Genomic DNA, 66518 nt, shown 5'->3' with positions numbered 1-66518 from the left:
CTCTTTTAAAACTCCTAGGAAGTATTTCCGACCTCCAAGCCTCCGTCATTGTCGATCGCCACTCTTTGTGATTGTCACTTCCAATGGGAGACCTATTCAGGAGGCCGCTCCAACCCAAACAAAATTCTTGTTATTTTGCAACTGCATGTGTCTCATTGTATTTTGCAGGAATCAGTTGAGTTGGCTGAGGATGTTATGTCCCATCCTTGGTGATCTAAGTTCGAATCCAACCACACTCTTTTTCATTCTTTCCTTTTCTCCCACATTTTCTTCTTTATCTCTTAATTTGTCACCCAGCCTCCCGATGCACATGTCCGCATATTACTGACTAACGCGAAAGCAAATTGAGTGTCACATGTGCATAGATAAGTGTCGTAGGCTAAGCATGGTCTCTCTCAATTCCACTTAAGAACCTGAAACCCAACACCCATATTCTCACTCTCAGTCTGTAGATATTTGAGAATGATTACTCGCATCAGAAATATTTCCAAAGGAACGAAGAACTAAACGCAGCCTCAATCTCCGTAAGTGGTATTCTCAAGAGTAATGCTAGGTAGTCCATAATTTAGGAGACCATCTACAACCCACCTTAGGTGATAGCTTATGTGGCAAAACTATGTCATCAAAACACAAATTTGTTATTCATTTATTAATTTTATTTTTTATAATTACGAATTTCTTTTTCCTTTTCTTTTTCTTTTTATTTTTCCTAATTAAACCTAATGGGTTTCTTTACCTAATCTAATCCACTACTCTCTCCTCATTTCACGTCAATCTCTCCTCAACCGTTTTATTATTCAATTGATCAAAGAGAAGTTTTAAATACACACCCATAAATTCTTGATACACACCCCTATCATTAAATAATTTAAATAACATTTTGCATGTATGTTGAATGAGCAAAATAGGTACATGTAATAATTCAAAAAATTTAAAACAAATTAAATTATCAAAACTAAGAATTTATTTTTGAAAAAATTAAAATAAGAAAATTTACAGGGAAATTTAAATTAGTATATATTTTAATAGAAAATTAAGTAGGAGATTCAAACAATCAATTCATTCCTTAATTTTTCACCGAAAAAAAATATTATTTCTATTTTTAGAGTTCCAAATAAGGTAATTCATGAAAAAAAAAATTATGATTTTTCATCATTAATTAAATTTCATCTTCATACATTCTTAACAAAAAAATGTTCATCTTCTTCAAACAATCAATTCATCCATTTCTCTTATATATATATATATATATATATATATATTCTTCTTGTTTATCATTTTTACTTTTTCATTCCGTCGAAAATCGATTTTACAGGCAAAGAAGGCCCCCTTCCGGGGGGGGGGGGCCCGAGTGGTTAAAGAATTTGAAAATAATAATAATTGCAATCTATAATGATTCGTAAGAACAAACAAGAATCGATATGAACATCTATACGATGTTAATATATATATATACTAGTCACTGTAAAAAGTAGTATTGTATGTCTAAATAATGATGTATTTTGTTATTTTTTAATTCAAGGGTATTTTAGGTTTTTTATGTGGTGTATTTAGTAAAAATGTTAGAATGAAAATTGAAATAGGTGATGTATTAAGTATGAGTGTGTATTAAGAGATTTGTGGTGTGTATTTAAAACCTCTCTTGATCAAATCCTTCATCTCCAACAAGGGAATAAAACATATTTTTTTTAAGAGTATAAGGGTCTCAAGTGGAGTTGAAAATTTCTAGAGAAGGATTGATCTATAATTCTATATATATATATATATATATATATATATATATATATATATCTGTACATTTAGACCCAAAAAACAAAACGATTTGATAGACGTCTCCTATACATTCTAGATAGCCTTACAAGAAAGTTTGCGCAAAGGGTGATATAGAAAAATAGGGACTAAAGGGTGTAGACGGTTTTACAGTTTTTTTTCTTTTGTTTGGGGGCTCTTTGTCGTACGTTCCCATGTGAATTCAAAAGCTAATACCTTAATAAGAAGTAGAACAATAAACCTTGAGAGCTACAAAGAATCAGTGTGTCGACATTGAAAAATTAATTTATTAATTATCATATATGTAGGACTAGGCTTTGCATGGTTAATCGTATATATTTTCTAATGGAAAATGTTTTAGCGCCACAATACGGCGCCAGATCCGGCGCCACAATTTTACGTAGTATGTCACGTCACATTGTCATGTCAACAATTATAATAATAAAAAAATGTCATTTTTAAATGAAAAGACAATCTTATCCTTGTTAATCCAACGGTTCTAAATTATTATAAAAATATTTTTTATTCTTTTTTATATCATTTATTTTTTGAAAAATTATTTCAAAATGTAATTAAATTTGTTGATATTTACAAGGTATGATTGAAATATATATATATATATATATTTATTTTTATGTATATATATATAGATGTGTGTGCGTGAAATATATATATATATATATACATATATATATATATATATAGATAATGTGTGTGTGGGGTGCCTATATGGTAATTGTATTAATTAATTATAATTATTAATTAATATTAAATGTAAATAAATTAAATATTAGAAATTCATGAATCGTAAATATGATATTAATTTAGATATGTATACTCTATGAAAAATAATATTTGTTACCTTATCTATTCCCTTAAATCGATTATACCCTAATAAAAGAATATTTCCTTTAAAAAAAATAAAAGAATCTTACCAAAAGTTTTCATCTAAATAAATGTTATAAGGTAACTAAATCGTGTGAAATTAAAAAAAAAAAAAAAACAAGGTATCCGAATTATATATATCTCCATGAAAATATTTTTCTAAGAAAAATAGAAATATTTCATAATTTAATAATCATAATGAATAAATTAAATGTCATATATATCTCAAGTCGCAATTAATAGAATAAAATCCATATTAGTCAACTGAATTGAATCACATTAGGAGAGTTGAAAATGGTGAGTAATGATATTTAAAATCCATAATTTTCATCTGGTATGATTGAAGAGGTAATTAATATCTCTATAATAATTGAATTGATGGAGTATTAGAGTTTACCATTTCATAAATAGTTATTCGAACACAGATTTGAAAGCGTTCTTAAAATGTCAAGTGAGACTTCATTGATAGTTTCAAACTATTGCTCATTTGTTTTCACATTAAAAAATAATCATAACACTACTTAGAGTTTGAATGAATCATAGGTTTATAACACATGCACCAGCAATCAAAGAAAGAGTAATTAATGAATGTGTAAAAAAAGTCATCATCCACATTAACATAATTAAGCTAATAAACGTCATGCCAGTAACGAGTCAATATGAGTAATTTCATCCATTTCACATATATGAGCACTAAAATAGATGTTAGCCATCACTAACATTGCGATTTCAAGTCATGTACATGTCTTTTAATTATAAATAAGTACGAAACTTAGGGTTGAAATGGAAATTGAAATAACTCACAATCTTAATTACAATTTTTCCTAGTGTACATCTTATATATTGACATGTGTTGAAATGGAAGTCAATTTTCACACTAAATTTAAAGTCATGTGACATTAGAGTGACAAATAAGTGCTCAACCAACCAATAATAAGGTAGTAAAATCAATGTGAGAGTTCGATTATTTTGCTATAGTAATAAAAATAAAGCCATTGGAATTTGCAGTTATCTAAGTATCTAGCTAAGACCCTAAACCTAAACTAAAATAAAAGATTTGTTATCCACATTACCTAAACCCTTAGTTGATAAAGAGTTAGCCAGTAATGTTCACTTGGAACCTTTCCCTAGTTAATGGTATATTTACTTTGAAACAAAGGTCATTATTCATGGTGACCAAGTACGTACTAAGGTACATAAACACAATTTGGATTTAATTTTATAAATTAATAGATTTAGGGTTTAGGGTTTAGGGTTTATAGTTTAGGGTTTAGGATAGGAAAGTTCATTGGAAATCAATTTAAATAGTATTTCACATTAAAATATAAATAAGCATTAAGTATATAATAAGGGATACTACGTATATTACCAAGAATCATACCAAATTTTATTAGTTTTTTTAGTCGTACGTATCATGTTCCATCATAAATACTTTCTATCAATAAATATCTGAAGATTTGTTTCCAAATTAACTTCATGACTTTTTAAATTTTATTTACATTTACAAATTATATTAATGACTATAATTAATTAATACAATTACCATATATTCTCTACCAAATTATTAATTAAATTCAAAAATATATAAAATCTCTAACAAAATTATTTAGTACAAAATAATTTTATTTTGAAAATATATTTTGTGCATATATATATATATATATATATATATATTTCGCGCGTGCACACATATATTTCAAGCATATTTTCGTAGTTTTAATTTTTTTAATTATATTTTAGAAGCATTATTGTGATGAAAAAATAAATGATAAAAAGAACAAAAAAGTTTTTTTATAATAATTTAGAATTGTTGGATTAATAAATATACGATTGTCTTTTCATTGAAAAATGACATTTTGTGATTATTGTAATTGTTGACATGGCAGTGTGACGTGGCATGCCACATAACATTCCTCATTCTCTAATAGCATTATTGTATAACATCGATATATATATATATATATATATATATATATATATATATATGTAATATGCATCTAGGACATGCAATAAAATAGCACCTTGGCTAGGTTATTTAGGTTTTGTAACAATTCATTGTCATGAGGTGTGCCCCAAAAACCTTTAAACCATATACATGATGTAGACCAACATGATCATATTCATGCTACCTAAATACCAATGGGTGTTTCCAACTATTTTATTAAAAACGAGTTGTCGATCTATGCTCAATTCTCTAGCTTTAAATTGAAATCATCATGTTACATTAAAAAATAAAAATAAAAGAACTCATCATGTTGTAGAACGAGAATCTGAAAACAAACAAGAATGCAGACACGTGTACAAATAAAAATGTGATTTATTGAATATCAAGCGCGGGGTTACAATCTTTGGCGAACTCATCTGATTCTATCTCCGTATGTGATTTGGCTCAAGGGTGACATGCACTTGATCTTGAGGATTTGAGTTTGATTTGGATTTGATTTGATGAAGAACGAGCGATTTGGCCGCTTGATGATTCTTCGTGGACTTGAGTTTGGATTGGATTTGGATTTGATGAAGAACGAGCGATTTGGCCGCTTGATGATTCTTCCTGGACTTGAGGTTGGATTTGGATTTGATGAAAAACTAGCGATTTGGTGGCTTGACGATTCTTCGTGGATTTGATGATCTTCGTGGACTTGAGAGACTTCGGGATTTTTCGAGAGTGATTCTTGCTCAAGTGATTTCTCTCCTTCTTCTCCGAGTCTAAAAAATCCTCCCTTCTCTTCATGTTGAAGGGCTATTTATAGTGTCAAAGTTTCTATTTTGTAGAATATTTTGATGACACTTAAAATAATAAATTTCTTTAATTGTATAATTAAATCAATATGTATTTTCCGATTAATTCAAAATTAGTTATTCTCATAACTAAATTAAACCGAAAAATAATTGATTTAATTATAGCCGTTAAAAAATTTATTAATTTAATTAAATGTCCGATTAACATTTCGAATCGTCAACGACATTCAATTTTCGATTTAAGTCAGAATCACGTAGCTTTAATTACAATCATCCGTTTATGTGCTGATACGAATTTTATTCGGATCCGCACTAACTTTGTTGACTTTTGGCTACGTGTGCAATTTTTTCGGGCTCTTGGTCGATTTAATTATTTAACGAAGACAATTTACTTCATTAAATTTCATGTGTCTACACATGTCTCTAATACAAAAAAATGTTATGGGAAAATAACTTAATATATGAGCTCCAACAAACTCAATTGAAGTTAAACTATGCTTTTGGTCATCATTGCTTGGATGATTTACCTGCATTAAATCAATTTCTTAGTATTCAACAATAATATGTACAAGAAAATAACTGAACACATAGAGCTTGAATACATACCTTTTAAGTCTTTAACTAAAATGTTTCCAATAGTATTTTGGATGGTACATGTACTCTTTTGGGATTGATATCACTTTTTGAGGTTGACAAATCCTTCAAAAAGCAAAACCTAATGTATCATAAGAACTTCAGTAGGCTAAAAGACTATAATCCTGCATAACATAATTAAAACTAATTATTGGATGCAGGTTTATTTGAGGTAGTTCTTCTATTTGTTTGTTTTGACCATTTGCTCTTGTCCTTTCTCGGATTCATTCCTTTCTAATGGCAGGTGACCTCTTGGGTTTGATCCCTATAAAAACGACGTAACATTTACTATAATATTAATTAGTGAAGTAGTGAGTGGAAAGGTTCAAGAACAAGGTCTCATCTCTGCAACGAGTTTCTTTCTGTTCGATTCTTTCAAGGTGCTCTGCTGGTTTCCATTATCTCCCACTAGAGTTTAGGGTAAGAGAGCAGAAGGTAGATAGCTAGTGAAGTAGTGAGTGGAAAGGTTCAAGAACAAGGTCTCATCTCTTCCTGATGAAGTTGACTGGCTTTGCTAGATGTTTGGCAGCATTGCAGCATTGCCATGAAGTAATGAGTCGGCAAGGCAGAAGCTATCATTTTTCAACTGATAGAAACTATTTGCGTTAGGTTGCCATCGCACGTGACAGAGAATAGATTCGCACACATATTTATTTCCATACCCAGTTTTTGATAGAAAATTTCTATCGGTAATGGATGACATTTATCATCTTCGCATGTGTGTATCAAATCCTCTACACCCTAGGGAAAGGAAGAGGAAGAAAGAGGAGTGAAGAGGAGATCTGGAAGAGAGAAGAAGGTGATTGTACCTCCTCCGTCGGCCCCGTAAACTCAAAACAGGTTAGTAATGCGGTTTTGTATTCAAACAATGTACAAACATAAGACACCACAATTTAGGAGGAAGAATGTTCATATGTTAGATTGGATCTAAATAATGCATCAAATAGGCTGGTCGTACTTGCTTTTTTATTTTTATTTTCTATATATAAATTAGCTAATGGTGCTGGCTGGAATCATTTAAAGTACACGAACATATTCTAGGAGGACCAATACCGGTGATCTTGTGAAAGACATTGCACTTTTGTTTGAAGATCGAAATTAAGATTTCCAGATGCAAAAGATTATTGATGCTTAGCTCAAATTGCATATCAATCTTAAGATGTTAAATCAAAAGCTAATATAATAATAACACCTTACGTAAAAAAATTACTACATAGTGAGCGTTTTCACTTGCGAAATTGTATCAACTGTTTGTTGTGTTTCCAACATTACATATTCAACCAGACAAGCATGATATTTATGGTGTTGTGATGACAGGTTGCAAATAGAATGGATTACGAGCATCTTCCTCATGACCACATGTTGTTGCTGCTGAGCATAATGGCAAATGAGAGGAATACAAAGCCCCACAAAATGAGTTGGAACGACATTAAAAATCGTTTGAATTCGCATTTTAATACAAATTATTCGGTCAGCTCATTGAAATCTGTATACCAAAATCAGTATGAATTATGCAGAGACTACTACGTCCTACAAGGTCAAGGCTTCAATATTTGGAGTTGAAATGATAACCGCTGGGCTGATATCAGTGAATTTGCACCAAAAGCAAATCAATTGAGGACGGTCGTGAGAGAAGGACTTCGCTGCCTTTCAGAATAGAACGAGGTGTTTGGTGAGAACCCAAAATTGCCAATGGCTTGTTTACACTATGAGTTAGCCGGAACGAAGAATCTGATCCTTTGGACACCCAGCGAGGGTGGTCGGGTCAGAAGTGGTGGTACCCCTAGCATTTTGGGTGGTTTAAGCAACAATGTTCAAACAGTGAACCTATGTGGACATAAAAAGGGTTCCTCTGCCACTGACACATCTACGGTGAATGCTACCACAGATGCGTTGAATGACGCCACAGCTCGAATAGAGGAGTTAAGTGATTCATATGCACTGCCTAGGAAATTCTATATTCTTGCTGTGAGGTATTTGGTGAAAAACTTGCATCTGTGCTCATGGGTTTCAGGGCTGTGCGATGCAGATATTGCAGAATGGCTTGGGCAACTTGTGGAAGATTTGAAGCCTCATCAGGGTCAAGAAATCAGAGATTGGATCGATGAAAATTTTAATGAACCAATATAATCCCATGTTCATCTCCATCGTGTTTGTATTATTAATCGGCAGACTATGGTTTTTATTACCGTTTGTTTAAATCTCCTAAGCCACGCCCCCGTGTCACTCCTCCCCGTATGTACCTTGTATGTATGTATGTATGTTAGTGCCTTTTCAATTTGCAACATATTTTACTATGTTTAATATGTTTTGTATCATGTCAGTGTTTATTTCAATGAAACGTCATTCTCATGCAGACACCTCCTATAATGGGTCATCAAAAAATTAACTACCTAAAAGGGGGAGAAACCGAAGCGTAATTAGCTAGCATAATTTGTTCGGCGACTTTTATTCATATGATAGTTGGGGTTTTGATCTTTTTGCAACATGTGTAACTATATCGATAATGTTAACAATGATATAAAACGCCACTACAATTTACCATGCAGAACACAAATGTATTTGGACTTGTACATGGCATAGTTTGTACATTTCATAACGGTTGTATTCTTGTAAATTATTGTTCATGTTGGTCTTTAGGCACGTCATCTATGTTGTATAAAACTTTTTTCCGCTCACATTTTGGTTAATATTGTCTAACTATACTTAAACCATCATCCGTGTACATGTCACTAAAACCATATAGCCCCATTTTGAAATTAACAATGGTTTTATTTTTTGTTAAGACAAATTTGACAAAATGCATGTATCCAATATAACAATCGAACATGGATATGTCAATATAATGTAAACTATGTGTCTTTCACCCCTTCAAATTAATTATATAGTTTATAGGTTGAATTCCATGTCCAATCTATATCAATATTAAACATCGACCGTTTTACAAGGTTCAAAATATCGGTTTCGGTAGATATATTATTTTTTTGAAAAAGAAAGATATCGGATATATTAGAGATATATCTGGAATATTGGAACAAAAATACCGTTCATGTTACTTCATTTGTCCTTGCGGTAATGTGGTTAATCCTATTAGAATTAAGGGAATCATGCCACCCTTATTATAATACGTGACGAAAGAGAGTTACAACCGAATCCTGAGACTTTTTACCTGATGATTGATAATTGGATTAAATACTTGTGACACCTAAACCTTTATCTTGAAAAACAGTTTTGTCCTTCGACTTTCAAATTTAATTAGAATGTCCTTTAACTATATTTTGACAACAGTTTGGTCAATTCTGTCAGTTGACCGTCAAAATTGATCGTTAAGTGGCTGACATGGCAAAACCAGCAATTCCAACTCAGCTCATGCATGCCACGTTGGTATAAATTGCCGATTATACCATGTTTATGTCCCCCATTCTTCATCTCTTTTTCCCGCTAAAATAACCCAAACATTTCAAAATTGTGTATGAGGTCTAAAACATGCTAATGAAGCCAATATTTCACAGAAACTACTCCATCATTCATACGTTAAAGTTTGATGTAAAATTTGATACATCAAACTGAACAAATTTACAACATCGTTTTTCAATCATAAATCTGAATATTAATTCCACCATTCATCATTACATTCTCAACATTGTTTGACAACTATAGGCGTACCTAATTAAGATCAGTAAAATAGGTTTAATCATTTAATAAAAAAAAATCAGAACCATCAAGCAAGTTACACAACACAAGGTTGAACAAAAATAAGGATGTTATATGGCTATGTTTCATTACCTATGGAACATTTACTTGCCATCTCCATTAGCTGAATTTTGTCTAGCTCTTTAAGAAGACCATGTTGATGTTGCAGCGGCATTGCTTGAAGCCCTTGAGGTAGTAGGAGTAGGGGCAGAAGAAGCTTGCACAATTTCTGTCACTTTAGAACTAGGTGGTGCAGCTAGTGGCCTTGATGTCGTAGAAGCAGTTTGTGACCTAGTTGGTGGCCTTCCTCTTTTTGGTCTGTTTGCATCACGTCTTTTTGCCCTCAAATCAGCCATCTTTCTCTGAATAAATACATTTGAATGCAATTTAAGAATCTAACTTAGTTTTAAATTCCAACAGTTCACAAAAAACAACTGAGGTTAAAGATGATTCATTTTAATTACCCTTTGATATTCAACCCTTTCCTTTGCTTTCTTTCTCAATTCATTAGCCGTCATAGGCACTCTTTTCTCCTTCTGCACCAAAATCAAATGCAACAAACAACAACCATATAACATATTAACTATTAAAAAAGAAAGAGACAACAACTAGATTAAAAATTGAGAAATAAATTGCAGCAATTAATATCCATATTAGAAGTGCGTACAACAAACAAATAACAACTACAACAAACAAAATTTAACGGGAAAACTTTTGACCTGTTTTTCAGAAACTCCTCCTCCATTAGTGGTCTTCCTCTTGACAGTGGTAGTTTTCTTCTTACCTGGCAAGTGGCTTTTACATGTCAAAATAAGCAGTAGTTAATTAAAAATGACATGTATATATCAAATTATATATTGCTTAAAAATTAACTAATTAAGTAAGAATGATTGGATTTAATGTTATACCTGGCTCAATATTAGGATTAAGAGCTATTGCATCCTTGAACTTCTTTGTCAAGTATGACTGTCTCACCACTTTATTGATGAATTGTTGTAGATATTATGGTGTAACTCATATGTAAAGTTCATGCTAGGATTCAGATTGTTGCTGATCAAAGAAATAGATACATATCTCTTTAGGATCACATACAGATGTATAATTTGATGCAAGCTCTCTATGTGACTCCTAATTTGTAGCCATGATTTCACCGATAATTACATTCCAGTGCTGATTCACCGATGTACTCAGAGTAGTGCATAACTACATATGTCTTCATGTGTACTTATATGCGCACCAACGATGCTTAGTATTTGGGAACACAATCTCAATGGCATTTCTCATGTCTCTATTTTGATCAGTAATTATTCCACTATGAGCATTACTAGACATGCATGCTAGCCAAGACTTAAACATCCAAACAAAAGTCTCGGTATCTTCACTTGAGATCAATTCACATCCGAGCAATATTGATTGACTGTGATGATTAACTCCCACTCCTTGCATCCGCCCAAAACAGATTTCTCTACCGACCCTTTTCATTTATATCAATGACATAAAAGAAACTAACATTCTTAGCTTGCATATCCAAAAAGTAAGTTTCAACCGTAGTAGCATCACCTTCTTTGAGCCACAATCACCTTACTTTTTCAATGTGATTTCGGGCATCTTTTCCCAAAAATGACACATTTTCATAGCCACAGGCTTCAACGACCATGGAGTTAAAACTTTTGTTTAACCCTATTTTAGTAACATCGTTTAATTCAAGCTTCCTCTTTATTGATGAACTTAATCCACAATCAACTGGGAAATAATGAGATTTTCTGGGACTCAGACCATGGTTATGCTCAAGCTTTGCCGAATTGATTTTCCATTTTCTGTCAAGGCATTTACCAAGTCTAATAAGTGTCTTGCAATTAGTCTTCACATTTGGACGCGGCTTGAAAGAGTTACTTGACTTACTTTTAAAATTTCCAGCTCGACCACAAGAGAAAGTATAGTACTTCATATTTCCATCATCTCCTTTTAGCGATGTTCTCTCTTCTTACAGGATTCCCTTCCCGTATTTTTTATAGTAATCATATGCCTCATCAATCGAATCAAAATTCATCTCAACACATGGCTTTTGAATCGATTCTTCAACACAAGGCTCTTGGATCAATTCTTCAACACAAGGCTCTTGGATCAATTCTTCAACCTCATTCTCTTGATTATTTTCTAGGTTCATGGATGAATCATCCACCATTCCTATACAATTTAAGTAATATATCTTTTACATGTGTGTTTGATACTGAAACTCTTAATTATCTCAATACAATTATAATATAAACTATGTACCTTGATCATCAGTGAGAACAATTCATTGGATAATTCTTCCATACCTTGAGCACCTGAAAGAAAAGGCAAACATTAACACCGACCGATTGTTCATATTCCTCCCCATACATGATTGTACACATATAAAAATCAAAATCATATATTTTACCTTGTACAAAATCACATATCTCTACATGTATATATTTATTACCAAATCTATGCTTTACATAAGCACCCGATCGATTACGTATGTTCATCAAATACAAGTTATAATCTTACATCTCATTTCTCGGTTCGGTTCGGTTTCCACCGGTTTTCTGAAAGCATGAAACCGATAACCGACACCAACTTCTCGGTTCGGTTCGGTTTCTGACACCGACGCAATAATTCTGTTCGGTTACGGTTTCTCGGTTTCGGTGCGGTTCGGTTATGGCCGGTTTCGGTTTTTTCGGTGTCAAAAAGTCCAGCCCTACACACACGTTGTGAAATTGTTTTCAACTTCTGTTTGACATGCCTAGCTTTCATAGAAAAGCATATAGGTCTAAGAATCATTACAAGAGGGGAGGATTTACTAGTACTAGTAAGATCTCTGGAAGACATCAGTTAACCTTGTAAAATCTGCTCAGTCGTTTTTGAACAACGTGATTTGTACGTGATGCGATTTCTGGTTTAATTGCCCTAGATTTAACTCATTTAAGTAAATAGCTATATCTATCTTGACGAAAACTATGAATAACGTACAATTTTTCTGTGAATGTAGGATTATTTGACATTATATATGTGTGTGTGTGTGCGTTGTTTTGTGTGGTGCTGGACAAATTTACTAGTACTGTTCTTGTACTCATCCATATATGTACAGCTATTGCGCGCAAGCCAGTTTTGCCGGAAGATGTATATCTCACAGTTGGTTGCACTCAAGAAATCGAGATCATTGTGTCTGTTCTTGCACATACTGGTGCCAACATTCTGCTTCCTAAGCCTGGTTACCCACAATATGAAGCTCGAGCAGCTTTTGACCATCTTGAAGTTTGCCATTTTGATCTTACTCCAGAAAAAGGTTGGGAGATCGATCCTGATTCTGTTGAAGCTCTTGCGGATAACAACACTGCCGCTATGGTACGTACTTATTAACCCCAGCAATCGTGGAAATGTTTTCACATACCAGCATTTGAAAAAGGTAGGGTGCAATGATGCATGTGTTATAGTGTGTTTTATTTAGAGATTCATTAACAAGCTGGAAGTTCGATATATTGATAGATTTCATGAAGTTCATAAATTTCAAAGTATATAATTAAATATGGTGTATCCAGATTGCAGAAACAGCAAAGAAACTTGGGATCTTTGTGATTTCGGATGAAGTTTATGGCCGTCTGGCTTTTGGCACCAACCCGTTTGTGCCTATGGGAAAGTTCAGTTCAATTGTTCCAGTTCTTACACTTGGTTCTATATCTAAGACATGGATTGTTACTGGCTGGAAACTTGGCTGGATTGTGAAAAATGATCCCAATAGCCTCCTCGAAAAAGCTGGGGTACACTACTTGTTTTTATATATCTATACATTTATTTTCTCCAGTCGCTCAAGTTCTCTCAGTATGTCTTCGGATTAACACTCAGTATTATTGTGACTGATTGGTTTAACTAGCAAACGTACAACTGTTCTCTGAGAGCTTTTACGTAGTTCTTTACCGAGTACTTTAAGTAGCTAGTGTGTCATTATTGGTATCAAGTTATGATTTTCCTTTTTCCTGTCCAGATCGTGGACAACATTAAGAACTATCTTGACATCACCTGTGATCCAGCAACCTTTGTTCAGGTAACTATTTTGACCTTTGCAATTAATTTATTTGTTACATGTCAAAAGATAAAATGCAAGGCCTTGTCATTACAGTACGTGATCACTCAGGTAAGTTGTGTGTGTGTTAATATACTGGACTCCCAAGAGAAAACATGTCTATATTCCATTCAATATGTCGATAAGAAAGAATGAAAATTCTCAATTGCAGGGAGCAATACCTCAAATCATTGGCGCACAAAGGAGAGTTTTTTCTCCAACATATTGGCATAATGAGAGACGCTGTGGATATGTTATATGAAATCATCCAGGAAATTCCATGCCTTACTTGCCCGAATAAACTCGAAGGATCCATGGTTGTATTGGTCGGTACACTTTACATTACTGTTATTGATTTGGAATATAATTAGCATATGTATGAAAACTAAAATTAATGACAGAACATCATACTTCACTGGTAAAACTAAACTTATCAGCACTTGAAGGCATTGATGATGATATACAGTTTTGTCTTAAGCTGGCTAATGAAGACTCTGTGATTGTTCTGCCAGGTAAAAGTTGGATCTCTACCGAGTATATCGCATGCACTTGACTAAGATTATTGCCTTCACAAACACAGATAACTTAGTAGTATGTATGAACTAGAAACTTTTAATTTGATGGGTTTGCTAAGTTGCATTGTCATCTATGGGGTTCAGGGGTCACTGTTGGACTGAAAAATCGGCTCCGGATTACTTTTGCTGTTGAAGTTGAAGTGCTTAAAGAAGGCCTTCAGAGGATCAAAGCCTTCTCAGTTCTCACAAAGATATTCCAAGAAGCAATAAGATGATGAGTTTCATAATTCATATATATCTTAAATGTAGGTGGTGGCCAACTAATTTGGATCTCATTCCCTGAACTTGGCAAGAAATAATTTATCAGCACTTGTAAACATGATTATTGTGTACATGCAACATGTCCACGATGCATGCAATAACGTAAAAACCGTGAAATTTCGATCAAAACTTCTCTGGTTAAATCATGAAGGGTCATATTAGGGCTCGTCAACGGCCTGGCTTTGCGGACTTTTACGAGATTGTATTAGAAAAAAAACATGATACTTTAATTTCAGAATTTGAAACAATAAAAAAATTATTATAAAACATTCTAAAAAAAGTCAAATAAATTTCTAGTTTCAAAATATTTTCGATCAACACTAGTAGATGTGATCAATATATATATATATATATATATATATATATTTAGGGACCATGTAAGAATTTCATCCGTTTTGAACATGGTTTGACCATCCGTACCTACGGTCATTCAAAAAAAAGGCGTTTTGACATGATGAAACCTCATTGACCGATGCTTTACTAAATTGGTTTCCTCGTTGCGACCACGCACGATCAGTGATAAAAATTAGGTGATTTTAAATATGTAAACAACTTTCTGCATTCACATCTTGGTAATGGGTCTCCCCTTAGGGGATATTAGTGTTGTTTTTAGTTTATCGGAAATTCCGACGGTTAAACGAGGTCCGAATTAGATGAAATTTTAAAATAATCACTAAATATATATACCGATCACATCGGATGGTGTTGATCGATTCTGAGAAGTTTCCTTCATATAGTGGCTTCATGATGCGATAGTTTTATTATAAACCTAATATAAAGGTTATGATACATTAGTAGACACTTCGGGGATCGACAACTTCAGTTCAAAATATGGTCAATCGACACCAGTAGATGTGATCGGTATATATATTTAGGAAACCCGTAAAAATTTTGTCCATTTTGGACATGGTTTAACCGTTCGTACCAACGGTCAAGTAAAAAAAAAGCATTTTGACATATTGAAACCCCATTTACCGGTACTTTACCAAATGAGTTTCTTCAGTGCGACTGCGCATGATAGGTAGCAAAAATTAGATGATTTCAGATATTCAAATGGTTTTCAGCGTTTGCATATTTGTAATAGGTCCTCCATTGGGGCATATTAGTTGTGTTTTCGATTTACCGAAATTCTGACGGTCAAACGAGGTCCGAATTAGATGAAATTTTTACAGGGTCACTAAATATATATACCGATGACATCGGCTGGTGTCGATCAATCCCGAGAAGTTTCATTCATATAGTCGCTTCATAATGGGATAGTTTTATTCTAAACCTAATATAAAAGTTATAATATATTAGTTGATACTTAGGCGACCGCCAACTCCAGTTCGAAATATGGTCGATCGACACCAACAGATGTGATCGGTATATATATTTAGGGACCCCGTAAAACGTTCGTCTGTTTTGGACATGGATTGACCGTTCGTACCTACGGTCAACCAAAAAAGAGGCGTTTTGACATATTGAAACCCCATTGACTGAAGCTTTTCTAAATGAGTTTCCTCAATGCGACTGCGCACGATAGGTAACAAAAATTAGGTGATTTCAGATATGCAAACGGCTTTCGGCGTTCGCATCTTTGTAATGGGTCATCCCTTAGAGCACATTAGTGGTGTTTTTGGTTTACCGGAAATTCTAACGGTCAAACGAGGTCCGAATTGGATAAATTTTTTATAGGGTCACTAAATATATATAACGATCACATCGGCTAGTGTCGATCGATCCCGAGAAGTTTCTTTCATATTGTTGCTTCATAATGCAATAGTTTTATTATAAATCTAACATAGAAGTTATGATACATTAGTGGACACTTCGGCGATTGATAACTCCAGCTCGAAATATGGTCGATCGACACTAGCAGATGTGATCAATATATATATTTAGGGACCTTGTAAAAATTTCATCCGTTTTGGACATTGTTTGCGTGTCCGTACCTACGGTCAACTAAAAAAGAGGCATTTTGACATATTAAAATCCTCATTGACCGGGACTTTGCCAAATGGATTTCCTTGGTGTGACCACACACAATCGGTGACAAAAATTAGATGATTTCAGATATGCAAATGGTTTTCGGTGTTCGCATTTTAGTAATGGGTCTTCCTTTATGGCATATTAGTGTTGTTTTCAATTTATCAGAAATTTCGACAGTCAGACGAGGTCCGAGTTGGATGAAATTTTTACAGGGTCACTAAATATATATATATATATATATATATACCAATCATATCGGCTGGTGTTGATCGATCTGAGAAGTTTCCTTCATATACTTGCTTCACAATGTGATAGTTTTATTCTAAATCTAATACAATATGTATGTATAATATTTTATTATTTAGCGGGTTTTTACAGGCTGGGCCTTGTGGGCTTTTGGCGGGCCGGGCCGAGTTTCGCCCCTCTAATCTAAGTCTGACCCTCTACCCACAGAAGCGGGGTTTGACGGGTTTTCTCGCGGACCGGGCCGGGTAAAGCCCATCGGACTTGCGGGTCTCCGCGGGCTTTTCGGTCCGCATGCTAAATGATGAGGCCTAGGTCAGTTTATGAGGATGGTTGAATTTCATGGTCTACAATTCTACACACAGTTCAGCTCGATACATAAAGCTGTGGGTGACATGAGTCTCTTGGATAATCGGACCGAATTAAGCGCTGCTAGAGTGTTGTAGATGCGCAAGACCAAACCGTACCGATCTAAGAGATTGAAGAGAGATTGAAGAGAGATCGAATGCCCTCGCATGCATGCATAAGTATTCAGAACCCTGGCCTTGGGCCTCAATAACTAACTTGACTCACTATAGTAGTTTTAAGTAAGCCGGGTAGATGCTAAGAGAGGGACGAGAACCCTAATCGATCTTAACTTGCAACATTGAAGGTGATATATATCGCAGTGCAAGATACAGAGCAGCAAAGAGCAAATGCAGGGACCCGTGAGTCCGTGACCCATTACAGAGACCCGACACGGCCCAAAACCGAATGTCCTGGTTCGCGGCTCGTTAAACCCCTAAATTAAACCCTCTCCTCACTTCAACAACGACAGCAATTCCCTCAACAAATCCGCCGCCGCCGCTTCGTCGTAAGCTCTCTCTCTCTCTCTCTCTCTCTCTCTCTCTCTCTCTCTCTCTCTCTCTCACGCCAGAGGTTGCTTAGCAAAACATGAACTCACATCCTGCTCATGCATTATGAGGGACTGGCCATGTAGATATGCTTGAGCAACTACCAGTACCAAAGTCATATTGGGGGTTTCCGTGTGTAGAAATAAATGGTGATCAAGCCTGATCGGTGTAAACAAGTCTTTCTCTTTGGATATCTGACAAAGCATGATATTCAGTTACATTGGAGCCAACTTGTTATTACAAATTCGGTTTTGGTTACAGAAGGTTCTTGCATTTAGATGTTACATCCCCTACATTTATGCATTGGCTTAAGATATGTTCTTCATAAATCATAAATGTCATAAGTGAACCCACAAGAGCCAAGTTGTTGTAGGAAAATATGAATGGCACCTTTGTCAAAGTTTATCAATGTTTGCCATCTGCCTATTGTTGTTTGTGATGTATCTGTAGCTCTGTTAATTGAATACTATATACAAGGACTGGATAATCACGTATTGTTCTTCTGTACCACAACAGCAGTTGGAAAGCTGATTTTAGTTTCATTCCTTGGCTCTAGCGTATGAAGAAATAACTTCAGTGGGGAAATTGTTGGTCATATGTCTAATTATTTATTACTGGTGTTATGTTAAAATGGTTTTCTTTGACAGTAGTTTTCCTTCACCATCATATTTGAACAGGCGTCTGAAAGCTGATGCTTGATGTTGTGGAGGAATCAACACCTTCAGAAAATATGGAGTCAGTGGTTTACTATGATGCCATGAAAAGGAACCTCAACAATGTTCCATTTTAGTCCTAAGCAAGTGTTACTTTTACTATAACTGTGTTTCGAAGAGTGAAACTGACTCTCGACTCTGTGTGTCTCCTCTATCTCTCTTGCTGGTTCTCACTTTGTAAGCCTATCTCCAAGTCAAGGACCGGAGGCCACCTCTCTCGCCCTGTGACACAATATGAGAGTGAAGAAACAGAAGCGTCATAGGAAGATAGTGCGGTTCTATACAGCATGTTATGGGTTCAGACAGCCATATAAGGTGCTCTGCGATGTCACTTTTGTGCATCACCTTGTCACCAATCGCATCACCCCAGCGGATAAGGCCCTTTCTAATATCCTTGGTGCCCCCGTCACGCTATTCACTACCAAATGTGCTGTTGCCGAGTTGAAGATGCATGGTCCAAGTCTTGGTCCCTCCCATTCCGAGTCTCTTGAGGCTGCTAATAGCCTCGTTACTGCAAGGTGTGACCATGAAGATACCATGAGTGCTGATGATTGCATCATGGATGTTATTGGGAAAAATAATTCTGAGCACTTCTTTGTTGCTACTCAGCAGGCTGATCTTCGTAAGAGAATTCTCAAGATTCCAGGTGTCCCGGTTGTATATGCTCTGAGAACTGCCCTTTTGCTTGAGGCACCATCTGATACCCAACGCCAGTTCGTGAAAACTTCTGAGGAACAACGTTTGCACATGACCGACTTGGAATATAAGATGTTGGAGAAGACTGTAAGAGGCACAAAGAATATGTTTGACGTTGGTTCTGGAGATCAGTTCTTGGAAGTGCCGGCTGTTGAAAAGAGGCGTGCTACTAGGAAAGAATTGGGTGTGAAAGATGAAGTATTGTTCAAAAGAAAGAAAGCAAAGGGTCCAAACCCCCTTTCATGTAAGCCGAAAAAGACTTCGAAAGGACCTGATTCAGGGAAGGAAAGGAATAATGAAGATGCAAGTGTGAGGAGTAGAAAGAAGCGAAAGAGATCACGGAAAGGCAAAAACCCTGTGAAGGCAGATGGTTAATGACCCCTCAGCAATATAATGGCTTTCTTTGGTTGGCGGTTTCATTAGTTGCTGGAAGCCAGTCCGTAAGGCATCCTTTCCAAGGTCTCCTCATCTCTTTGGAGCACCTTTCTAGGGAAGGATAATCGAGGTCTTGGAACTGGAACTACACTATTTCTCAGATTACTCATCTTGTACCAATTTCCAAAATCAGAAATTGCATTGATCAGAATTAGTACCTCACAATGGTACCTATACCAGAAAGCTTTGTTTATCCTAAAATAGCGGATGGATATGTAATGACTTTCTTTGCTTGTGTTTGGCCTTATTAAATGAATTCTCAGTTTAAAAAAATGCTGCTAGTTAACCAGGTTATTACCAAAAAGAGGAAATAGTATACCTACGCAGTATTGATAGGCTTATATATTGCCAAGTTGGATGGTAAAAAAACACATAGCAGCATCAAAATGATGAACATTTAGAAATTGCAGTAACTAAATTTTGGTTCAAATTACAACACATTCGCTTGCCATCTCAGAAATGGGATTTCTTTCAATTATCTAACAAATACTCCCTTTCAATTATTCCAATCAATTCGAGAAAGTTGCACGAACTGCATGAGACCAAGAGATACAACGCGAAGTTGCTGATCTCCTATTTTTAACTTCCTTTATTCATACTCGATACTTGACTGACTAGTCAATATCTGATTTCTACTAATATCATAATTGTTTTTTAAATAACAAATGAAAGCCAGCATTTGACTTGAGCAGGAGATCTAATCAGGAGTTTCTGATCACCATCTAAGGTATGTACTCCATTGTAATCTGAACTGCAACACATTCATGTTACTGTTTCTTGGCATGCCTCTCACAGAACGCTTTAATCCTCCCAAGTCCATCTTGAAGACTTAAATGGTCACAAGCGAATGTTATCCGCAACCAGTTCTTCAGTCCAACAGTCACACCTACAATAGAAGGTGAATATAAAAGGGTTCTAACTTCAGAAACAAACTCCACCAGCATATCGTTCTAACAGGGAAACCTTCACTATGACCTTTATTATATGGTGGCCGGACTCATTACTCATACCAAACAGATAAATGGTGATAATTAATCTGTATAAATAGTGACTAGGGTCAATGCAGTACTGAAGATTTGGATAGTTGGGATTGGGAACTGGGATTGTATGTAATTACCAGGTAGTACTATGACAGATTCCTCTTTGGCAAGTTTGAGGCTGAACTCAACATCATCACTAATGTCATCCAACAATGAGAAATTCAGCTTTACCTGCATGCATAAATAAGATTCATTAAACATTTACTGATATAAATCTTCATAATTGCTCAGAAACGCATAGACATGATATTATGCCCTTGATTGGTTACCATAACAAACATGGAACCCTCAGGTTTGCTTGGGCACATAATGCATGGGATCTCGTTAAGTTTATCAAAGCATATGTCTGCAGCACTTCGTAGCATCTCAACTGTTTTCAAAAAGAAATCCTGCTTTGTATTCTCTATAATTTGAGGAATTGCTGCCTGCAGATCCATGAAAGCGACATAAGTATAAATTTTGACTATCAAAGAGAAATATGGTGTGTCTTTTTAAAGTGGTATTCATCCCTCTTTTTTTTCCCTTCTGAAATTTGTAAAAGGGGGCCCAAATTCTGTTTTGTTCACTCCACATTCTCTTTACACCCCAATTTTATTTTATTTTCCTTCAGATTTATTTTGTTCACCCCATTTCAAAACTTAAAATACCATTTTATAATAATACTTTGTTCACCCTACATAATTTTTTTAACTTTAAACTTACTTTGTTCACACATTTGCCACTTTTTTTTAATTCCATATTTGTTTTAATAATTACCAATGTTTTAAAAAGCGAAGGTGTACCCCAAAGCGTTTTCTTGAGAGCCTTGAGTCTTAAAACTTGAGGCCTTATGTTATAAAAAATTAGTAATTAAATGTGTAAATATATAATTATACACGTACAAAAAGAATAAATATACATACGAACTTACTAATTTATTACATTTAGATATAATGAAATTCATAATCCAAACGTTTTAGATAGTTTTCATCAAATTAAACACATTATATAAATAAATATAAAAGATGCCTAAAAAGATTATTTTCTAAGGCGTAGTAAAATCCGTAAAATGTGTGAAAAACGTAACATACGACATAAAAGACGTAAGTTTTTTAAGGCTCGGTACTCAGATCGACAAATAAAGACGTTATGTAAGTAACCTTAAACTTTTTAAACCTCAGGCGAGCTTTTAGACAAGTTTTTTAAAACATTAATAATTACTACTAAGAAAAGATCATGAGCATTGACTTCGGTCTTGGTGCCTTATACCAGACGATGAAACTAACCCAACTGTGTTAAATTGAAGTACACATTCATTGTCGGTTAATCATTCAATTAAACCATAGAACAACAAAACGATTTAAGGCTCCAAACTAAATCTCAAAACAAAAAAGAGACAGATGATACATCACACATGTATAAGTTGAACATAGTGTTAAACTTCTTAATTAGACGTATTAGTGATACTTGTAGAAAATTATTATTAATATTATTATTATTATTACTATTATTAATGAGAACGGTAGAAGATGAATGAATCGTGAATACAAGAGTTATAATGATTAAAAGGAAATCTAATCTAATTTAATCTTTAGGTTTAAGTGCATTTTATGCAAAATAAAAGATAGTGTAAAAAAATAAATTGTAATTTTTAACAACTTATTGTCCTTTAGAGTAATTTTATATCAGGGTATTTTGACATTTTAATAATTCAATAATTTATGAGGTAAACAGAGTAGAATGTGGGGTGGCAATAGCCGCACCCTTCGTAAAATTGTTACATTTTAGTTGAGTACATAACCTACCTGGATGAAGGTTGGAGCATCTGGTGCGACATCAAGACATCCTTTAATGGACTTCATAAGCTGAGGGAGAAAAAACAAGACGAGATCATAGAAAGGAGAAGATTTTCAGAGAAATTTATATGGTGCCAGTAATGTTGAAGATTGTTCTAAAATGGCATGTTTAGAAGAACAGAATGAGAGAAACACGTACCCCCGAATTCTGAAGAAATGCATTGGGGTCACAGGTGACAAGCCAACCAAGTCTCCAACCAGGTACAAGCCATCTTTTTGATATAGAACCTAGTGTAAGAACTGGGGCAATAGATCCATACGTCCCCATTGGCACAAATGGATTATTTGCGAAAGTAAGATGGTCATACACTTCATCAGCAATTACAACAATCCCAAGCTTCCTTGCGGTCTCTGCAATCTACAAATCAGAAGATCAATGATTATATAGTACCAAACTATACATTAATAAGCACATTTTCCTCTCCAACTTTATAATTTTATTCTTCCTTAATAGACTGCAATGTCACTCACTTGTATCAATTTACAATTATAAATTACACTTTTGGTTCTTGTACATTATTAATGTTTCTGTCAAAACAATTTGGAAACGATGAAATAGATTACCAAAACCTTTGAAGTGATAACAACATGACATTGAAATAATATGTTTCAATGTTTCTAAAGTTGGCCATGGTTGCAATTGTTATTTAAGTGATAAACTACATAAGTGAAATCAGGTCTGAACTGCAACGATCAGATACATGTCTGAACTACATGGAGCTCTCAAAAGAAAATATCAAAATTCCACTGACTGCAGACTCATAATGCACAATTCCAGTACTTATAGCTAGAAACCGTGTTGGATATACTCTTAAGCAGGGAAAAAAAGAGATGGGGGTAGTAGATCATTGACCAACCTTCTTCAAATGTTGAGAGGTATAAACATTTCCACAAGGATTTCCAGGATTGATGATGACCATGGCAACAGTATTTTCATCTGCAAGTGCTTCAAGAGCTTCAAGATCAACCTCCCAGCCCTTTTCCGGCAGCAGATCATAGCAGCGAACTTCCAGATTGGAACAGGCTGCCCTTGTGTCATAGAAAGGGAAGCCTGGCCTAGGAAGCAGAATGTTGGCAACAGGATTTATCAGAGATATACCTGCCAGTACAACTTCAATTGCTTGTGTACATCCAATTGTAAGATAAACATCGTCAGGCGATAACTCGTAAGGGAGATCATTTGATAGATAATCTGCAACAGCCCTGTTTCATAATCATGTTGAGCACCTTCAACTTAAACTACACATTTTACATACTACAAATAAAACACCAAAGAGAACAGAATTGAACAAGTACTTTTGTAACACAAACATGAGACATAAACTAGCAGTTGAAGCATGATAATTATACATACCTCCTAGCTGGGAGAATACCAACTGAGGGTGAATAGCAGTTGAACTTGCCGGACCGAACAGAATCAACTATGGCATCTTCGGCACAAACAGCAGTCCGAAAACAAGGGAAGGCGGAGGGGTCACCGTGGCCTAAAGGAATGACAGGCCTTTGGTCATCAGTGTTGAGATTTTGCATCATCATGGTGAGAACTCCTCGAATAGTGATTGCTGGTGCCACTTTGAGCTCTCCATTCCCCTGAAAATTCCACTTGTTTTCCATTTTCCCTTGTGAGCTCTTCATTGTCGAATTTCTTCACCTTGTTTAATAACCTTCCTTCACATGCCCCACAGCATCTAAGCCATCATTTTGATTAAACTAGCTAGACAGTTGCATTTGATCATACACAGCAATTAAGATATTATAAAAAGTCTTCTGACTTCATATATTAAATTATCGTCAAGTGCTATAAAAATTTCTACCAAATACGCAGAACATGTTAATTTGGTGGATGGAGCAAGTGATATAAATTAACATAAAATACAGACCTGGTGAGCCCCGACCTCTTCTTCACCAGAAACCAGAGATTCTTTTTTCTCGGATCTTCTTTGGCTACAAAAAATATCTCTGGTTCATGTTTTGTACGACAAAAGTTCTGACATAAGCTTTTAACAAATAATTGAGTCTACCTAATAGATAAAGACAACATATGATTGCCCCTCTAGTATCTGTCAAAAGTCAAAACTAGCTTTTCATTTGATTTATAACCATTAGCAGCTGTTAGTTATTTTGCGGTAGGAAAATTATGATGGCGTCAGATCTTCCGCCGCAATCTCACGTGATATATCACATTAATTTGTCATGTCAACAATTATAATAATTACAAAATGTCTTTTTTGAATGAAAAAACAATCATATTATTAATCCAACGGCTATAGATTATTATTATAAAAAAATTATAATTCTTTTCTATATCATTTATTTTTTCAAAATCCTTTAAAATATAATAAAAAATACGATATATATACAATATGCTTGAAATATATATATATATATATAAGTGTGTGTATGTGTGCGCACGGGCGATATATATATATATATAGCTCTTCAAGTGCGGCCGGAACTCTATCGGCGACCCACGGCGGCCGGACTATGTAAAAATCAAGTTTCTGGGCAGATTTCGGCCTCCGTGGGTCGCCGATTGAGCTCCGATCGAAACATACGGGACCGCTGGGAGGTGGGGAGTGCGGCTGTAGTGGTCCGCCCCGCCGTTGCGGCCTGCCGTCACCGAAAAAGCCGAATCCGTATGGTCGGTACAGTACGGATGTCTGCACCTACAAATTCACCATCAGTACCTAGACTTTGGTGGCAAGGTCAATGTAGTCCCGAGACTCATAAAACTATCACTGGAATACCGAGACTCTTATTTTGCTATCAACGACATACTTCTGTCAAATTTCTTTGACAACTCTGTTATAAAAGTGACGTGGCACATCTTGTGGGAATAAAAAATGCATTTTTTTCACCATCAGTACCTGAACTCTAGTAGCAAGGTCAATGTGGTACCTAAACTCACAAAACTATCAATGTGATACTCAGACTCATATTTTGCTATCAACGACGTACTTTGGCAAAATTTCTTTGATGACTCTGTTAAACAAGTGACGTGCCACACCTGGTGGGAATAAAAAAGTCTCTCTTTTAATTAACCACAAACCTAAATTAATTCTTTTTCTTTATTTCTCTTTCATCTCTTCATTCTATTTCACTCTCTCTCTATTTCACCCCCAATTCCCCACCTACATTAATATCTCCAGTGACTTCCTCTCATTTCCAAACGTCACCGGTTTGGCCTCGAATCACAATTAGGTTTTCCATAACTAAAACGATGTCATCACTCAACGGCGCTCCGCGAAAGCCCAGCAATTTTTGGTGTTCTTTGAATGCAGGAGAAGATCAGGAGAGTGCCTTATGGGGAAGACCACGTCTTTTTCAAGTACTCATTGTTTCTCGTGTTTTGCAATCGGATCATGACGTCGGCTATCTCGGCCGGAGATTTGATTTGAAGGAAATGAAAATTACCTTGGTTGATGGTTTGCAAAATACCAAGTCTTGGTTGATGGTTCTTTGAGATTCAAGAGATTGTTGGGCTCTCGGATAGTGCCGTCGAGTGACGACATCGTTTCAGTCATGGGAAACCAGATTGTGATTCGAGGCCAAAACGGTGACGTTTGGAAGGGAGAGGAAGTCACCGGAGATATTAATGCAGATGGAGAATTTGGGGTAAAATAGAGAGAGAGTGTGAAATAGAATGAGTTGAGATGAAAGAGAAATAAAGAAAATAAAAGGAATAAAAGAAAAAGAATTAATTTAAGTCAGTGGTTAATTAAAAGATGGATTTTTTTATTCCAGATGTGCCACGTCATTTTTTTAACAGAGCTGTCAAAGAAATTTGACGGAAGCATGTCGTTGATAGAAAAATAAGAGTTTGAGTATCACATTGATAGTTTTGTGAGTTTGTGTATCACATTGACCTTGTCACTAGAGTTCAGGTACTGATGGTGAAAAAGATGGTATTTTGTATTCCGATAAGGTGTGCCACGTCACTTTTATAGCGGAGCCGTCAAATTTTTTGACGGAAGTACGTCGTTGATAGCAAAATAAGAGTTTGAGTATCAAATTGATAGTTTTGTGAGTCTGGGTACCACATTGACCTTGCCACCAGAGTTTAGATACTGATGGTGAATTTTTTTCTATATAAATTTGTGTGTGTGCGCGCACGCGTGTGTGTAGGGTGTATATATCCATGGTAATTGAATTAATTAATTATAGTCATTAATTCATCGTAAATGTAAATTAATTAAATAAAAAAATCATGAATCTTGACATATTTGTCATTAGAAAGATTACCATCGACATAATTGTATTAAATATAGTATTAATTAAGATATGTATATCTCTATGAAAATAATATTTGTTACATTATATATCTCCTTAAATCGATTATACCCTAACAAAAGAATATTCTCTTACAGAAAAAAAACAAAAGAATCTTACCAAACGTTTTCATCTAAATATAAATATTGTAATTATCTTACATCGTCTAAAATTAAATAATAAATAAATATATATGTATATATTTCGCGCGTGCACACACATATTTCAAGCATATTTTAGTAAATTTTAATTTTTAAATTGTATTTTAGAAGCATTATTGTGATGAAAAAGAAGAAATGATAAAAAGAACAAAAAAATATTTTTATAATAATTTAGAACCATTGAATTTACAAAGATATGATTGTCTTTTATAATTTAATTATTGATGTGGCAATGTGATGTGGTATGCCACGTAGAATTGTGGCGCTAAATTTGGCGTCATATTATGGAGAAATTTTTATATGCTACCGTAGTACTACGTGACAATATCCAGTGGTACTCCTTACCTATTATATTTTGACACATGGATTTATTATACCAAAATTATAATATAACATATTTTTATTATTTTTGAAATGACATTCATGTGTATTGATGATTTAGGGTTCTGGGTTTAGAGTATAGGATATGGGTTTTGGGTATAGGGTTTAGGTTTAGAGTTTTAGAAAGAAACCTAAAATAGTCTCTAACAAAATAGCTAAATATAATTTTTCTGATTAAATCTTGCATGTCAAATTGTGATTGGAAAGATAGATCACTGGATATTGACACGTGGTGCTACGGCATCACAGATGTACCAAGCAGCGAAGTTGTCAATATACCCAGTAAAATGTATTTTGACACATATTATTCTATTTTGCCCCTGCATTAATAAAAACTGTCAATTGCCTGTAAACTTCACCCAACCACCTTCCATTCCTTGAAGTCCCAGTCTAGTTTTAAATTGCCGTGATGATTTTCATTGTTGAAAACATGGGAGCTAGGCAAACCAAACCAAGATAAGGAGAACTCTCGATCCTAACTCTATTACATACTCAATAGCAAATTAATTGAAAAAGGCTAACAGCTACGCAAGAGCATTGACAGATTCTAGGTGTGGCCGTGTGGGGTGCTTGGTATAATTAGGAATATCATTCAAATTTTAGTTATAGGATCTACTTAGATATTTATTGGGTACAGTTAGGAAAACACTTCAACAAATAAATCTGAATATTCTCCTAATTAACTATGTTTTTTATTAGATTTTGATATGTGACTGTAATGAATCATATTGTCTATAACACGCTACCCTTTTGTTTTATGAGAAATTTTATGCACATTCCTCTAACATAATATAACAAAATACTGATCACTCTTCACATTATCACAAACTCGATAGTTTACTTATTTAAGTTTTAATTTCAACTGGTCACTCTTTATACTTTCCAAATTCGAGCAATCTAGTCATTCCGTCATCTCTCCATCCAATTTGGGTGTTAAGTTCCATCTAATTTATGTTTGCTAACCAACAACTTAACACCCAAATTAAAATTAAAATTAAAATTAAAATATGACGGAATGACTAGATTGCTCGAATTTAAAAAAGTATAAGGAGTGATTTGTTAAAATTTAAACTTGAAGAAGTAAACTATCGAATTTATGATAATATGAGGAGTGATCAGCATATTAATACACATCCCTCACTCAACATATCACCGGTGGTGGATCCACTTGGAAGGCATGGGTTGCAGCCTAGACAGAAATCAAGCTCTTACTTCTAGTTTTATATGTGCTTTTGTTTATTAAGGCGATATTTTGAGAGTCATTCTTGCATTAGGAATCCTTTTTAGACTAGAAAACGTACTATTTGGGAAAATTTTAATTGAACTTAAACTTTTATTCCATAACTTTTCTAATCTTACTCTCATATTCTGGTAACTTACTTAATCTTTTTATATGAATTATCTTGTCTTTTATTATTTTCAGATTGTACAATGAAGGAAAACAATAGAGGAAAAGTCAAGCAAAAAAGGAAAATAAAGAAAGAATAAGACACCTATAAAGGAGAAAAATAATGAATTTATCAAAGGAGATTGCACCCACCAATGACAAAAATAAGTGAAAGAAAAAGAGAGAAAGAAAGAGGAAGAAAATAAAAAGAGATAATGTAAAAGAGAAAGAAGGAGACACCTACAAATGAGAAAAATAATGAATTATCAAATGAGATTGCACCAACCAATGACAAAAATAAGTGAAAGAAATTGAGGAGAAAGAAAAAGGAAGAGAATAAAAAGAGATAATGTAAAAGAGAAAGAATGAGACACCTAAAAAGGAGAAAATAATGAATTTATCAAATGAGATTGCATCCACCAATGACAAAAATAAGTGAAAAAAATTGAGGAGAAAAAGTTTAAACTATAATATTCAAGGAGTCAAAACTCTTCTATAAATAGCACATCATTCACAAAGAAAAATGATCACTTCTCCTTTGCATTCAAGAGCCAAAACTCTACCAAAATACTACTTCAAACATTCTTCACCAAAACAACAAGCCGTTCTCCCCCATATACCAATTCCATCTCCACTGAAATCACCATTGAAGACACCCCTCCAAGGTTCCTACAACGTGTGATTCTCGCAACTCATCTCTATGAGTTTGTTCGTTTTTGATTTTCTACAAGGTTCGGTTTGTGTTGATTAAAGTGGTAAAAATTCTGGAAATTTGCATGTCAAACCATGGTGGGTGACGCCATAAAGATTTGATGCTTAAATGTAATCTTGTTTGATTTCTACTCTAAATGTTATTGAACTCGATGCAAATTTAGATTAGACCCTAAGTCAATCTAAATGTTAATTGAAATCTTACATGATTAGATGATCCCCTAATGCTCTAATTGTATTGGTGTCTAAAAAGTATGTAATTGGTCTAATTAGAATTCATGATAGGTTCGAACTTGTAATTATGTGGTGCATTCTGATTTGTTGTGTCTCTCAATAAGGCTACTGCAAATTGGGTTTGTCCTAAGATCTGGGGGCGTCGTCTCCAATCTTCACTTTCTCCGCCCTTCCTGGTGGAAGTGGCGGAGGTATGACCTCTATTAATTTGCAGCGAAAACGTTCTAAGTGTGGTGGGGATATTGCTTATGATATGGAGGCTCTATGGGTGGAAGAGCTTGATTCATCTGTAACCAATCCTCCCCCTCCCTCTATGGGCTCGAGCTATGCGAGCAAACTGAAAAACACAGTTGATCGTTTCAGCAAGACCATGACTGAAGAGTTCATTTTCTATGAGGAAGATTTCTCATACACCCAAGGGGTTCAAGGCCAAAGTGTTTCGTTTTCGGTGAAAGTACACAACAAACTTGACTATGAATGACGCTGTGCAGTAGTGATCAAGCTGATGGGTAAGCCAAATTCTACAAATTCCTTTGCTTTCATGTTTAGAGGTCTTAGATGAAATGGCAAGTTAAGGGTGGTTGGCAACTAATTGATTTGCCTAATGGTTTCTTTATTGTTAAGTTCAATTTAGAAGCTGATATGAACTATGTCTTGTGCAATGACCCTTGGATTTTAGCTGGTCAGACTTTAACTATTAGGCAATGGAAACCAAATTTTAATCCTATGAAGGAAGTGATTGGTAAGATGGCTATGTGGGTTAGAATTTGTGGTCTTCCTATGAAATATTTCTAAAATTACACAGTTAATAGGATTGGAAAAATCTTAGGGGATGTTGTTAAGGTTGACCAAATTACCATCAGCCAAGCTAAAGGTCAGTTTGCAAATGTTTGTGTTGAAATTGATCTTAACAAACCATTAAAACCCTATGTGGAAGTAGAATCATTTGCCTACAATGTCATTTATGAAGGAATCTCCCTAATCTACTTTAAGTGTGGTTGTTACGGGCAAGCCAAGGATAAATGCCCCTATGTAGTTCATATTCCTTGCCCTACAGATGATGATGAGTATAATTGTGATGCCAATACTGCTAATGTAATGGATACAATAGAGAAGGAAGGTCCAGTCCTTGGGTTGTCTAATCCTTGTGCTCATAATTCAGTGATTAAAGAGGACATGGGTCATTGGATGTTAATGAATTACATAAATAAAAAGAAAAGTAATGAGAATGTCAATGGAAAGAAAAACTCCAACAAGGGCTCTAGCTTCTCTGTGCTTCATGTTAAGGAAGATAATGCTCGTGTTGAGCCTGAGACCTCTGTAGACAATGCTAATATATCTGATGCTCCCCCTATTGTGAAACTGTGGAATAATTTTCAGGACAAAGTGAAGCTTCATAATAAGACCTCCCCTACTAAGAATAATGCATTTTCTACCTCCAAAGATGCTGAAGGTAACCCTCTTTCTGCTAACCTATCTAAAGATATTTGTATTCCTATGGAATATGTCTCTAATGTTGCTAGTGCTAGTGGTACTAAAATGGTGAAGTTTTATCAGAAGAAGGATAAAAATTTCTCAACAACTATTACCAAGCAACCAACTGCTATTAAGAAGCTCCCATTTGATCATGTTGGTAATGTTTTTGGTAATGGGATATTTGCTCTCTTTGGTCATTGTTCTCCTGAGAATGTTTTAACTAATGCTAGTGAGATTTCTAAAGTGCAGAATTCTGATGATATTGTTGACCAGATTTTTGTTGAAAATAGCAAGTTGTCTAATGCTGCTGATCTTCTTCCCCAAAATGGGAAAGATATTATTGATTCCTAGTTGGATATGTCCTCCCTTCTTCTTTCATGTTTTTAATGGATCATATTCTCTTCTGGAATGCTCGAGGAGCTGGAGGGTGAAAAGTTCAGGTCCTCTATCTAGGATCTTGTGAAGATGAATAAGGTAGACTTACTTATTATTTGTGAACCTAGAATCCAGTTCTCTGGTGCTAAAAAATGCTTACTCTCTCTTGGCTTTACTCATTTTGAAGCTATGGAAGTTAATGGATTTTTTGGTGGTCTTTGGTTTTTGTGGAATAGAAACAAAATCACTGTTGATATTGTTGATCGTAATTTTTAGTATATTTCAGTTAAGATCTCTTGGAATGGCTCTCATACTTGGCTTTTGACGGGGATTTATGCTAGTCCATGCAATACTTCTAGAAGTGGACTTTGGACTTCTCTTGATGATCTGATTAAGAAACACAATTTCCCTTGGATTTTGGTGGGTGATTTTAATGAACATCTCTCTTTTTCTGATAAGATTGATGGCTCTCAACATTATATATTTGGGGGTATGCAAGATTGGGTCGTGAGGAATGGCTTGATTGACATGGGCTACGAATGAGCAGATTTCACTTGGACTAATAATTATGTTAAAGAGAGATTAGATATAAGCTTTTGTTCTAGTGAATGGAGGCCCTTTTTTCCTGATGCTTGTGTCATCCACATTGCTAGAATGAAATCAGATCATTGCCCTATATTAATCAAGCTGAAGCCTGATGCTAGGACTTCAAGAGCTAATCCTCCTTTTAGGTTTCAAGCTATGTGGATGCAGGATGAAAGCTATATTGATAAGGTGACTGACACATGGAACAATTGTGGTGGTGATCTCTTCCAAAAAAACTCAAGGTTAGGCTTCTTCTCTCAATATTTGGAATAAAAGAGGTCTTTGGTAATATTTTTAAGCAGAAAAGAAGTCTTCTAGCCAGAATTTGTGGGATCTAGAAGTGTTTGGCTAGAGGTAATAATACTTTTTTTCACGTTCTTGAGAAGAAGTTAATTGCCAAGTATGAAAAAATGAGAGATGCTGAAGCTCTGTTTTGGAAGCAAAAATCAAGGGACAAATGGTTAAAGGATGGTAATAGAAACACAAATTTCTTTCACCTAACCACTGTTGTTCGGAGGAGAAGAAACAAGATAGATTGCTTGTTTGACTCCTCTAGTACTTTGTCTAGTGATCCCACTGTGATGAAGAAAACTGCTGTAGATTTCTTTTCTAATCTTTTTGCGGCTGAATGTAGCTTGGATCTCAGGTTTCATATTCCTATTCTTTTTCCTGATACTCTTCATGCAGAGTATTTTTTAATTGGCAGAGATGTTTCTATACAGGAAATTCATAGTGCTTTATTCAGAATTGGTAAGATGAAAGCTCCTGGAGCTGATGAGTTTCCTGCTTTATTCTACCAACAACATTGGCCCTTGTGTTCCTCTGAGATTATAAATTTGTTACCACTGCTTTTGATTCGGGTTCTATTCCTCCCGGTCTAAACCATACTCTTATCACTCTTGTTTCGAAAGTGCCAGCCCCTCAACGTATGCATTTCTTTCGCCCTATCAGCCTCTGTTGTACTGTTTACAAGATTATCTCTAAGATCATCGTTGACAGAATTAGACCTATGTTGGGAAAATGGATTAGCCCTAATCAAGTTAGCTTTGTTCCAGGAAGACATATCTTTGACAACATTATGATTGCTCAAGAAATCTTATATAAATGTAGGAACTCTAAGGGTGCTAAAGGCTTCATGGCTTGGAAAATTGATATTTTGAAAGCCTATGAAAAACTCATCTAGAGTTTCATTGAGCAGGTTCTTTATGACGTCAAACTTCCGTGCAATATTATTAAGTTGATTATGAGTTGTATTACTTCTACTAGCTAGCAAATTATCGTAAATGGTGAATTATCAGAGCCTTTTAAAGGGGGCAGTGGACTAGGCAAGGGTCCCTCTCTCCCCTTATCTCTTTGTCCTTTGCATGGAAAAATTATCTCATCTTATTAGAACTGTGGTTGTTTCCAAACATTGGCTCCCAATTCAGTCCTCTACAAATGGGTCTTTTGTCTCCCACTTATTCTTTGCAGATGATTTAATTCGCTTTGTTGAGGCTAGCAGTGTTCAGGCGAAAGGGATGAAGCAATGTATGGACCTCTTTTGTGGCCTCTCGGGACAAACTGTGAACTTTGAGAAATCTATGGTGTTTATATCTTCTAATTTCTCAGTTAGGATTGTTGAGGAAATAGGCAAGATATGTGGCTCTCCGCTAACTGATGATCTAGGAACTTACCTTGATATGCATTTGCTTCATAAAACAGTTAATAAGAACACCTATGCTAGTATTGTTGACAAGGTTCAAGCCAGGTTGGCTAGTTGGAAAAGTAAGACTCTTAATATGGTAAGAAGATTAACTTTGATTCAATCTGTTAATGCTTCCATTCCAATTTATGCAATGCAAACTGCTAAGCTTCCTATGTCAATTTGTGACAAGGTGGATAAACTCAATAGGGTTTTCTATGGGGCGATACAGAGCAGAAAAAGAAAGTCCATCTTACTAATTAGGATACAGTCCGTAGACCTAAATGCTATGGTGACTTGGGGATTAAAAAGTTAGCTAATATGAACATGGTCATGCTTGCTAAATCTAGTTGGAGAGTTGTCTAGAAAGACCAAGGACTTTAGAGCAAGATCTATATGAGGAAGTATCTGCATTCTGGTTTTATCCTATAGAATTCTTATAAAAGCCTGCTCAGTGCTAAGGTACTTGGTCTGGTATTGTGTATGGGGCTAATTTACTGCGAAATGGACTTATCTGGAGAGTTGGCAATGGTTTTCAGACTAAATTTTGGATTGATAATTGGGCTCCTTCTGGTATCCTTCTCAACCATGCTATTAATCATGGTATTGTCAATACTAACTTTGTTGTGAATGAATTTTGGATTGATGGTAGCTGGAATATGATCATGCTTGGTGAACATCTTCCTCAACAAATAATTGCTCAAGTGTTATTTGTGCCTATTACTGAATGTGATATTCCTGATCAAATTATATGGGGGCAGACTTCTTCTGGAATTCTCTCCGTAAAATCTGCTTACAACGTGCTATGTGATTAATAGGGCTTCCAAAAGTTTGTTTGGATGAAATTTGGTCTCTTCCTATACCTCCAAAGATTAAAATATTGTTATGGACCTTTGTTTCAAGTAAATTGTTAATTAATGAGCAGAGGTTTCGAAAGAAGCTTGCGTCCAATCCTCACTGCAAATTCTGCACTAATACCCCAGAAACAATGATTCACCTCTTCAGGGATTGTCCTAAGTCTAAACAGGTTTGGCAAAATTTTAAGATTCACCAAAATATCCTTGCTACTTTTGTTCTGAGTTGGGAAAATTGGATCTATGCTAATTTGCTTCAGAAATGGTACTATATGAGTAATACCAGTTGGAATATCTTCTTCATCTATTGTTGTTGGTTCATATGGAAATGGAGGTGCAAATCCATTTTTGACAGCTCATTCAAGTATCCTTTTAATATTTCTGAAGTTGTTTTTAGTTATGCTGATGAAAGGGCTAAAGCTAATACTAAGCTTGGTACAAAACTTTCCTAAACATGTGGAGATGTTATATTGGATTAAACCAGCTATTGGAAATTTTAAACTGAATGTTGATGGCTCCAGGATGAATAATGGAAATATTAGAGCAGGGGGTGTCCTTAGGGATGAGGTTGGCTGTTGGCAGGGTGGGTTTATGGTGAACATTGAGACTGGGGAGGTCCTACAAGCTGAGGCTTAGGGTTTATTCATGGTCTACACCTAACTCGTAGTTTAAAGTTTTCAAGACTAGAAGTTGAGTCTGATTCTTTAGTGCTTATCAATCTTCTTCAACATGATAATATTGATTTGCGTCCTCTTAGGACCTTAATAATGACATGCATAAGTCTGATGTGTGCCTTTGATTTTATTGATGTGAAACATGTTCACAGAGAGAAGAATATGGTAGCTGATATTCTTGCTAAACATAGTACTTCTAATGATAGAGGAATATGTATCTTACATGACCCTTTAACGCTGGTTTCTGATGCTCTGCTGGATGACATTGTTGGTCTTTCTAGAGCTAGGAAGTTTATGAATTGTAGCTCTGGCTAGTTTCTTTTTTGCTTTCTTTTGCTTGGGCTAATGGCCCCATTTGTACAAAAAAAAAGTCTATAATCACAAAAAACAAGTGCATCTTATCTATTATGATTAGTATATGCAATATTAATATAGGGTGATGTTATTGACATGGCCGGTTTTGTTATTCACACACCCTATCCATTATGGGAGGCAATGAGAAGTGATTTTGAAGTGGTAGTTTGCAATAAATAGTGATAAACAATAGATAATTAAGATGTGTTAAATAACAAAAAAAATCCTCGACAAGTTTATTGAATTTAAACTTGCATCCCGAGATAGTTTAATCTCATGTCCATTCCCCATTCAAAAAAAAAGTGTGTCAATACGGGCACCCTTAATATATATTGATATTTGTAGATGTTGTAGGAAATTCTTAATTAGAATTTATTATTATTTTTCAAATCTTTAAACAAGATGAAAAATACACACTTCAACGTTTTGGCTTTACCTTGATCTGCACATAAACTTGACAATATTAGGAGATATCTTGACCAAAGATGGCTTGTTTCTCCCGTCTCCCTATTCTCGTTGCCCTACCCTGTCTCTTTGGTGGCAGTGGGTTCAATGATAATTATAGAAGCAACGATGACATCGACAAGTTTGGAGTTGAAAGTTTTGACTTGGTTCTAGGTTTGGGGTGGCTCTGGTCATCTATTGAGATTCATCGAGAAAATATAGTCGTCTCCTAGGGTTCTTGGATGACGACTTGGCAAATTCACTCCTACGCGGCGGCTTCATGATCTCGGCAGTGATCGATCAAGGTGGGGGTGTCGGGCTTCCTTGTTGCTGCTTCCAAGTCTGGCAGGTTTCCTATGTCTTTGAGATTGGCAATCTGGCAAGCCGAGTCTCTTCTTCCTCACACTTTAGATCTCGTGGTCTTAGAGCGGTGAGCGCACTAGCTAGTGCTGACGTAGGGTGGTCAAGGCTATCCGAGATTGGGTTGGATGCTGTAAACAAGGAGACAGTGAGATCGGCGTTAATGCACACAAAAACCATGTACGGCGGACCTGAGGTATGGGTGCCCAATTCCGTAGGTGTCCTTAGCACATGATTTCGGGCTAGGGTTTGGTGTCGAGCCTTCACTAGTTGTTGTGATGGAGGGGAATGAGGTGGTTTCTTTGGCTTTAGCGGAACCATCCAATTCGACAAAGAATAAGGGAGACCTCAGAGAGGTGGTTTTTGTGGTTCCTGTTGGGGAGACCCCCTTGCCATAAGGTGGATTCTGTAGATTCGACTAGGTGCCCTCATTTGAGTAAGATGGTTCCGGTTAGATAATAAGTGAGTACTCACTTTTTTTGGACTTTTGGTTACTATGCGTTTTATTGCCATGGTTTGTTAGCATTGAGTTAGTTAGTTTTTTTTTAAATTGGCTCACATAGTTCCATTGCTTCAAGACCCTATAGGGCGTTCCATATTCTTGTTACCTTCTTAGTCTATTATATGACAGCATTGTCGATTCTAAAAATAAAATAAAAAACGTTTTGGCTTAGCATCTTCATATGAAATTTTATGTAAGACTGCATTTAAATTGTTTGCTTTAAGCCACTAAAATCCACTAAAACGTCAGGACCGGCTATTCACTCATTTAGGATTAACACTAGTAAATTCCTAGGTGGCCTAAGAATGCTGCATGCACATTAGCTAATTGTTTTGTGCGTGGACCCTAGGCATGCATCATGATATTTTTCCTGATCAAATAGGCATCAGGATTCATAATTACTATTTTGCTTATTTTCGATACTTTGCGAATCCTTTTAACTGATGTATAATTAATTTGGAAAAATTGTTCAGATTTTCATTTCTCCAAAAGAAAATTAGAAAAGTGATCAAATCATTTAGAAATTGCAGTAATTAACAACAAATATTCTACAACACCATGCCAATTGCTTATTCAGTTATCCTAGAACACTTTTCTTTGATTAATGCATCAGAATTGAAGGGTTACAAGATGGAACTGCATACTAATTAATATTGTAATTTTCATTTGGAATTGAAAATCAGAGCCAGCACTAGCTTGTGCGCACATGAGATCCAATCCTGAGTTGTCCATCTCCTGCATTTACTGTTTCTTGGCATGCCTTTCACAGAAGGCTTTAATCCTCCTTAGGGCATCTTCAAGAGTTGAATGGTCACAAGCGAATAATATCCTCAACCAATTCTTCAATCCAACAGTTACACCTTCAAGAAGAAGTGAAACATAAATAGTTTGTTCGATCTTCGGAAACAAACTCCACCAGCATAATCAGTTTTGTTTTTTAGTGGACTCAGACCAAACATATAAATGGTGATAATGTGATAAAAATATACATTAAAGTCCATGTGCAGACATACAGTACGTACTGTAAATTTTGATAGTTGAGAAATGAGAATCAAGATCGTATGTAATTAATTACCAGGTAGTACTATAACAGATTCCTCTTTGGCTAGTTTGAGGCTGAACTCAACATCATCACTAATGTCATCCATCATCAAGAGATTTAGCTTTACCTGCATGCACATGTATGAGTTATTTACCTTGGCCATCTTATTACTAATTACAGATCTTGTTCAGGGTTCAGAAACGCATAAACATGAATTTTTCCCCTAGAATGATTAATTACCATAACAAACATGCAACCTTCTGGTTTGCATGGGCACGAAATGCAGGGGATCTCGTTAAGTTTATCAAAACATATGTTCGCAGCAACTCTCAGTATCTCAACTACTTTAAAAAAGAAAGCCTCCTTTGTATTCTCTATAATTTGAGGAATTGCTGCCTGCATGCAGATCCATGAAAACCGCATAAGTACAAAACTTGATCATCAGACAAAGAGCAACAGTATAGAAATTTCTGGGGGACAACAATAGTACTTGTGAGACTGGTATGTCTTCAATGCCTGTCTTCAAATTCATAGAGTGCCATTTTTTTTTCTCTGTTATAATTTTTCCTTCCCCGAAACTTCTAAAACTGTTAGGTTATACTTGAATACAGACCTGAATGAAGGTTGGGGGAGCTTCTGATGAGATCTCGAGACACTCTATAATGGACTTCATGATCTGACGGGAAAAAAACAAGGCAAGATCGAGCATGGACATGAGATCGAAAGTTCGGACAAAAAAATGTAATTAATACTGATGAAAGTGATGAGATTGTTCCTATCTATATAGCCTATATTCATGGATGGCATGAGTGGAAGAAAGAAACAAGAGGCATACATACCATCGAGTTTTGAAATTTTCCATTTGGGTCACAGGTGACCATCCACCCAAGTCTCCAGCCAGGTACGATCCATCTCTTTGACATAGAACCAAGTGTAAGAACAGGGGCAATAGATCCAAAAGTCCCCATTGGCACAAATGGAGTATTTGCGAAAGTAAGATGATCATAAACTTCATCAGCAATTACAAAAATCCCAAGCTTCCTTGCCATCTCTGCAAACTAGAATTCAGCAGATTAGTGATTAATTATGCTTAACTATATAGTACCAAAGTATCCACAATTAAGCACATGAATTTTCTCATCCATCTTTATAATTTTTTTCTTCCTTGACGGATTGTAATATATTACTCACTAGCTGGTATCAACTCCAAAGGTAAATTGAATGTTCAGTTCATGTAGGCTTTTTATGTCTTCGTCTATCAAAATCATTTAGGAATAGAGCACAATTGTACCCATGCAAGTTTGTATAAATGTGAAGTTACAGTTATTAAGTGGAACTCAGGTCTGAACTGCGTTAAGTACCTAGATACATGTTTGAACTACATGAAGCATTTAAAGAAAACTCAGAGCACAAGTATTCCAGCATCACTTACAGATAGAAACCCTGTTGTATTTGTACAGTATTAGCATGAAAGATAGGGTAGTTACCTTCTTCAAATGTTGAGACGTATAAACATTTCCACAAGGATTTCCGGGATTGATTATGACCATGCCAACAGTATTTTGATCTGCAAGAGCTTCAAGATCTTCAAAATCAACCTCCCAACTCTGTCCCGGAAGCAGATCATAGTGACGAACTTCCAGATTGGAAAAGGCTGCCCAAGTCTCATAGAAAGGGTAGCCTGGCCTTGGAAGTAGAATGTTGGCAACGGGATTTGAAAGAGATATAGCTGTCAGTACCACTTCAATTGCTTGTGTACATCCAATCGTAAGATAAACATCGTCAGGTGATAACTTGTACGGGAGATCGTTCGACAGATAATCAGCAATAGCCCTGTTTCATAATCGTGTTGAACATTATCATCGTAGACTACATATTATACAATCTCTAGATAAGTACCAAAGAGAAATTAAAGAACTGAAATGCATGAGACGTACGTACGTACATGCTATAACATAAGACTAGCTAAGTTAGTTTCTCATACCTCCGAGCTTGTAGAATACCAACTGAGGGAGAATAGCAGTTGAACTTGCCGGACCTAACTGAATCAACGATCGCATCTTCGGCCGAAAGAGTAGTCCGGAAGCATGGGAAAGCGGAGGGGTCACCGTTGCCTAAAGGAATGATTTGCCTTTGATCATCTTTGTTGAGATTTTGCATTATCTTGGCGATAACTCCTCGTATAGTGATCGCGGGTGCCACTTTGAGCTTTCCATTCCCATTTTCCATTTTCCTTTGTATGTTATCGACTCTCGTAGTCTCATTACCTGCTTGTTTATATAAACAAGCAGCATATCCACTTGACAGATGCTAGCCTTCATTTTATTTGGACAATGCAAGCTACACGGTTGCATGTGTTCATACCCAACAGTACGTACGTACTATATATTAAGGTTTTACAAAGACTATAGTCTCAGCGGAGACTATATATTTTACAATGACCAACCTGCAGATAATTAAGGGGGGTATATTGTATATAGATTTGTGTTAACTTATTTTAATTGACAGACTTTTTAAAAAGTCTACAAACTCTTTAAAAAGTACATAGACTTTCATAGAATCGTTAAAATCACTAATTTCAACTACAAACTTTTGACTGATTTCTATATATTTTTATTGATTCATGAAATCCACATAATTCATATTGATCGACTTCTATAGATTTCTCAGTATTCATAATGTATGTGCATACCATGTCTCTCAAGTACAAGCCCACGGTTCCATGATAATTTGCTTCACTCCCGACTGCGCCTTAAGCATCTAGGCTGGTTTTATGGGTTCTCTAATGCCTCGTGGATGCTATTGGACGAGGATTTAATGCATGCTAAGAAAATTTTCTACGGAACAATTTTTTGTTCTAAACAAATTTATTGGTTGTATAATTTGTATCTATTACAAAGAAATTAGAAAATCTCGATTATTTATAAGAAAATAAATAAATAAATATATCGACCAATATGTATCAAAGAAATGGAAGTAAATAAATTATTCCTAAAGTTTTAAGCTAAAGAAGTCGGTGTTCATAAAACATTGGTATGATTATTATTCTCCTCTCTTCTTACGTACTTCTTTCATCGTCATTGTTTTTATTGTTAGCATTGGACATGTGTCCACATATAAGAATGAGATTTTAATAAGTAAAAATACAAGGTAAGAACATAACATAAAGAAGAAGAAAACAATCCTGAGATCATAGGTTGAATAAACATGTTGGGTTGTAGAAAAAAGAATTGGTAAAAAAAAAGATAAAAAGAAAATAAAGAGAAATGATGGAGAAAACAAAATACAATGAGAAACTCCATGAAAATCTTTGGTCTAAAGGCTAGACAATTTTTGGATTGTGGTGTGTATAATTAACACTACAAAGTCCATGAGATTCCATGAGTTTATAATTCCATAAGTATGAATGATATTTTGGATATCCATAGACTTCTATTCATTTTTAAAAGTTCTGATTGAATACCCTCATATTTTCATGTATTCTATAATGATTTTTAAAAATCATAATTGAATACACATAGACTTGTATGGATAATTAAAAATCTGTATTAAATACACCTAGACTTTTAAATTTCATAGATTTCTTTAAACTCTCACTAAATTCAAATACAATACATCCCCTAAACGTAATTTACATCATGTTAGATTGTCGGTACAGTGTATTTAAATATTTTGCTAGGTAAAAGAATCGTGCTTATAATTTGTTATTCATTTGAATAATATGGCTCTTCAATTAAACCCTAGCTATATGTTAGAGTTTAGGGTCGGAATTGAAACCTAGGCGGCTAATCGGTCTGGGTTGTTCGACTCCGTTTTTATGTTGTGTTTTTCTTGTGGTGGCATGGTGTTGATTGCTTGAGCTTCTATCTTTTGGCTGCTAGTCAGATTGGACCTCGTGCGTTTATTCATTTGGGTAAACGCGGAGGACAAAATCACCAGAGACAGGAACTAGAATTGTAAAATTGGGTAGCTACTAGCTAGGCTGCAACTTGAAGTTGATTTAACCTGAAGATTGCTACTGATAATTAAACAAAAGTAACGTCGATTCTTAATCGATGACCAAGATAGTTAAAAATTGCTTCTATCTTTTGGCTGCTAGTCAGATTGGACCTCGTGCGTTTCTTCATTTGGGTAAACGTGGAGGACAAAATCACCAGAGACAGGAACTAGAATTGTAAAATTGGGTAGCTACTAGCTAGGCTGCAACTTGAAGTTGATTTAACCTGAAGATTGCTACTGATAATTAAACAAAAGTAACGTCGATTCTTAATCGATGACCAAGATAGTTCAAAATTGCAACTGAAGCGAGGATGAAGGCTAACATAAGAGGATGGGAGGAGCTGTTTTCACCTTGTTAAAGCTAAATCATATATGAGTAGTTGTAATAAAAAGAGAACAAGTAAGTGCTCGATCAATGGCGGACGCGAACCAAAGTCGTGCCTGGAAGCCAGAACTAATTAAAACCTGAGCTACCAAATGAAACCGCTATGCGAGTTTCCAAAATTTGCTAGTTTATCTGTCACTGCGTTCTTTGTGGATAATGAGAGAAACGAACATATGGTCATTTGTCTGCAGGTACCGGTGCAGACAGTTTTTCCACTTCATACGAAGGCGACATGAAACCCGGCCTGGGTCCTATAATTAGAGTTTGTAAGCACAACCATGGAGTCAACTGAACCCACGAACAAGTTTAATCACCCTTTCTTTGTCGCAATACCACTTACCACCCTTGAATATTACTTTATCGAACATGCTTCAGACTACTTCGTTCATTCCACAACCACCCAAGAAGTGTACGTATTTGGTGATTAAGTTATGATATATAGGTACTGTTTTATTAACTAATCTTAGGTTGGATCAGGATGAGGAAGCAGGACGCTTGGTATTTTTCTATCTATTAAGGTTTAAAGAAGTCACTGTTTATATCATTTTCTGATAAAAAATATCATAGTTGACAGACTTTTTTATCTTTGCATTGAGTGTATCAACGTGTACAAAAAAATATTAATTTCTCTATTCTTTTTTATCATTTACTGTTAATTATGACTTTAAGATAAAATAATATTAATTAATTTCTCTATTCTTTATTCTATTTAATTTGCAGACGTTAGTTATGTGCTCTATCTACTTCTAGTATTGTTTGAGACTAATAATGTGAACGGGTAAATAAATGAGGTAGGTTCTTATCAAATGAAACTACAAGTAAATAAAAACTAAATCTTGAACGTAGTCCCTTTATCAAACATATGAGGTAGTTTCTTATCAAATGAATTGATTAAAAAATTAGTGTTAAGATTAAAATAAAATAAAAAGATTTAAAATTTATTATAATAAATTATTATCTCTTAACCATAATTATGTTAGTTAATCAATAAGACACATGACTTAGATATAAGAAAATGAGCATGGGTGGGTAAATTTTGGATTATTTCATAATTAATAGCATGAACACCATATAAATATGGCTAATTGATATTGCCCTCTTGAATGACATTTTTGGGTAGTGATTTTCGTTGCTTTTGAGATTCAGTTGGCAGTTTCACATCAGTGGCCAAACCCAGAACTTGAAGCAACTTAATCACATACCAAGTAGCATCAATTTGCCACCACTCCAAGCCGTGTCGAGCTGAGTACTCGAACGCGTGGTGATTATTTTGCCAACCTTCTCCTTGTGATAACAATCCGAAAACCCTAATCAAGCAATTAGAAGTCAACAAGCTAGTTAATCTCATATTTACAAACTGAAGTCTTATAAAAATAAATTGTTGAAGTATTCTATTCTATATTTTACCAGTTGTTCTTTGACTCATCACCGGTATCGTACACTTGCTTTCCCCAAGTGTGGCAGCAAGAATTTACTGCAGCGGTAGCATGCGCGACCACTACCAATCTCACGAACTATATAAAAGAAATGTAATAATGTTGCGTTAAAACATATGATAGTTTTCAGCAAAAATTGAATAAGGGAAAGTAAGTTTTATCATTCCCCAAACCACATAGGGTAATCCTCCGGTCACGTAGAGTATAACTCCGAGAAGAACTGAATGATAGGGGTACGTACGTATAATGAAGAAACATATAGAATGCTTGGCTTTCCAAATCTCCCACATTGTTCATCACTTCATTCAGTTGTCCGTCATATTGAAAAGGCGCCGAAACAAATTAAAGTTAGAAAGAGATATATATACTATCACTAACTTTTCGATTATATTTTTACATCTCCACCGTTCAACTTTTAGAGTCTAATGTGTAGATCACACCTGTAAAATTTTAGCCAAACTGATGATCGTTAAGGTATTAAAATTAGTGAAAACAATGGACGCACAAAATCTGTCAAATTAGAACCGTTCATGTTTATAAGTTTAAATTTCATTTTTGAATACCTTAACAACCTCCATTTTGGCTGAAATTTTACAGAATTAATCTATACATTAGAATCTAAAAATTTAACAGTGGAGATATGAAAATATAATCAAAAAGTTAATCAAGTAATATATCGCTTTTTTAAACTAAAAAAAGTGACCCTCACTATAAGGGCCAATATATTTCATACGCTTCCCCCAACGAGCATGATAATTGACGTGACTAAACCATAATCCTTTAGCTGGGGTATGACTGTATGAGGGTCATTGTCTTTGTCGATAACTTGATGGTGGTATCTATGGGTGCTCACCTCAAGTGGACTTCCCTGCAAACCAAAAAAAAAAATTAACCCCACTTATATGTGAAAAGGTTCCCTACAATAATATATATGAATCCTTGAACTTATGAGATGAAGTTAAATTTGGACCTGAAGTGAAAGAACTGCACAATAAGCAAAATAGTACTCGAGCCATTTGGGAAGCTTGAAGTTCCGGTGAGAAAGGTGGCGATGGTAAGAGAGAGTCAGTGGCGGGGAGCCAGGAATTGTAAGTGTGGGGTGTCAATTTAGGTGTAGAAAAAAACGTTCATAACGAAACTTAGTTAATATGATAATTTTTTGAAATTGAATTATACATTAAAAAGAGACTTTTCATTCATACATACATATCACAAACTTCATTAATAATCGAGTCTATGCTAAATTTTTAAACAATTTATTTTTCAATGTACATAATCAAATAGTCGTCGCTTGGATTGCTCTATAAATAAAAGTAAAATAAGGTCTACCTAGGTTAGAAGTTTAATTGTACTAGACTATCTAGCTAGGAGTAGTAATTGTCCATAACAGTCCCTATCCAGAGTGAAGCTTCACTCTGAAATTACAGAGTGAAGTTCTAATTTTGGCACACTTTTCGGTCAACTTTTTTGACCATAAGCGATTCAATATTTAGGTATGATATTCAAGATCATCTATACAAAATTTCATCTAATTCGGATATCGTTAAGGTATTGAAATTAGATTAAATCAATGAATGAATTAAAACTGTTCAACGTGAACCGTTAGTGTAAATCCCAATTTTAAAAGCTCAAACCATTGTCAAATTGGATGAAATTTTGTAGAGATGATCTTGAATAGCATACCTAAATATTGAATCATTTATAGTGAAAAAATTTGACCGAAAAGTGTGCCAAAATTAGAACTTCACTCTGTAATTTCAGAGTGAAGCTTCACTCTGGATAGAGACTGTTGTCCATAAATCTATTAATTTAAATTTGTTTTGTGTTATGTGAAAGTAATAAATCTATCAAATTTCTATTAATTTGGCAAAAACTATTCACGGTAATGTTCTTAAGGTCTACAGTGCAATACCGATTTTGTCCTCATTTCTTCTACACTCTTCTACGTTCTTCTGCTCTCTCTCTCTCTCTCTCTCTCTCTCTCTCTCTCTCTCTCTCTCTCTCTCTCTCTCTCTCTCTCTCTCTCTCTCTTCGAGTTTATATACGAAATTTTGGTTCACTCATAAACTCAATTTTTGATTTGGTTTCGTCTAGACTTCTCCTCATCAGCCGCGGTAGACCTCCGCCTTCATCTTCAAACTCTCTTCTGTAGAAAAACACTCGACCAACCAGGTAAGGCTGCCGAATTCTTGTCTAATTTTGGCTTTTCAATTGTGATTCATGGTGATGGGCTTTTACTGGGTTCTTGGGTTATTGTTCATTTCTTTAGATTGAAGTAGGTTTTTTGGGTAATCATGATATTAACTCCATGGAGCTTCATTCTCTTTTGAGATGGAAAGGATTTGTATAATTTTTAATATTGCTATGGTTAATTGAACTGTTTTCTTCGTTCCAAGAGAAGAGAAAACTAAGATTTGGGTCCATCCTGGCATCAAGATTTCAGCAAAACAAGGTAAGAAATTGGGGTTGTTAATCTGATGAAATTGTTTTTCTTTTGCTGAGTTTCTTGGGGGATTGATTTTTCCTTTTCTGATTTTGATTTCATTTTTTTTTAATTCTGATGTTGGCTTATTACTAGGTTGGTTGGTGTTTCCATATCAGAAATTAATCGGGTATATTTGTATCAAATTCAATAATTTTGGGGTTTGTCTCATTTGTGTAATCTTATCAGGTAATCTTCACAGTCCACACATCTTAGTCAAGTCTACTGATAGAGCGTTGGTTAAAACGTCTATAATAAACCCTGTAAAACATCATCGTTAGTAGAGAATAAGCATGGATCGTTCTTTCCGGGAATTGAAGGGAACTCTAAACTTTTAGTGTTAACAAATAATGGGGGGTTTGAGATTGATTATTAACTACTAAAATAAAACCTAAATTACTATTTACATGATCGACTTCTCTTTAACAAACTTAAACCAAATTTACCATTACACCACATAATTACAAGTTCGAACCTATCATGCCTTCTAATTCAACCAATTAGATACTTTTTAGACACCAATACAATTAGAGCCTTAGGGGATCATCTAATCATGTAAGATTTCAATTAACATTTAGATTGACTTAGGGCCTAATCTAAATTTGCATGCAATCGAATTCAATAACACTTAGAGTAGAAATCAAACAAGATTACATTTAAGCACCAAATCTTTGTTGGAGACATGTTTCATGTGTGGCGTCACCCACCATGGTTTCACATGCAAATTTCCAGAATTTTTACCACTTTTAATCAACACAAACCGAACCTACTTAGGGCATGATTCGATTTGTGTCAATATGGTTGATGAATCTAGCACTCAAACACAATCTTAGGGATTGCATCCAACCACTAAATTCATATGCACATATCTGAAAATTATCTAAAAATATGAGAAAGATGATTATAACACAACAATAGAAATACAAACTCATTAATTATAAGAACATAGATTTGGCATAGTCTAAAAAAATATCAAATACAACTGAAATTTAAAACAAATACAAAACCAATATTTCCACATAAACAACAACTTACAATCTTCATAGACAAAGAATTGTAGATTAACACAAATAGACGAAGCCATGGAGATGAGTTGCGAGAATCACACGTTGTAGGAACCTTGGAGGTGTGTCTTCAATGGTGAAACTCGGTGGAGATGATGATGGTTTTGGGGTGGACGGCTTGGCTAATTTGTGAGGGAAGTTTATGGTGGTGTTTTGGTAGAGTTTTGGCTCTTGAATGCTAATGAGAAGTGATCATATTTGAGAGGTGAAGCCATGTATATATAGAGGAAAGATGGAGGGTTTCAAATTGCTTATTTCTTCCTATAAACATGCCATGCTTTAATCCCTAAAACATGCCATGCTTAATCCATAAAACATGGAAAGTTTTATTCCCTAAAACATGTCATGCTTTAATCCCTAAAACATGTCATGTTTTATTCTCTAAAACATGCCATGTTTTATGCCTTTAATGATCATCTTCTATTTAATTGTTGCATGACTTGGCTCCATCTTTTTTTTCTTTAATTATCTCTTCAATCCAATCTGAAAATAAGAAAATAAAATCATAAGTAAGAGATAATTAGTTTCAAAACCTAATAAGGATTCCTAGTCAAACTAGGACTCTAGACCAATTATGCGTTTTTAACTCATGTAAGCACAAAAATACATCTAATACCGCCCAAGACTCTTACTACGACTCAATGACTCAATAGTACAACAATAAGGGCTAAACAAAGTAAAAATTGAGGTAAAAACATGTTAAGAACGTCGCACAAAGTACTCCTATCATCTACACCGAGCATCGACTATTACATCTTGGAAAACATCACTGAGTATGTTTTCTCTTTCAATTGCTTGCTTCTAATATTTTTCCTAAAGCCAACAATATTGTCACGTGTTTACAAATCTCGATTGTGATTGAATTTGAAGTTTTTAACTGCCTGGCTTTAGCTAATGTATATGCCTTAAAATGTCTGATGCATGAGATAGATAGTTTTAAATCTTTCTAAATAACTGAACATTAGTCTGCAGTCTACAGTGCAGACTTTGCACATTGGTTCTTCCTGATTTGCCCAGGTCACTCTCAATATCCTAATATGTCACATGATTGATTTAAGTTCATCCTCAACATCTAATTTTTTGCTGTAGAGTAATACTTTGTTCTGTCTAGAGATATTAATTTATTTGTTTTTAATATTTTCCCTCTTAATTCAAATAATATATTAGCTTTATCTATGCATTAATTCAAAGACATGGTATTACTCTCCATGTGCAGTTTTATTCTTTTCATCATAGTACTGAATTCTTCAAACATGCATATACATTCCTCTTAGAAACTTTGTTATAGTTATCTTTGTAAATATTTGAATCTCCCTAATTTTGTTACAGAATCTAAAAAAAGAAAAGAAGAAAGAGAATTGCATGTAAAATAATATGAGAAGAGAAATCTAGCTTACGCTCCCAAGGTTTTCAATAAGAGGCCCTTCAAGTTGGTTATCTTCCAACACACTAAAAAAAATGAAGTTTCAATAAGTACATATTCCTGAGCCTTAAATTTTAGGTAAATGAGTATGTTTCAATAAAAATTGGTGAAATAATAAGTCGGTAACATTCTTACTTACAGCTCAGTGAGAGTAGCAATGTCACCATTTTCCTTTGGAATAGAACCACTTAGTCGATTTCCTAAAAGAGACCTGCAACATACCATTAGTTACATGTTAACAACTATCAACTTATGAACACCTCCGGTAAAAACTAATAACAACTGAGAAGAAGGATGTAATCATTAACATAATTCGAAGAGGGGCACAAGATATTCCTGCAAGAATTGATCCATTGATGTAGTTACGATGAAATTACTATTTTTAACAGCAAAATAAAAAGCCACAGTCTGTCATTTCTGAATAGACAGTAGATTAAGAGGTGTTATTCTTGAATGTGAAAGTTTGTTCAGAAAGTAGTTTGACAACAGGGAAATATTCTAACATTGACGGCTATTTATCTTCATCCAAGTGAGTAATTCACATTAAACAAATGAGGGGTGAAGTATTTGAAAGAAAGTAAGCTTTACATGGTCCATAAATATAAACATCAAAAACTCAGTAAGATTTCACAATTCCTCTGGTATAATTCCAGTTAAATATAGACCCTTCATCTCTCTGTCAAACATACATTAAAATAAAATCAGTAAATGGAATAGATTAATTTAAAAATAAACCAAATTTGATTAGTCTGATAAGTTTCAGCTGTGAAATTCAAAAGAAGGAACATCAAAGGAACAATATCCTACATGATTGTGACACAGCAAGTGTTGTTTGCAAAAGTACAGTCACATGTGACATTGCTTCGAAAGTCATATGTGATATTCTTATTAAAGCTTGACCTAACATCTTGGCAAGAACTTTGGCTGATGTTGTTCCAAAAAAAATTCTGAAATTTCTGGGATATTGTTCAAGAGCTTTCACTGTCATGTGCCAATCAATTAGTAAATAACTCAAGGATTCATAAATTAATTTAGGGTAGTAATAAATTGCTCATCATATCTAAGTTAATCATTACACATTATGCTTAAAAGCTCTACTGTATACACCTACTACACTGCTAATCAAACCCCAAATTTCCCTTTTGGTCTAAATATGCCAAGTTTGAACCCAAGTTTTTCAATTTTTTAATTCTTTGTTATGTTCTTAAATTATGGTTTTTGTTGCATGTATGGCGTATGGACACCGACAATCTGCAAGAATGTAATTTTTTGAGGAACATGCTTTTGGGAATGAACATGCCGATGTTGTTCAAATTGAAAGGGTAGCAATTCATGACAATGTAGCAACTCAAAATACTGATATGACAGGTACGTGTAATTAGTTATTGTATTTTCTGTTGTTTAATGATTATAAATTTGTATCACCGCCAGATTTACTTAGTTAGAATCAATTAATTTGTTATATAAATTCAGTAGACAAAGTTAACCTTTTTTCCTATTCACTCGAATGAGTTCATTCTTACTATCTTAAATTACATAAAAATATATATATATATATATATATATATATATATATCTGTTAAAATCAGCTGTGTTGCAAATGGAAACTACCTCATTTCAATGGCAGTAGATTGATTATAAAGTATCTGGATTATGCAATGGCACTAGATTGATTATAACAAATTTATTCAATAGAGTAATGGAAGTAGAAATACTAACAAGTAACAATATTGGTCAAAAATGTTTTATACCAAGAACTTATATAAGTCCTCCAACTGATAAAAAATGGCAATTTACATTTAAAAGACGTCGGTATCTTATTCGACCATGTTATGCAATGACAATTAATAAAAGTCAAGATCAATCATTAAATCAAGTTGGTGTATATCTTCCTAAACCAGTTTTTGCTCATGGCCAATTATATGTGGCACTATCAAGAGTTGCATCAAAGAAAAATTTGAAGCTTTTAATAAATAACAATGATGAAATGCCAAATAATTATACAAAGAACATTGTTTATAAAGACGTGTTCCAAAATTTATTGGCCAAATATTAAAAAGGGAAGAACAAAGTGACAAACAAGAAAGGTACAACTTTCTGCTAAATTTTTATTTTTATATTTCTAACTACTATTTGTTATATATAAATATCTATAACTATTTCACTCTCTTTGGGAAAAGAGTATTTATAGCATCCCTCATATATAGATTTAAAACTAAAATCCATATTCATCACTTTTACACGGGAGGAATCCTCAAGAAGTTCTGCCGAGACCAAAGATGGTACTGCTTCTTCTTGCTCTGAGGATTTGATTTACAGTTTGCTTCTTACTTGCATGCCTAGACAAGATATCTGATTTGTTTTCACAATGTTCTTTATCAGGGAAAGTTTGAGGACCAAAAGAAGAAAAATTTTGATTTAGAGGAAATATTGAATTTTCACTTGACTAAATCTCATATTTGGTCCATTGAAAGTGGTAAAAATAAATTTAGGTCTCCATGTTTGGTAAGATTAATCAATTTTCTTTCTACTTATATTATGTTGATTACCAAATAAGTTTAGGGTTGTATTCGGTTCAAAACTAAATTAAGTTTCATAAGAGGTCCATTAGAAGTACTAAAAATGAATTTAGCTCCTTTAGTTTATATAGTTTCAATAACGCAATTATATACTCAACTACTACACTTCTACTATAAGTTGTTCATGTTTTAGTGTATTCTAATAGCGCAAATACATGCTCAATTATATACTCAACTAATACTCCTATAGTTTATAAACAAATGGTTCAGCATATTCATTTTTATATGACACACTCCAAATACTACCATTTAAAGGTTCCCAAGAAACACCATTATTCTTCACTACATGCTTTGAGAACTCTATTACCATGTTATATTCAGCGATCACACAAAAAAGGTACATTTTCGTTCTCCTTATTTCGTGAGTGGTGCCTTCGTATTATTTCTATGTTATAATATATTGTTCTCAAATTCAATTTTTCTGATTGTATATTTGTATTCAACTCATTTAGATGCACTATGAAATAAAAGTCCTTGGTTGCGTTATTTTAATCAATCATCAAGATCTCAGGATTGGCGCTGCTGCATGCCGCTATATATAGAACAATTGTCATCAGTCATATCATGCGGCGATGCCGCCAATGCAGACGGCGGCTCATCGATCGGAGTCATCGTGATAATAACGTACAATTCAATAGACGATGTAAGTTATCAATTGAATACAACTGGTTTGAGTAAATCTTATTACAGTTCTTGACTTAATCAAACTAATTAACGTGTTTACCGAAAAAAAAACTAATTAACAATGTAATGTACAGTGCTATCCAATGACAGAGTACATTATTGAAGCTTCGAAGAAAGTTGGACCAGACGTACACTACCTATCATTTGATAATTTAGCTAACGACTTTTGCGGGCCGGGCCTTGCTGGCTTGTATTAGAAAAAAAACATAATACTCTTATTTAAGGGTTTGGAACAATAAAAGAATTATTAGAAAACATTCTAAAAAAGTCACAAATAAATAACAGTTTCGAAATATTGTCGATCGACACTAGTAGATGTGATCGATATATATATTTAGGAACCATGTAAAATTTCGTCCGTTTTGAACATGGTTTGACCATTCGTACTTATGGTCAACAAAAAAATAAGGGTTTTGACATAATAAAACCTCATTAACCGAGGTTTTCGCAAATAAGTTTCCTCGTTGAGACCACACACAATCAATGACAAAAATTAGGTGATTTCAAATATGTAAACATCTTTCGATATTCACATCTTGGTAATGGGTCATCCCTTAGGGCATATAAGTGGTGTTTTTGGTTTAACTGAAATTCAAACAGTCAAACGAGGTCCGAATTGGATGAAATTTTAAAATTGTCACTAAATATATATACCGATCACATTGAATGATGTCGATCGATTCCGAGAAGTTTTCTTCATATAGTCGCTTCATAATGTGATAGTTTTATTATAAACCTAATATAAAGTTATGATACATTAGTAGACACTTCGGCAATTGACAACTCCAGTTCGAAATATGGTCGATCGACACCAGCAGATGTGATCGGTATATATATTTAGGGAACCTGGAAAAATTCGTCTGTTCTAGACATGGTTTGACTGTCCATACCTACGGTCAACAAAAAAAGAGGCGTTTTGACATACTAAAACCCTCATTGACTGATAGAGAGTTAATTAAAACGTCTATAATAAACCCTGTAAAACATCATCGCTAGTATAGAATAAACAGTGATCGTTCTTTCCGAGGAATTGAAGGGAACTCTAAACTTTTAATGTTAACAAATAATGGGGGGTTTGAGATTGATTATTAACTACTACAATAAAACCTAAATTACTATTTACATGATCGACTTCTCTTTAACAAACTTAAACCAAATTTATTATTACACCACGTAATTACAAGTTTGAACCTATCATGCATTCTAATTCGACTAATTACATACTTTTTAGACACCAATACAATTGGAGCCTTAGGTGATCATCTAATCATGCAAGATTTCAATTAATATTTAGATTGACTTAGGGCCTAATCTAAATTTGCATGCAATCGAATTCAATAACACTTAGAGTAGAAATTAAACAAGATTACATTTAAGCACCAAATCTTTGTTGGAGACATGTTTCATGTATGGCGTTACCCACCATGGTTTAACATGCAAATTTCCAGAATTTTTACCACTTTTAATCAACACAAACCGAACCTACTTAGGGCATGATTCGATTTGTGTCAATATGGTTGATGAACCTAGCACTCAAACACAATCTTAGGGACTGCATCCAAGCACTAAATTCATATGCACATATCTGAAAATTATCTAAAAGTATGAGAAAGATGATTAGAACACAACAAAAGAAATACAAATTCATTAATTATAGGAAACCATCAATTCGGCAAAGATCCAAAAATCCAATAAAACAATCTGAAAATTTCGATGCTTAATACAAAACAATAATCCCACACAAACATCATACTACAATTTTCATAGACAAAGTATTGTAAAAAAATCAAAAACGAACAAACCCGTGGAGATGAGTTGCGAGAATCACACGTTGTAGGAACCTTGGAGATGTGTCTTCAATGGTGATTTTGGTGGAGATGAAATTTGTATATGGGGGAGAATGGCTTGCTATTTTGGTGAAGGATGTTTGAAGTAGTATTTTAGTAGAGTTTTGGCTCTTGAATGCAAAGGAGAAGTGATGTTTTTTCTTTGTGAATGATGTCCTATTTATAAAAGAGTTTTGACTCTTTGAATATTATAGCTTGGACTTTTTCTTCTCAATTTCTTTCACTTATTTTTGTCATTGGTGGGTGCAATCTCATTTGATAAATTTCTTCTTTTTCTTCTTTTTTGGTGTCTCCTTCTTTCTCTTTTGCATTATCTATTTTTATTCTCTTCCTTTTTCTTTCTCCTCAACTTCTTTCATTTATTTTTGTCATTAGTGGGTGCAATCTCATTTGATAAATTCTTTCTTTTTCTCCGTTGTAGGTGTCTCATTCTTTCTCTTTTGCATTATCTATTTTTATTCTCTTCCTTTTTCTTTCTCTATTTTTCTTTCACTTATTTTTGTCATTGGTGGGTGCAATCTCCTTTGATAAATTCCTTCTTTTTCTCATTTGTAGGTGTCTCATTCTTTCTTTATTTTCCTCCTTTATTTGACTTTTCCTTTATTTTTTTCCTTCATTGTACAATCTGAAAATAATAAAAGATAAGATAATTCATATAAAAAGATCAAGTAAGTTACTAGAATAGGAGAGTAAGATTAGGAAAGTTACGGAATAAAATTTTAAGTTCAAGTAAGATTTTCCCAAATGGTACGTTTTCTAGTCTAAAAAAGGATTCTTAATGCAAGAAGGACTATTAAGATATCGTCAATGCGACCAAAACGTAGAAAGATGAAGACTCCTAATCCAACTAGGTTTCCTAGTCATGTAAGGATTCCTACTCAAACTAGGACTCTAGACCAATTCTGCATTTTTAACTCATGTAAGCACAAAAATGCATCAAATACCGCCCAAGATTCTTACTACGACTCAATGACTCAATAGTACAACAATAAGGGCTAAGCAAAGTACAAATTGAGGTAAAAACATGTTAAGAACGTCGCACAAAGTGCTCTTATCAACTACCCCACACTTGGCTTTTGCTAGTTCTTTAGTAAAATAAAACTAAATAAGACACTATTGCCCCTAAATGATTGCCTCAAAATCTCAAAACACATAACTTTCAAGTTTAAGCATTTGAATGTAAGCACATAAATTCCAAGTTTCATAAACATGCTTCATAGTATGAATTAGTCAGATACGAGACAATACGCATTTAACATGTTTAGTCAATCTAATCTTACTCACAAGACATACTCTCTTATTTTCACTCAGATTCATAGTTATCATTCACACATAAGTATATGCAAGAGAAATGATATTAAGGCATCAAATAACTTGCATATATCAACAAATGAAAACAGTTTGTGAATAACAGAGGAAAACCTCATTTAACAACTAAGTGCACAGATGGACCAAAACCATATGCTCAACTCTTGTGATCATCTCCACAAACCCATATTTGCTCATTTTAAGAATCATTAGGATCATTAGATAAGGTAAATGTTTAGGCTTAGCTAAAGGCATGGAATGAAGGAATCACAAAGGTCATCTTATAGACTTAGCAGAGTAAACATCACCCTTATAACACCACACACCATCAAGGGCCGAATATAACAAGTTGGGCACAATCATCATTCTAACCACAAAGTGAACATGGACTAAGGTCAAGTAAAAAATTTTAGACATTCAATTACAACTCAACTCCAAATCACAAATGAAAGACAACATAGTTTTTTTTTCTTTTTCTTTTCTTGCCGAGTTCATCATTCATTTTTTTTTTGTCTTTTTTTTTTGGCAATGCTTGCTTAAAAGATTGTTTTTTTTTCAAATGTCTTCCACCCCACACTTATTTCATGCATTATCACAACATCATCTAAACAAGAATTCTGCCAAGTCTATAGGACAAGGTAGAGGTAATTATACTAAGCATGAAGATAACATAGGTGATGAAGAAAAGGCTCAATGTATGCTCAAATGGGGTTCAACTAAGGGGTCCCAAACGGGCACATAAAAGGATACATGGTTGTTTGGCTAAAATGGTGGTATTCCTAGAAATGATTCATAAATCATTTTCAAAATCAGAGTATTTTATGACTTCAAAGTTTCAACAATCACAAAAGTGAGTTCTAGTAAATTCTAAAGTCCATTAAAAACTATGACACATAGCTATTGAATATGCAAAGAATAATGAGGTTCAAGAACAACTACGAAATTTCATATTACATCTCATGAAGAAAGTACATATAAGCTCAAAAACTCATAGGTTGTTATGGACTTAAACTAACCAAACATGTACGCCATATTACATTCAATCCAAATCTCACATGTTCATACCTAATCCACATCATCAATGAAACTTACAATTCAATTCGTATGAAATGCAAAACCATCATCTATGCATTTAAAGACATAATCATCCTAGACTTTAGGGGCATCCTAAGACTCAATAAAAAAATACAATTTTTTTTTCATTGTTTTTTTCATTCATTTCTCGGATTTTTTTATATCATGACACAAACAATAAATCAAAGAAAACAAACAATCAATGATCTTGCAATCCTACCACACACTTAGAAATTACATTATCCTCAATGTAAGCTCAATAGTAAGAATGTAATTCACAAGCATAGAATAAGATCACATATCAACACATATACAATTCAACCATAAGAGTGAAGGGATTAGAAAATTCAAACTCTCGTAGACGACTCCTCCACAGATACGGTTGAAATGAGTTGCCTCTCATGCAGCGCTTGAGTTTTATAATCTCTCAGCCTAGAGTCTCTCATGTTCATTCTCCTTTAGGCGCATCTCTCACAATTGTCTCCTCATACGTGTGCTCCTCAAATGGCTCATAGTATGGCTTAAGTCGATGCCCATTCACTTTTAATGCCTTCTATGTTTTATCATTTTGAGTCTCAACTGAACCATGAGCAAACACGTTAGTAACAACAAATGGGCCAACCCAATGCGAACGAAGTTTCCTTGGAAACAACATGAGTCCCGAATAGAATAACAGAACTTTCTGGCTCACTCGGAACTTCTTTTCTCTAATCATTTTTTTAATATATTTTTATATTTTCTTTTATTCTTCATTATTTTTTTATTCTTTTTTTAAATTTTTTAATTGTTTTTTAATGTTACGAAATCTACAAGTGTAAAGTATTACTAAGTCTAATTGATTTTATTCACACACAATCCTAACATTTAAGGTACGTGGAGCAGATGAGCTAATTATGCAATGGACTGAAACAAGTCCAGGTAAGAGTCTTGCTTTATCCGATATACCTTAAAAGTTAGAATATCATTTTCTTTTGAAACTATATACATATATTTATACAAAGTTATTTTCTAAGTTATAAAGCGAGGTGAACGTGCAGCCTAAGTACGTCGTCTAGACACAAACTCATTCCTTTATTTCAGAAGGCTGGATAGCTAGAATCAGAGATAGTCATAAGGCAGGACTCATTTGTTGGACACCACGGAGGCTACACCCTCGAAAGGATGTTTCCACTATCGACTCCATCACCGAGATGTATGTCAGTCTATGGGTCTCTGAGATCCAATTTTATAAACCTTAAACCAGGGTAATGAAAATAGCATGCCCCTTACTCAGCTCAGAATAATTTTGTGTGTTAGACTGCTCGCAAAGTGTTAATAAAAGCCGCCATCAACCCCAAGTGACCTTAGCAAGTTACAAATGGAGGGTTAAAACTAATATTAACAAAATTGATTTTACATATTCCGTTCACTTTATAACTTATAATAAACTAAGCATAAATAAATATTTTAGCTTCCTTAAAAATTTAACTCAGTGTAACAAGTATCATATATGCATACTACAACAAAAATTAAAACATTTATCACAAAAATATAGAATAATTTTTTTACTGTGTGTACTTTACTGTTACCTATTACTATTCACATAAATTTTATTTATTAATGTTTTTCTTTTTTTCGATTTACTGTACAAAAAATGTATTTTTACAAAAATAAAGATATTTTTGTTTTTTTATTTTACACTTTACAAAAAAATATAAAGTAATTGTTTTTACAATTTACAATTATTTTTACACTTTACAATTATTTTTACACTTTACAAAAAAAATAAAAAATATTTACAGAGATTTACTTTTTTTTAAGATGTAAAAAATACTTATAATTGTTTTTACTGAATGTTACTGTTTACAGGAATTTATTTTTACAAATATACAATATAGTACAAAATTAACAATTCAAAGAATTGAGATTTTCTCAATTCCCCGGTAACGGCGCCAAAAAGGATATAGCGTTAATTAAAACGTCTATAATAAACCCTGTAAAACATCATCGTTAGTATAGAATAAACAGTGATCGTTCTTTCCGAGGAATTGAAGGGAACTCTAAACTTTTAATGTTAACAAATAATGGGGGGTTTGAGATTGATTATTAACTACTAAAATAAAACCTAAATTACTATTTACATGATCGACTTCTCTTTAACAAACTTAAACCAAATTTATTATTACACCACGTAATTACAAGTTTGAACCTATCATGCATTCTAATTCGACTAATTACATACTTTTTAGACACCAATACAAGATTTCAATTAATATTTAGATTGACTTAGGGCCTAATCTAAATTTGCATGCAATCGAATTCAATAACACTTAGAGTAGAAATTAAACAAGATTACATTTAAGCACCAAATCTTTGTTGGAGACATGTTTCATGTATGGCATTACCCACCATGGTTTAACATGCAAATTTCCAAAATTTTTACCACTTTTAATCAACACAAACCGAACCTACTTAGGGCATGATTCGATTTGTGTCAATATGGTTGATGAACCTAGCACTCAAACACAATCTTAGGGACTGCATCCAAGCACTAAATTCATATGCACATATCTGAAAATTATCTAAAAGTATGAGAAAGATGATTAGAACACAACAAAAGAAATACAATGTAATAACCCTACATTACAAACAATATTAGTTTGATTCGAATTCTATAAAATTTCGAATTTTAATTAGAATGAATGTGTTTGGTTACGATGTTATTAAACGAGAAACGGAAACGTTCTCGGAACGTTTAAATTCTAAAAACGTTACATTTCCGTAACGTTTATATCGACTTTTATTCTGTCGAACGTTTGCGAAAACGTCCTTCACGAAAGTCGTAGAGCTCGTCGATACGAGTTCGTGAGTATGTGACGCATTCAAATCGGACGTCGTGCGTAAGAGTTATTAACGTTGGAAGTTAGTTTCCGATTTAGAAAGGGGTATAAAAGGAAATGTTTCTGAAGTAGGGTTTCCATTTTTGGAAACCCACTCCTTCCTCTCACCCCGCGCCTCCCTCTCGTCTCTCTCTCCATTCCCTCAAACTCTCTCCCTCCGAAACTTCTCAACGCCGGCGATCTCTACCTACAGGCAGTCGTGGTCATCACCGCCTAGCCCAAGAGCACCGCACGGCTCTCCTATACGAACCTTGAGGTCGTCGCGGCGCCTCGTGACGTTGCGAGCCTCCACACTTCAACCCGAGGCTGCAAGCTCCATCGCCACCGTCGAGAGCACCACCGTGGCAACGCGAGGGCATGAAGGGGAGCATCACGACGCCAATCGTCGCCTTTGGAGCTTCTGCCATCGATCCAGGGGCAAAACCGCACGATCTCAGTCCTCCCCAAGGGTTTGAAGTCCATCGGCGATTCAAGCCTTTCCGAGGCCAATCGGAGGGTCTAGCTTCGAATTAAGGTATGGTGTGGTTGTATTTGATGGTTGATTGTGATTGTAAATGATTTGGGATCGATTTGTGAGGATCGGAGGTGTTGGAGAAGGAGGAGTTACCGCCGCCTAGAGGCGGCGCGTGTGAAGGTGTGGGGTGGTGTAGGGGCTGCTTAGGACCGTAGGAAGGAAGAGGGGGAGGAGGGGGAGAATTTGGGCACGGTGGTGACATCACACGCGCCGTTTTGGGCTCGGCGCGTGGGCCCCACGCGCAGCCGGCCGGAGGTGGCGCGTGTACCCCACGCGCCGCCACGTGCGGCGGTGTGAAAATGTTTTCTGATAGGGGTATTTTGGTAATTTACTTAAATGTAAATGTAAATTTTAATTACTACGGTAAATGTAATTAAATTTTACCTTCGGTAAATGTAATTATAAATTATTTTCAGTAAATGTAAAAAGTAATTTTGTAAAAGGGTAATTTAGTAAATTTTATTTACTGAATTGGTATTTACATTTAAATAGTACGTATACGTACAAAAAATACGTATTAATATTTATACGTACAGAAATATGTATTAATATTTATACGTACAGAAATACGTATATAATATTTTATACGTATAGAAATACGTATATAACATTTATACGTACAGAAATACGTATAAATCGTATATTTGTACAGTAAACCATGAATAGTAACAGTGAACAGTGAACAGTAACACTGAACAGTAATTTCGTAAAACCGAAAATTGCTGAACAGTAACCGAATATTACTGTTTCGGCATTTAAAGGTTTACGAAACGATTCTAAATTCTTTTCTTATCTTTTCAAGGTGATCGTTAAATCAAGGAAATGAATTATCATCGGGAATTGTGGAATTACGCTCGAGTCTATAAGGTGAGTAAAATCTCACTTATTTACGAATCTACCCTTGCGGTGATTCCAAGATTTTTGCAAGAGTTTTTTAATATTGAATTACGACACGTATACAATATAGTGGATTACGTATATATCGTATAAATGGTAATAAGTACATATATATATATAGTTTGCTATATTATATACTGTTATAAATTCATTGGAATTGGTCATTTCGAATGACGAGAATTAAATGTTGAGCATGTGATGTGATTTTTGTACAATATGAGGTGTGATTATTGTACGTGGTTTTAACATGAGTTTGTTAAAATGTTTTGTCTTCGGACGAGTTTTTGTCTTCGGACGTGTTTATGAAATATGACATGTATACGATATTATGGATTATATATATATTGTATAAATGGTAAATATGTACATATATATATAGTTTGCTATATAATATACTGTTATGATTTTATCGTGATTTATGTCATTTCGATGACGAGATTTAAATATCGAGCATGTGATTTTGATTTGTACAATATGATGTGAGATTATTGTACGTGATTTTAACATTGAGTTTGTTTAAATGTTGATTTGTCTTCGGACATGATTTTTGATACAATATGATGTGAGATTATTGTACGTGATTTTAACATTGAGATTGTTAAAATGTTGATTTGTCTTCGGACATGATTTTTGGTACAATATGATGTGAGATTATTGTACGTGATTTTTAACATTGAGATTGTTAAAATGTTGATTTGTCTTCGGACGTGATTGGTACAATATGATGTGAGATTATTGTACGTGTTTGGCAAGTCGGAACCTAGCCTTTGGCCGGGCGAAAGTTACGATACAGTTAGAGCTCTAGTCTGTCTGCCTTAGTACTGCATGTGAGGTAACGGGTGGTTATCTGCTCATGGGTACTCAGTTTATTTTAGATGTTGGGTAGCGGGTGGCTATCCAATATCAGCGGTGTATTACGAGAGGGGTAACAGATGTGTACCAGCGTTCTTGGTACCCGTATTATAAATGCATTTGGGTAACCAGAAGGGTTACTTAATTTCTCATGAGCGTTTCTTTTCTTTGGGACAACCAGATGGGCCGTCCACTGACTCATGAGTGCATTTATATTTGTTTGTTTTGTGGATTTTCGTATATATTGATATGCGAGTTATATGTTTTCATTTTACTCATACGAGCTGTAAAGCTTACCGGGTTTGTGTTTACAATCCCGGTGCACCAATTCGATGGTGTAGTGGATGACTCCGCAGGTGTAGATTAACAGGAATTGATGGACTGCTCAGAGGACTTGAAGTGAATTACCTCCAGCTTGTTTGAGGATTTTGTGTGACTATTTTAGTGAGATTGTGAGGATTATTACATTCCAACTTACGTAATGTAAATTATAAATTTGGGTTGTAATAATTGGTTTTCTGAGTTGTATTGATAACTCAGTGATGATCCGCTGTGCACTTAAATGATTTCGATTTTATTGAGATTATTTTGCGTTTAACGACTTTAGAATTTTGAGTTTTTAAGCTCGAAATTTTGGGGTCGTTACATACAAATTCATTAATTATAGGAAACCATCAATTCGGCAAAGATCCAAAAATCCAATCAAACAATCTGAAAATTTCAATGCTTAATAAAAAACAATAATCCCACACAAACATCATACTACAATCTTCATAGACAAAATATTATAAAAAATCAAAAACGAACAAACCCGTGGAGATGGGTTGCGAGAACACACGTTGTAGAAATCTTGGAGGTGTGTCTTCAATGATGATTTTGGTGGAGATGAAATTTGTATATGGGGGAGAATGACTTTCTGTTTTGGTGAAGGATGTTTGAGGTAGTATTTTGGTAGAGTTTTGGCTCTTGAATGCAAAGGAGAAGTGATGTTTTTTCTTTGTGAATGATGTGATATTTATGGAAGAGTTTTGGCTCTTTGAATATTATAGCTTGGACTTTTTCTCCTCAATTTATTTCACTTATTTTTATCATTGGTGTGTGCAATCTCCTTTGATAAATTTGTTTTTTGGTGTCTCCTTCTTTCTCTTTTGCATTATTTATTTTTATTCTCTTCTTTTTTCTTTCTCCTCAAATTCTTTCACTTATTTTTGTCATTGGTGGGTGCAATCTCCTTTGATAAATTCTTTATTTTTCTCTTTTGTAGATGTCTCATTCTTTCTCTTTTGCATTAAATCTTTTTATTCTCTTTCTTTTTCTTTCTCTCTTTTTCTTTCATTTATTTTTGTCATTGGTGGGTAAAATCTCCTGTGATAAATTCCTTCATTTTATCCTTTGTAGGTGTCTCATTCTTTCTCTATTTTCCTCATTTACTTGACTTTTCCTTTATTTTTTTCCTTCATTGTACAATCTGAAAATAATAAAAGATAAGATAATTCATATAAAAAGATCGAGTAAGTTACTAGAATAGGAGAGTAAGATTAGGAAAGTTACGGAATAAAATTTTAAGTTCAAGAAAGATTTTTACAAATGGTATGTTTTCTAGTCTAAAAGAAGATTCATAATGCAAGAAGGACTCTCAAGATATCGTTAATGCGACCAAAACGTAGAAAGATGAAGACTCCTAATCAAAATAGGTTTCCTAATCCTGCAAGGATTCCTACTTAAACTAGGACTCTATACCAATTCTGCGTTTTTAACTCATGTAAGCACAAAAATGCAGCAAATACCGCCCAAGACTCTTACTACGACTCAATGACTCAATAGTACAACAATAAGGGTGAAGCAAAGTACAAATTGAGGTAAAAACATGTTAAGAACGTCGCACAAAGTGCTCCTATCATTGACCGGGGTTTTGCCAAATGAGTTTCCTCGGTGCGATTACGCACGATCGATGACAAAAATTTGGTGATTTCATATTTGCGAACGGCTTTCGATGTTCGCATCTTGGTAATAGGTCTTCCCTTAGGGCATATTAGTGGTGTTTTTGGTTTACCGGAAATTGCGACGATTAAACGAGGTCCGAATTAGATAATTTTTTACATGGTCACTAAATATATATACCGATTACATCAGTTGGTGTTGATTGTCGACTCAAAGGTCACCCTCAAATATAAGGGTCAAGTTATAGTGTAGTGGGATTATGAGTAGGGGATATCGTACCCAAGGGATTGGAAAAACCCTCTTTAGCTAGGAGAACCTAAGGGATGTTAGAAGAATATGCAAATGTACAAGTCACAAATCAAGGCTCACAAGTGAACCCAAATTCATGGTGGATATATGCAAGATGGTGTAGTGATTCATATTTGTTTCGGATGTGGAGTTACTTTTAAAAACTAAATGACTACTTAAAATGTAAACTAGGCTATGCTGAACTAGATGTGATGAAATAGATGAAGTTAGGACTTAATGTTTCCACCTATAACTTCTCTTGTGAACAATGATGCTACTAAATTAAATGATACCACTCTAACTAGCCAATTTCTCTCTATGTATCCCTCTCGGGTATGATAAGGGACATTCTCTTTTATTGGTATCAAACAACCCCTCTCGGGTGTAGTACTTAACTACTCAAGTCATGCATATGAATCCGGTTAAGTATCAAATGCATTACCCTAAGTGCATAAAGTTTGGAGATGAATAAATCATGCAAACCAACTATGCTTATCTCTAAGTGATTGTAGTTCACAACTCTAACATGCACATATGATATTCTATCATGGTTCAAACAACTAAGGTTAATCAAGCCGTAATCATTCATCATGTCATGATAAACAATTATACACAAATTGATTAAGTTTAAGCATGAATGTTCAACTTTTGAACTAGCATATTAGAGTGCTAATGAAAAGTGCATCAAACAAAATATTTATATGAATGTCATACAAGATTGGCTAGGGCTTTCACCCTAGTCCCAACAAACTAACTACTCACTCATAACCAATTACACAAACTTCAACATGTTTATGAACATCAAAGTAAAAAGAGAGTAGAGAAATGACTAGGAATCTCAAGTTAAGGATGATGTGGATGAACTCATGGAGATTTTGACATGGTGGTGATGGAGATCCTCAAATGATGCTAGACTCCTCTTCTTCCTCCTTTCTTGATGATAGTGTATGAAAAATAGTGGATGATGAAGTAATGAAACTTGGTGTTTTTAGAATGAGATGGGTAGATGGAAATGTTCTCTTCCTCTCTTTCTCTTGGTTGGTGGTGGAAAATGGTGTGTGTTGGAGATGGTAGTGATGAAGGTTTTTATAGAGGAGAATGATGATGGAAAAGTAGAGAAAAATGAGAAATAATGGTGTAGTGAGTCAGGTGGTTGGTTATGGAAGAAGTGAGTGATAAAGAAAGGAAGTGGATGATAAAGAAGTGAGTGATCATGGAAGAAGTGAGGGATGACTAAGTAATGATGGACCTAGAGGCGATGATTATACCTAAAATTAAATAAGATTTTTACATGTAAGATATGTGTGATTTTTAGACAATAGGGAGCCATGATTTTTGTGAGAAAGAGAGAAAAGTGGTGTAGTTAAATCCTAACTAAAAAGATGAGATCTAGTTGTGATAGAACAATGTGTTAGTCCTCATTTGCTCCTCCATAAAATTAGCCGGAAAATGCATGGCACCACTAAAAGTGGTTGTGCTCGGAAAATTTTCGGGACTTGTCATTTTTCTATTCTTGTCAAGATATTCTACAAAATATGGAAATGAATTAGTTTAAATTAAATTAAACACATAGAATAAGTAAATTCCATGTTTTAGGGCATTAGAATATATAAGAATTATGATCCAACATTGATTGATCCCGAGAAGTTTCCTTCATATAGTCGCTTTATAATGCGATAGTTTTATTCTAAAACCTAATATAAAAGTTATGGATTAGTTTTTGCTGTGAATATTGCTGGAATTTCTCACTTTTTGAAACGGTATGCTTCATATGAGTATTGAATATACTCAATGAGAGATGGAAGTACTAGTCTTGGATATGTGCTCTTTTTTGCTACTCGTTGTTTCTGTAATTTGTTTCTCTATCCGTCTTTAGCTTCTGTTAATTCCTACTCGTTGGATTTACTTAAGCACAAAAATATCGCAAATGAATAGATATAAGACCTCAGACAGTTCAGAAAAGATAATCCCATATCATTTGGTCATTTCATTTTATAAATACATAATGATACAAAAGAACAGAGCTAGCTAGCTTTTAATATATATAAAATAAAATTGTATAAGATGCATGGGGTTGTACCGGTGAAGCTTTCGTGTATACTATGACTTCTTAAAGGTGCAAATGTCAACGGAAATCTATCTTTAATTCTTTACTGTTTTGTCGAGCAAGATACCAAGTGCACTGCAAAAAAAATTATAATGACAAACTGAATTGATCATAGTGATATAAGAATTTGGAATTGAACTCCTACGATAAAAGTGCAGTTCTCAAAAATGCATATAACAGAAAAGGAATGGCAATCTACCTTAAACTATGATAATTAAATATACATATTACAATCCCAACCACTGAATCGAAGCTCAGAAGATACACAAAACTACTTGGAAGATAAACAAAACTACTTAGAAGATATTCAAAACATCATTTGCATGTCTATCTAAGTTGCTAAAGATTGCGGACTGAAAGAAAATGTAAAAGATCTAAAATCAGTTTTTTTACATTTTTATATCGTTGAACTGCATGTTTGAGAAATTTCCAGAAAACAGGTACCAAGAGAGAAAAATTCACCAAAGATTGATCTTTCATTATTTTCCAGTGAAAATCTTCAGAATGAATGTAGACATGCAAAGCTACAATGTCTCAAAATTGCAAGACATTTCGAGTTCAAATGAATGGTTAAACACAGAAACAAAGTCACCGAAATTGCAGAATCAGCAGTATTGCTGAAACACGGTACAAGTTTAGAAATAGCATAAGTTTCTCAAATCAACTCCATTTTGCATGAAACGAAAGCTAAAATGATCCATACAAAAAAAAAGAGCAATTTTGAATTTTTGTTATGTCAAAAACTGAGAATGAAACAAGAAGGATTGGTTTTTCAATAAACAAAAAATAGTCCACTAATT

General features: G+C 34.5%; 3 protein-coding genes and 2 pseudogenes across 6 annotated transcripts; 2 read left to right on the top strand and 3 right to left on the bottom strand.

Annotated features, from left to right (window-relative positions):
* Positions 1-11778: 11778 nt before the first annotated feature.
* Positions 11779-14597, top strand: LOC126797002 (nicotianamine aminotransferase 1-like; annotated as a pseudogene).
* Positions 14598-17574: 2977 nt separating this feature from the next.
* Positions 17575-19797, top strand: LOC126799238 (uncharacterized). The gene is made up of 2 exons (XM_050526400.1): positions 17575-17710; positions 18428-19797. Exon 2 carries the CDS (start codon positions 18698-18700, stop codon positions 19532-19534), a length of 837 nt encoding a protein of 278 aa, XP_050382357.1. The 5' UTR covers positions 17575-17710; positions 18428-18697; the 3' UTR covers positions 19535-19797.
* Positions 19798-20069: 272 nt separating this feature from the next.
* LOC126796663 (tyrosine aminotransferase-like) lies at positions 20070-24481 on the bottom strand. Of its 4 annotated transcripts, none has more exons than XM_050523395.1 (8): positions 24350-24481; positions 23824-24137; positions 23327-23672; positions 22609-22827; positions 22419-22478; positions 20904-21059; positions 20712-20805; positions 20070-20480 (listed from the first exon to the last, which is right to left on the bottom strand). In XM_050523395.1, the coding sequence occupies exons 2-8, from the start codon at positions 24102-24104 to the stop codon at positions 20362-20364; spliced, it is 1275 nt and encodes a 424-aa protein (XP_050379352.1). In that variant the 5' UTR covers positions 24105-24137; positions 24350-24481; the 3' UTR covers positions 20070-20361. The 4 variants fall into 4 exon arrangements, with proteins under 4 accessions (XP_050379352.1, XP_050379351.1, XP_050379353.1 ...); XM_050523394.1 differs by having other exon boundaries at positions 23824-24157; positions 24350-24478; XM_050523396.1 differs by having other exon boundaries at positions 23824-24179; positions 24350-24453.
* A 13024-nt stretch (positions 24482-37505) lies between these two features.
* On the bottom strand, positions 37506-40203 carry LOC126799341 (probable aminotransferase TAT2). The gene is made up of 7 exons (XM_050526525.1): positions 39944-40203; positions 39447-39792; positions 38799-39017; positions 38573-38635; positions 38200-38355; positions 37993-38086; positions 37506-37777 (listed from the first exon to the last, which is right to left on the bottom strand). Exons 1-7 carry the CDS (start codon positions 40186-40188, stop codon positions 37659-37661), a joined length of 1242 nt encoding a protein of 413 aa, XP_050382482.1. The 5' UTR covers positions 40189-40203; the 3' UTR covers positions 37506-37658.
* A 3221-nt stretch (positions 40204-43424) lies between these two features.
* LOC126797001 (acyl-CoA 5-desaturase AL21-like) lies at positions 43425-59581 on the bottom strand (annotated as a pseudogene).
* Positions 59582-66518: the final 6937 nt, after the last annotated feature.

This window comes from Argentina anserina, chromosome 6 (assembly GCF_933775445.1).
Source record: "Argentina anserina chromosome 6, drPotAnse1.1, whole genome shotgun sequence".
NCBI lineage: Eukaryota > Viridiplantae > Streptophyta > Magnoliopsida > Rosales > Rosaceae > Argentina > Argentina anserina.
This window is presented reverse-complemented; position numbering and strand designations above follow the sequence as displayed.

Coding starts and splice junctions, on each gene's coding strand:
- LOC126799341 (XM_050526525.1), bottom strand. CDS start 40,188: ATGGAAAATGGGAATGGAAAGCTCAAAGTGGCACCCGCGATCACTATA. Junction 39,793..39,943: donor GGTATTCTACAAGCTCGGAG/GTATGAGAAACT, acceptor ATTATGAAACAG/GGCTATTGCTGATTATCTGT. Junction 38,636..38,798: donor GAAAATTTCAAAACTCGATG/GTATGTATGCCT, acceptor TTTTCCCGTCAG/ATCATGAAGTCCATTATAGA.
- LOC126799238 (XM_050526400.1), top strand. CDS start 18,698: ATGAGAGTGAAGAAACAGAAGCGTCATAGGAAGATAGTGCGGTTCTAT.
- LOC126796663 (XM_050523395.1), bottom strand. CDS start 24,104: ATGAAGAGCTCACAAGGGAAAATGGAAAACAAGTGGAATTTTCAGGGG. Junction 22,479..22,608: donor CATTTCTTCAGAATTCGGGG/GTACGTGTTTCT, acceptor TTTCTCCCTCAG/CTTATGAAGTCCATTAAAGG. Junction 20,806..20,903: donor AGGGTTCCATGTTTGTTATG/GTAACCAATCAA, acceptor TTATGCATGCAG/GTAAAGCTGAATTTCTCATT.